Here is a 60,000-nt window from a genome sequence, read left to right as displayed (position 1 = left end):
ATCCCTCCTACCCTCCTACCCTGTCTCTCTCTCTCATCCCTCCTACCCTCCTACCCTGTCTCTCGCTCTCATCTCTCCCCACCTTCTACCCTGTCTCTCTCTCTCTCTCATCTCTCCCCACCCTCCTACCCTGTCTCTCTCTCTCTCCCCACCCTCCTACCCTGTCTCTCTCATCCCTCCACCGTCCTACCCTGTTTCTCTCTCATCCCTCCTACCCTGTCTCTCTCTCATCCCTCCACCCTCCTACCCTGTCTCTCTCTCTCATCTCTCCCCACCCTCCTACCCTGTCTCTCTCTCTCTCTCATCTCTCCCCACCCTCCTACCCTGTCTCTCTCATCCCTCCACCCTCCTACCCTGTCTCTCTCTCATCCCTCCTACCCTGTCTCTCTCTCATCCCTCCACCCTCCTACCCTGTCTCTCTCTCATCCCTCCTACCCTGTCTCTCTCATCCCTCCACCCTCCCACCCTGTCTCCCTCTCATCCCTCCCTCTCTCTCTCTTCCTCTCTCTCTCTCGTCCTTCCGTTCCCTCCAGATTCCAAGGCAGAGGTGATGGAGGTGGACCATGACAGACAGCTGGTGTTCAGTGAGACCCTCTGCCTCTCCTCCCTGGCCGCGCCCGCCCCGGTCCCTGCCCCTGGCACCGGAAACGCAAACATCGGCGTGGGCGCCAACGGCTCCAGGGGGACAGGCTGCAGTACCACCAGCGGCCTGGGGCTGCTGGGGGCGCTGCAGCCCAGCGAGGAGCAGGTAGCAGCCAGGCTGTCCGCTCCCGTGGTCACCACCCAGCTGGACACGCGCAACATCGCCTTCGAGAGGTCAGAGCCACACCGATGTACCGGGCGCTTCTTAAAGGCCAGCGTTGAATGGACTTTGTGTGGAGGGAGCCCGGCGGCTCATACGAATGCAGTGGCAAACTCAATGCTGTGTGAAAGTTCGGGCAAGGCTGGTTTTGTGTCCAACACCCACCCGTATACTCTCACTGCTTTAGGCTGAGAGGTTGAGACTGCATAAAAGTAAAGAAAATAAAATTTCCCAAAAAGAAAGAATGGTCTATGGATCAAGATGGTGGAGATTGTTATAGATTGTGAGAGCAAACCATTCATTATCTCGACACCGTAATCCATCGAGTGGATAAACAACACTGTCTTTTGAGAAGGAGAAAGAGGAAGAAGCCAAGAAGACAGCAACCGAAAATAAAACTGGTCGTGGGCGTTGGGTGAAAGAGAGTGAGAGCAAGAGAAAGAGAGAGTGAGGGAACACTGCTTACAGTGGCGTCAAGCGATACCAACAGAGAGAGAGATAGGTGTGCACAGACAAATGGCTTTTAGCCGTTGAGAGATTGATAACATGTAGAGCAATGGGCTGTGGCGTAAGAGATAGAGAGAGAGAGAGAGAGAGAGAGAGGGAGAGAGAGAGAGAGAGAGAGAGGGAGGGTGAGCGAGAGAGAGAAAGAGAGAGAGAGAAGGAGGGTGAGAGGGAGAGAGAGAGAGAGAGAGAGATGGAGGGTGAGAGAGAGAAAGAGAGAGAGAGAGAGAGAGGGAGGATGAGAGGGAGAGTGAAAAGAAAAGTATTTGATTAAAGGACTCTATCTGGAGAGAGAGCAAGGCACACAAAAGACCAAGATGAGGTGAATCCCCAATAGAATGGGGTGTGAGCGTGTACGTGTTTGCGTGTATATGTGTGTGTGTTTGTGTGTGTGCATGCGGAGCAAGAGAGGGTGAAAGCTAACGTCATACAGAGGAACATGATGGATCGATGAAAGAGGAAAAAAGACAGGACGGGGATGGTAAAACATAAAATAGAGAGAGAGCAAGAGAGAGGGAGGGAGAGAGGTTGGGAGTGGTTCAGATTATTGTTCTTAGGTCGTAGAGGGAGCCCTTCTTTGGGACCCTGAGTAATCATCTTTCAGTCACATCTTACCCTCTCTTGCTCTCCCATCTATCCATCTCTCTCTCCATCTCTCTGTCTCCAGCTCACCTGGGCCACCTTTTCATTTAGCTATCTCTATTTCTCTCTCTCACCCTCTCTCTCTCATACGACACCTCCCAGGTGTCACCTCTGCTCATTGCCCGTTGCTCAGCACTTCTGCAGACACGTCGCAAAAAAAAAAGAAGTAATACCTTTACGATGTAGTGGAGCAAAGGAGGCCCCCTGTCTGGTCGGAGCAGCGGTGAGCGATCTGTGAAACTTGTGTTTTCAGATCAATGTCGACCGCCGCTGCTGTTGCTAAAAAAGAAAGATTGATGTTCAACGTCAAGAGCAAAAGGAAAGGAATGAGAAGGAAAAGCGTTTACCTGTGGACACAGACTAGAGAGAGGTGAAGACGTGTGTGTTGGAAGTGACAGCAGTGGACGGGAGTCCGTGCTGTAGCCCCAGCCGTAGCCTAGCCTAGCGTGGCGCCTTCTCCACCGTAGATTGAACTGTTTATCCTCACTGAACAGCAGGGGGGCGGACTCAGGGAGGCATCAGCCGGGCATATCGCGAAGTAATCGCTGTCCGATGAGAAAGTGCACTCTATGATGAATGAGGAGGGGAAGGGAAAAGGGGGAGGCGCCGTCAGAGAATCTATTGACGTGTGTTTAATAACGACGCGTCGCTGCAGCTCTCTGTTTCACTGGTGTGACGCGAGGCCTTGCACGTTGTCATCCAGGTCTATGGCCCAGTGTGGTGGTTGGAAGGACAGATATTAAGTTCAAGTTTGCTTTGTTTTTTTCATGGTAGGAACAAGACGGGCATCCTGGGCTGGAGGAGTGAGAAGACAGAGCTGGTGAACGGATACGAAACCAAGGTAACGCCATGATGAATCACAGTGCGCAGGTTATCCCTACTGATGTCATCACTGGCCCTAGCTAGGTCATGTGACACAGTGTCGCTTTGACAGCTAACCACAACACTATCAACCTCAAGTCCAGTTAAAGCTGTAGTGTTCTTTTGTTTTGTTAGACACTATCTTTAACCTAATGTCCAGTTAAAGCTGTAGTGTTAATTTGTTTTGTTAGACACTCTCTTTAACCTAATGTCCAGTTAAAGCTGTAGTGCTCTTTTGTTTGGTTAGACCCTCTCACATTTCCATTTAAAACTGTTCTCTTAATCAAAATGACCCTCTGGTTCGTCATTATTCGCAATCCTGAGGAAGGGGGACAGTAAAAGCACTATGGTTAATCTCAATGAGTAAAAGCGTACTTTGCCATGTCTGTGCACTGCGGTGCTTCCTAGCACAACTCCAGAGCGGGTGTGATTGGGTTTTTCAACAATCCGAGTGTTGGAAAGTCTCCAAACCCCAATCGAAATGTATGAACACTTTCTATTTCAAAGGTGTCAAAGTTGGCGAGCATCTAGCCGCTATCTCTCAGCAGACACACTTTTTTTTTTAATAGCGCTCGGGCTGCTCCTGCTTCTCTTCCTAAAAGATGAGGCTCTTTCCGGGAGTGGGTGGGGGAGCCGGGCGTTGGTGGCCCTGGATAATGTGTCACAGGAGATTTTAAGAGCACTGGCGACAGGCACTCCGGTCCAACAGACAGAGTCATGGGAGATGCATCCATTTCCCGCATCATTGATTTACAGTTACACATATAAACAGACAGCTCCCCAGAGGACATAGCTAGGAGGGAGCTTTCGCAATTCAAAAAGTTGAATGTGTTTATTGTTGTATATTTCCTTAACATAATCCAAACCCATTTCACTGCTACTTTCAGCTCTCTTTGATGGTCCACCCGTAATTCTGAGTGATACTTTCGGTACTACTCGACTCAGTCTACTGAATAATCCATCACGGATTTATGCTAATGAAATCTCGTCCCGTGGTGACATACATTGAGTTCAGTATTAGATCCTTCACCTTTTGCTTCACAGTTCAAATTGATTCCCATTTAGAATCGCCGGGTTGATTAAGTTGTGTCCAGGCGAATGGGAACCAAAGTGAAGGATGCAATGAAGAAGTATCGAATAGAATTGGGTTTAAGCCAATAAACCCAATTGACTTGACTGGAAATCTAATTTTTTGAAAATGATAAAGTGTGGTTTTGGTCTAGGCATCAAACTAGAGTTGGAGGTTCCTTTGATGTAAGAAATAAACGCCCACGACGTCCCGTTATTGGAAGCTAATGTGCAAGCCTGGTGGTGATTCTTACCTCTACCCAAGTACATTATTTCCAATAATGGCACACGGCAAACACGGTTTAATTGGGCTTAGTATATAGTATGTTTATCTTTATTCTAATAGTTTTTTATAATATTTTATTTTCAAATTGGTAAATTTTATTTGTATATATACTCGTTTTCGCACTCTATTTTCCCACTGTACTGCTGGTCACTTGTGAATTTCTCTTATCTTAGCTTATCTTATTCTACTGTCACCAACAGTGATAAGATTAAGGTTCCTTTTATCTATATTATTCCACTGCTTTGATCATACGGCTTTCGTGTCAAGCGATCATCTGGTCGAGTTGTAGTTGACCACTGTTGTCAATGTTAGGTGTGTTGCATTGATGTGAAACGTTTAAAAGACAAGGTGTGAGCCATTATTGAAAAGTAAAGTGAGCCATTATTGCCTTTTTAATTCTCTCTTTTTTTTGCCCCTCCCTCCCTCCCCCCCCCTCTCCAAGGTGTACGGAGCGTCCAACGTGGAGCTAATAACCAGGACCAGAACCGATCACCTGTCGGACCAGAATAAGACCAAGACCAAAGGTTGGCCGGACACGTTCTTAACACTAGTCTGCACTTGACGGTGGTTGACATCATTACGTCAAGTCACTTCCCCGTTGACCAACCATTTCCCTCCACTATCCACACTTCCACTTCATGCTAGCAATAAATCTAACTCCCAAATACAAAACTTTGTAATTCCACCGTCATCACTAAATGAGGCCAACAAACTGTAATACATTTGGAGACCTTCCTCTATAATGACCTGATAAATATAAATGTGGCACCCCACTCACACTTATCCAGTAGCGGTGGAGGAGGTGGCTCATTCTGTGCTTCAGATCAATCAGAACCGATTAGCAGGGCTCCTGCCTCTCCCCCTCCCTGGGCTGCTGCTGTCAGCCAGGATCAGGCCTCACAGGGCCCTCTGGGGGGGGGGGGGGGGGTGAGAGGGTCAGGGTGATCTGGGATCCAGCAGTCCTACTGTGTTATGGAAGGACTTCTAGTGGGATACGGCACAGGGCCTGGGCCAGAAACAAAAAACAAAAGGGAGCCGGGTTCCTCCTTGTTTCCTGTTTCGTTACAGAGGTATTTTACTGATGAAAACCAATTTGCGTGAGGGAGGGGGGAGTGAACCTCTCAGAAGGGGATGTGATGAGTGTATTTCGGCAGACAGATTGATTTGAAATCTTGACAGACACTTTGCAGTTTATTACTGCTGGTTGTGTTTGTGTCCACCGTATACACGGTTACAGATCCCAGACTCCAGCAACATGATAGGTTGAAACAAATATGAAGGGAAAGAAACGCCCCCTTCACCCAAATAAGAGCTGTGATAAATGCCATTAGCTTCAATTGAACAGTGAACAGCGAGATCCCTATGAAGCATGCATATATGAATGGATAATTTATAAAATGTAAAAAAAATAAGTTCTGTCTAAACATCTGTGTGTGTATGTGTGTGTGTTTCTTTTAATCAGGGAAGACACCCCTGCAGAACTTCTTAGGTATTGCTGAGCAACACGTTGGACCAAACAATGGGGTTAGTACACCATGCACGTTTTCAATACAAGCAAGCAACCTATTGTTATGGCTGATTTTTTTATTATTATGCTGCCAAATTTGCTTGGCTCACTTTTTACCAAATTGTCCACATTTGCCCACAGCAGTCCCAAACAGCCAAATCTAAAAAGAGGACCAATCTGCCTAATGGCGCATTTCCAGCACGCCTCACCCCCCTATAGCCCAGCTCAGTTACGGCGCACATTTCCACCGCCGCCAGTACCCTTATCGTAGGGCGGGGTTTAAGCCGGACGGCGTTAGCCGCGGCAGCTACGTAAGCATCGTGATCTCATAGCAGCCCGACACAGTGTAGCCTGCTAATAAATCCAAGGAAAAAGAAGAACACGCACAATGAACAAAGAGCAAGCAACTATGTAGGACGTCCAAGAAGGACGCCAAACTTTTGCGGGTAATTTTCTTCAATAAACGAAGCTTTCGCCGTTGTCCAGAAATACCTTGCGGGTACTGTGTTTTTAGGGACCGAGCCAAACATGGCAAGGTCCCTATTGTTATTTGTTATTATCCCCCTGTCGCACGGAAGTGATTCTGTCGACCAATCAACCGACGGTGTGTGTAGCTCAAACTTGCCGGGACCCTTTCAGGCATCTCAGTAGCTCAACGGAGTAGTACTGTGAGACGAGTACGGCTCAATATGGCTCAGTCCGGGTCACGCCCACTTTTGGTGGTGGAAACACGACCCGTGCCACACCTTTTCAGACTGAACCGACCCGCACCCTGCAGTGGAAATGCACCATAAGTCTCTAGCATCACCAATGCGTCAAAGTTGCAACATTTTAAAGGGCCATATCAATTATCTAAATTATCACACAATTATCTTATTTGGGCCTGAGATATGCCAGGCTTTGGCGAAGGTGCCTTTCCCATCTCCTCCCAAGCCAATTGCCCAATTCGCACCAATCCAACTCTAATACATTCCCAATCTCCCTCAAAATGAACAAGATAAAAACAGTGCTGAAACCCCAAACCGTATGGCCTCCAGGGATTTAAATGTAATGTTCGCGAACGCCACTTTGACAGGAAGTAGGCGTATCTCCTGAACATCCTATTCCTATTCTAACCACATTCAGGTACCACGTCTAAGCCCTCCCCAGAGGGGACAGGAGACGGGCCACATCGTCCTCCTGGGGCCGCTATCATACTCCTACTCGCTAAAATTCCCACAGTTGCTAGCCCGAACGTCCAATTTGAGCAGAACCAATTTTGGGATGGTTGAGGGTCAAAGGCTCTAATTGGTCACATGAGAAGATGGCGCTTGTCCTAAAAATACAGCCGCAAAATATGTCCAATGAGCTTCAAGGAGCCAAAGGAGGTGTTCACTTTAGGCATCACCAAACTTAAAGATTAATCAGTCGGGCCATAGGGGGCGCTTCAATCATCAGATGAATAGTGCACCTTTAATGCAGCCATACCTTACAGACAGTCATCTGAATGCATGCATTTTATATCATACAGTATATAGCGTCTCCTCATAGCCCAATATCCCAGAGGCCAATTGTTTTTATGCATTACAATTACCACAGCCTATTTTTGAACCCTTGACTATTTCATATCAATTTAGCTTTTTTAGATTATCTGGAGCCTAATAAGTAAAAGTTATCAAACAATTTCTGAAATCTGCTGCTACAGCCAAAAATACTTTTCAGCATACGACTACATTAAATGGAAATAGCCATAGCTCCCAAACACCAATATGATTGGATTCTGCTATGTTGGACTCGGCATCACATTTTATGTATCAAAAATACATTTTATCCTACATGGATCCTATTTAATCCATTCAAACCAGACAGTGTGAGTGCCAGAGAAAATGAAAAGAAACGACTTAGTGTGGAGAAAAACACCAACTTCTCAAACATGGACTGATTTCCCCTGTTCTTTCTAACCGCTCAACGGCTCATTAGTTCGAGCAGATGGTGTCTATTCCAGAGGTTTGTGGTTCAATTCTGCTCAGTACCTCGCCATACACCTATTAATAATATCTCCATGTTCCAAAAAAGGCTTTGTCTGAAAAACAAGCTTTCTTTAAAGTAAACAACAAAACAACTAAAACATGCAACAATGTCCATCAACAGCTCTGCGAGTAGAGAGCAGGCCTGCCTGGCCAATGGGTTCAAATCCCACCCAGTACCCAATATGGTCTGAGGAAACAGCTTGTCAAAGGTCCACTACAAAGCACCGGTCTTCTAACTCTAGCAGTGGTGGCCCTGTCCTCGACCACACGTGATGCGTTGGAACTGAGCTCCCTTTGGGGAAGTTAGCGATAATGCGCTACATTGAAGCTACTACCAGCAGTCTGGTCTGAGAAATTGGATGAAACCTAATCCCTTTCAAAACTTTACTACCTCCAGCAGTGCAGGGTCACTTTGGCTTAATAGGGGGAACTGTATCTGACACTGTGAGGAAGTTGCATAGGTTTGACTTAGGCTGTATATATCTTTAAGCAAGTTCAACACTGAATTCACGTTACCTTTATTTTCTTAGGCCAGATCGTTTCCAACTTCACTTGCAGCTGCGTGCTTACCCCCGGTTATTGCTGCTTGCTGCTTTATTATTAGTATTATTATGATATATTATATATTATTAATCACTGTGTGGGGTTTCCGATTGTGTTTGATGTAAAAGGCAAGACATTATAATCCTATGTGTGTGTGTGTGTATAAATGCACACATTGTGTAAGTCTAAAGATCAACCAGCGCTTACCGATGAGTCGGCACACACTCTCCGAAGGCAGCATAGGTTACAGCAGCAGCCTGCCTGGGAGGTGACCTTTACATTCAATCACTCCCCGCAGTTTGATGTCCATGGCTTGATGTTCACAGTTTGATACTCACGCTTACGCTTCATGCGCACTCTCTGGCTTTTCTCCACCACCAAACCTCCACCCCGATTCACCCTTCCATCTACCCTTCGCTATCCCCTCCTCCCTTGGGTATTCCAGGCCCTGGTGACCCACATGTCGTGTCCGGCCGTCACCAACCCCGCGGCCCTGACGGCAGAGGAGTACTTTAACCCCGGCCTGTCACTGGAGCCCAGGGACATCGGCCACCCCTGCCAGCTCACCACCAAGACACAGAGGTGACCCTGTGTGAACAGCACGCACGTTATATTATACACACACACACACACACACACACACACACACACTGAAACAGACACTGACACTCAAGTACACATGCACACTCACACTCACACACTCACAGAGGCCGACACACACACACACACACACACACACACACACACACACACACACACACACACACACACACTGTCACACACACACACACACACACACACACACACACACACACACACACACACACAAACACACAGACTCACTGAAACAGACAGACACACACACACACACACACGGAAACAGACACACACACACTGACCAACATCGACACACACACACACACACACACACACACACACACACACACACACACACACATACACACACTGTCACAGACACACACACACACACACACACAAACAGACACACACACTGACCAACATCGACACACACACACACACACACACACACACACACACACACACACATACACATACACACACACAAGGGCACGACAATGCATAGTGGAAAAGAGAACGGTTCAGCATGAAGAGAAGGGCGGCAGAAAGGTTGATGCAGAGATGCTACGAAAACACAAACAAACAGAGAGGCATGAATGCAAGCACGCACCCACACACGCACTGAGAGCAGCTGCAGTGGAATCTGAAAGAGAAATCTCCAAATGAGATATCGCTCGATGACTCATACTTCTTGATGGCTCGATTCATGAATAAAAGGACACTAAGGAACCATGCGGAGGTGGTGATAAGAGAAAATGAGTCAGATTGAAGAGAAAACCCAGGAGTAATAATAATAATATCGGGCTTATTGGTTTCTTAAAATAGCAAATTGAATATGTTCCCCTCTACGGGTCTGAGTATGGACTCTCATTCATGACAAGGACCGAGGGATCAATCCACAAAGGGTAAACAACACCGGCTACGTCTGCACATAGAAGAGTATTTGTTCTTGGCACCAGCCAGGTTTAGACTTGGCACTGTTCATAACCAGTGTGTTCTGTGCTTTTATAAAGGCTCCATAGACAACAGACTCCTGCGGTGCATGGTGGCAGGGCATCCTGGAGACAAAGTCTGCCATGAGGGGGTTTTACTACACCCAATCAAACGGCAGCACACTGGCATGGCTTAAACTAGACTCAGCAGCAGCTTGTGAACCTATTGTTAGCAGATGGACCCATCAGTCTTGAACCAATTCATTGTCTTTCGGCTGAAGAACAAATCACATTAAAGAGATGACGACATCAACTACGAGAAACTATATGTTTAAACTATACGTTTTCCTATCTCATTCATGCGTTTACGTTGTGCAGTTGTACTTTATGTACGTCAAATGCTTTATTATGTGTGTGTGTATGTGTGTGTGTGTGTGTGTGTGTGTTACGGTGTCTCTGCAGGTTCAAAGCTAAGCTGTGGCTGTGCGAGTCCCATCCTCTGTCTCTGGCGGACCAGGTGGCGCCCATCATCGACCTCATGGCCATCTCCAACGCTCTGTTTGCTAAGCTGCGTGACTTCATCACCCTGCGCCTGCCCCCGGGCTTCCCCGTCAAGATAGGTGAGAGGTGGAGACCTGCGACAAATGTGTGACACACCGTCTTCTCAAGGACGGATGAACAGAGTATAGAGCAGAGCAGACTCGGTGGGAAACTGGGTCAAAATGGGAAGAAGACCGAATGACTGAACCTTGGGGTCACGGGAACCTAAAATATGTATGACATGCATTATTTGAATCTCATGTCGTTCTGCACACAAGCCTCACAAACCTTGCACCCACTGGAATGAATTATATAATTTATGTGTCATACCAGGCTCATAGTTTGCAGGCTTCAACATTTGTGTGCTTACAGTGCCGTGCATGAGAAAACAAGGAGAGTTGCGTCTGTGTTGTGTGTGTGTGTGTGTGTGTGTGTGTGTGTGTGTGTGTGTGTGTGTGTGTGTGTGTGTGTGCGTGTGCGTGTGTGGTGCATGGTCACGCCACTGTGGTTTGAACAGTGCGTTGCATTCTCTGATCTCACTACAGAGATCCCCATCTACCACATCCTGAACGCCAGGATCACCTTCAGCAACCTCAACGGCTGTGAGGAGGGGGGGCCGGGGGTCCGCGGGGAACCCGGGGGAGAGGCGGTGGAGGGGGACGGTCAGAGGGACACCCCCAGCATAGACACACCGTCACCGGGCAGCGACTCCTCCAGCGTCTCTAGCTCCAGCTCCACCAGTGAGACTCACACACACACACACATACTACACTATAGTGCAAACTCACACAGTATTATATATCGTAAGATATTGTTACTCAAGTGAAAATAGTGTTACTTACTGGGACAACGCAAATCAAACTTAATGGAGCATATGGGTTCTAAAAACCTGGTCCACTGATCCTTCTGTGAGTCTCTCAAGAAGATAGAAAGACTTAAATAGGAAAATAACTCAAGAAATAAAAACAACAACAAAGAATATCAGAACCCTGGGCCACACCCCGGTCTCCTAGCGAGATGGCCAGCCAAACAATAATTAAGGTTACTTTCCAGTTTTGAACAAGGATATCCAATTTAAACTGAATCAAATGTATAGTGCCTATTTGCAGAGGAAACCTTTCTGGAAGTCCTGAATGGAATTTGTCTATTCGTCTATTCGTCTATTCGTCATCTACATCATCATCTACAGTAATACTCACTCAGTAATAGTCATGTGAATAAAAATGTTAAGGTATCATCTGCAGGAAAACATGTGTCATTTGAATCACACTTTGAAGATTTGATGATGAAGTATTTTATTAGTATAATTTATATATATATATTTTTTTTTTAAATCAACACTAACAATATCTGGATCATCCCCATTCGCCCCCATTGTATAACTCTTCCACAGCAGTGCTGACACACTTTCCCACAAAACAGAAACATCCTCCGCACCCTGAGACGTCCATAACAACACTCCACACCCAATCACAGCTCCCTGCCTCTCTCTCTCTCTCTCTCTCTCTCTCTCTCTCTCTCTCTCTCTCTCTCTCTCTCTCTCTCTCTCTCTCTCTCTCTCTCTCTCTCTCTCTCTCTCTCTCTCTCTCTCTGCATATCTCCTGACGCCTGTGCGCGTTCTTTCCCGCCGCAGTGTCGTGCCGCACTGGGGAGATCCCCCCGTGTGTGTTTGACCCCCCGGCCGGCTACAGCATGCTGGGGGGGAAGCAGAGAGACAGCATGCGGGAGGAGGAGGACGAGGACCTGCTGCAGTTCGCCATCCAGCAGAGCCTGCTGGAGGTGGGCACCGAGTACGACCAGGTACACGCCCCACACACGTGCACGCATACACGCGCACACACACACACACACACACACACACACACACACACGATGAGAATAGACTATACATTATTGGTAATAGTGTACAATAAGGGGACTAACGTTAAACATGAATTAATGCAGTGATCAGTATTAACTAAAAGTTGATTACCTTTACTAATGATCAAGTAATCTCTGACTTAAGGGCTCTTTATGGTCCCACGTTCACACAACCACACAGATGCTTCCACGTAGTCGTGAACGTTTATGGTCCTGCGTCGGGTTTTAGTGAGTGGACCAATCGCAGCCCTTGCGGCTACGTCGCCTTGACAGAAGGTTCCAATTTTTGGGAGGCGCAGGTCAGGCCCTTGCGGTGGACGCAAGGAGGGTCCGCAAGGATGTAAGGGGTCCGTAACCCCCTTGCGTTGCTTGAACGTGGGACCATAAAGAGCCCTTTATGGTTTTTATGTTTACTAAGGTATTCATTTACACATTGTTTAATAGGGTTTTGGTTAGGGTTAACCCTACCCCACTAGCCCCAACACCTATGCTAATGCTATATAATAATGTTTATCACCTAATTAACTCATGTTAATTCATGGTTTATTATTATACCACTATTGTGAAGGGTTACCACATTACCCGTTTATTGGCTTTTAGAATTATGCCCATAATTATATGTATTGCTGAGGGCGACACACTACACACAGGATTCTCTGCAGTTTTACAGAATACATAATCTGTAACGCTGGGTTCCAATGATATTCTGCTTTCCACCAGTAAGACTCAAAAAAGCACAAAAGAGTAAAAAGTGGTTTCTTTGCTGGCAGCTTTGAGAAAACTGCTTACTGTTCTGCATGTTATTGCAGTTGTAAAACTGCAACAGTTGTAAAAAAGAGAGAGTATTTATGTTGTTTTTTATGTGTTTTGTGCAGTAAGAGGATGTTGACCGCATAGAGCAGATACAGAGTGCACTTTGTTTCAGAATGCCTGAACTCCCATTTTAATTGTGTCTCTGTGAATAATAAGAAAGGGGTACTTTCTCGTCATACATAATTCATGACAGAATCACTTAGCCTACTCAGAACTCACAGTGTAAATTAAGACTGCGCTCTATCCAAAGGACTGCACACACAGGATGTTCTTGTTTGAACAGCGCTCTATTTTTCTTTCTGCTTCCTCTTCCTGTGTAGGTGACCATCTGGGAAGCTCTGACCAATAGCAAGCCGGGAGCCCACCCCCTCTCCTGTGATCCTAGCCGTCTGGAGAGGTCAGCCGTTGAAGTTGTATATACACTTCTACTTTAATATTGATGACGATGTCCACGAAATCCATTTCCTCAGGAAATCAATGGCATGGTCTTCTTGCAAGATCAACCTAACGACCAAACATCAACCTCAGATTGTTTTTAGACTGCCTCAGATGATATTCATTGTTTTTAATGTATACCTTTCCGATATTCATACATTTTGTTTTGGCATCCTGTCCTCCCGGTTCGACTTTCTGCCATTTGAATTATACAGACATACATGTCATTCCTGACAAGCATTCAGCACTTTTATTTTATTTTGACCACAAAACTAAAATTGTTTCTATAAAAGCAGCGGAATTATACCAACCCAACCACTTGCAATGAACGATTGTGCTTCAAGAGCGCTATGCACAACGATAAAGCGTTCAAAAGAAGATAAAGGCCATCCCTGACTTTTGTGCACGCACACACACACACACACACACACACACACACAGACTAGTAATTATGACTTTGCTGCTGGTCATTTGGTCCTGCTCTCCGTCATTGTTTTGGTTCCATCCTGTGCTTCTTTTGTTCCATCGGTGACTCATATCCTCCTCTCCTCTCTGCCCTCTTCTACCCATCCTGCCATTCTTTTGTTGTTCATGTGTGTGTGTGTGTGTGTTTGTGTGTGTCGGCTGGAGGACATGAGTGTCCTGCTTCTGTCTGATTTCCCCCCCTCCTACCTCTCTCCCCCTCTGCTCATCTACTACGTCTTCTTCCGTTTAATCTAATTGATTACTCAGTTGTGTTCTCTGTCACAGTGTAAAATATTGCACTTGTTGCCCACGCAATGGCATTTTTTTAATGCATATATCTGTTTCTCAGCAGTATAGAGACTCAAATGGCCTGCAGTACGTTATATTTGTCAAATTTAACTACTGCACCTTGTGCTTGGGCTTGTGCATCAGAATGCATTCTGGGATTTTTTGTTGACCATACAAATAAACATAATATACCATAACCTAGGCTATGACTTTCATGACAAACACGGTGGCAGTTCAATCACAACGTCCTCCCATAATGACGATTAAAAACAATAAACAATGACCAAAAACACCATTACTACCAATAACATTCCTATGCTCGCATACTTCCGAAATGGAGGCAGTCATTGCGATGTGACATCACGATTTACAAGCCAGTATTGTAAATACCAGTATTCACACACACCAGTCCTTGCAACCTGCTTCTCCTCTCCCTCTAATAGGACCCCCCAGCACAAGCCCCGCCCACCAACCAGCCTTTGCTCCACCCCCACAAAGAAGCAGCCGAACACCTGCAGCTACAACGAGCAGCTGCGCATCGCCATGGAGATCTCGGCGAGGGAGCAGGACGCGGCGGAGATCCGTAGGCGGCAAGAAGAGGAGGAGCTTCAGAGGATAATTCAGCTGTCGCTCATGGAGAAATGAGAGCTGATTGGCTGGCAGGTGCCTGAGTGGGAGGGGTATGGAGACAGGTTCTATGGACACAGCAGGCGATGGAAGGCAAGGTTTGGGAGCAGCGGCTTGAATGACGATGATGAGGAGCCAGGTTTTAGTTAGGAGGCTTAATTGTGTTCTTAATTCTGTTCTTTTGGGTGTTTGGTTATTATAAATCAGGTCAGGCAGGGTGATGCATGCTGCAGAACCAGACAGTAAAAGTGTTGGCGTTGGAAGGAAACACAAAGTGTTGACCAGTTGTTCCTTTAAGGAAAGCACAATTCAACCAGTCTCGCTCGATTTTATTCCGTTGGCCTGCATCGCTTTCAGCTCTTGAGTCTCAGAATGACTTATGGCCTCCAGGCTGGCCTTTATGATTAAAGGCCTGCAGCAGCACATGACTATGGTAATGTTTATCTTTGACTGGAGCACTGCTGCGACTAAGGGAAATAATATAATATTGATTAGCCTCCAAACTATGATTTATGACAGAGACGTCGGCTTTAGTCACTGAGGTAATGAAAACCATGATGAATACATTCAAAAGTTACTTCTGCTGTCATGGTGGAAGAATATTGTCTTTGAAGGTACGGATGAAACAACAGGAATTTATATCAATAAGCCATCAAATTTTCGTTAATGTAAGCCCACAGCCTGAGGACATTTTAATTTAATGCTCCCATAGTTCATCATCAAAATAAGAATCATGGTCTAAAAAGCGATTGTCCTCGGTCCTGATTACAGCAACACATACAGTCCATTTTTTATATTTATAAGACTTTCTCTTAAAATGAGGAAAGCTTCAACTTCTGCCATTCCAGAACTATTGCGATGCAGACGAGTAATGCCTGATGCAGGTTTCTGCAGTGCACTGAATACGTTAGGACCACTGAGGACCCCGGAGCCCGTGGAACGGTTCAGTTATTTAGCAAACACACAAGAGAACCAATGGCTTTACATGTATAGTAGTAAAAACAACAAGATGATTGATGGTCTTGTGTATTGCACTTTTCAATACAAATATGGTGCTTTACGAAAGAAAAACTAAACGGTGCACAAACAAAGAATAAACGCACACAAGAGGCATATAAAAAGGATTTAAAAAAAGCCAATGTAGAATTAAATCAAGATAGAACGAAGTGACAGATACGTGAATGAATACCAATGCTCCTGTTTGCAGCAATGCCATCGCTGTCCTTAACAGTCCCAAGCCTGCTTCTCCATCCCTCTCCTGCAGATCCAGACCCTTCCCATGAAGCCACAGGTTGGACGTGGGCTTACATGGCCTGCTCCGTCTATACACACACAGTATCAGTTTACAACCACACCCTGCGATCCGGTACAGCAAAATCTCAATGGATACCCACCGTCAATAGGTGTATCCTGTGTGTGTGTGTGTGTGTGTGTGTGTGTGTGTCCGTCCGTCCAATCAAGAACCAGCTGTACTTACACACTTACAGGGGTCCACAGAGCCCTATCGAGTTTGGAAGCTTTCATGACGGCGCGTGTGTGTGTAACTCCTGTTAACAGGTTGAATTGACTGTCGCATTGACCTCTGTCACCCAGTGATGGCCCCTCATGTCCTCGCAACAGACCCCGACGGCTTGTTTGCCGAGCGGCCGGGACGGAGCTTCCGGACTCTGGAGGTTGAATGTCAACATTTGTTTCAGAAGAAAAAAAAAAAGAAAAAGAAAAAACGGAGAGAGAATAAGGAGAAAAAAAATAAGATGTTGCCGTGTTTTTCTTCTTTTTGATTTGCACAAATAGAACACTTGTACTGTATTTAGACTGTAGGTTGGATCATATAAAGTTACCGTTATTAAAATATGGACAATGTAATAAATGGCTGGAGCACAATATATATTTAGGCTTTCTTCTGAAGAGCAGTTTTACATGTGGAGCTTAGACATGGTGAGAATATTATTTTGGTGAAAAAGCAGTAGTACAACGCTTTGGATGAGCACTTAATAAAATATTGCACTATATGATTGTGAATGAGTTTGCCACTGGTCTGTGTGTAATGTGACCTAGGGATGTGTATAAAAGTATATAAGTACATGGTATAGAAACGTCAGCCAAAGACACAGATGTGCGTTTGTTTTCGTCCGCACTCCTCACGCTCCACCATTGGGGGGCGCAGTCTTTGTATTTCTGTGTAGTCAAGCTGTGTGTGTGTTCTGTTATTTAGGCATGACCTGCACCTGTGTACACTTTTGTTTTGTTCAACCTCGATTTAGTCCGGAGGCCAGCAGTGTAGAGCCACTCTGACGATTTCAATCATCATTTGAAGAATCATTTAAAATACCCCAAATCAGAAATGGTCGCAACGTGTGAAGTGATCATACAATTGGCTCTGCATTGTAGCCTATACCTCCTAGAATCCAGCCACAAGGTCTTTATAGGCACCTTGCTAAAGTTGTCATATTTATGCACCAGGGACTGTTTATCACAGATTGCTTTTGTGTGTGCATATGTTTCTTTAATGTATCTTGAAGGAAAATGTCAAACAGTGAATCAGACCTTTACAATCCAGTGAAAATCAGCACAAAACCGGGGTAGCATTGCCATACTGTCCTCATTGTCAAGCTTGCCTGGTTAATATTAACAAATGCTTTTTTCTTACGTAAAAAAAAAAAAAATTGCTCCGATTTTGTGCAGAGGAGGTGAGCCATTTTTGTGGTGTATGTTGGAAGGTGAATTCATATAATAAAATAACGCTTTTTAAACAACAAACACGTCTGTCTTTGGTGTTAACGTGTCACTCTTGCCACCTCAAGAGCCTCGACCAGCTCAGTCATACTCCATCTTCTCTGCCTGTCATTCTGGACCATCTGACACCTATTCCCAGTGTTGCTGCAGCTGCCAACTACTCTCTGCTTCCAAGTGGGCGTGGTTTTGCTAGTTATTATAGGGCTCGAATGTGGAGGGTGCATTGCCATTGGTTACCAAAACAAAAGTTGCAAACAATTTAACTGCAAAGTGTCTCCAAAGGCATAGACAGCGAGCAAGAAAGCACAATTTAATCAGTCACTCACTGGCCTGAGTCAGACCAACACAATGAATAACATCAGGTCTGTGGACACAGCGGCTCCAGCCCAGGAGTATGTGGAGTGAATGTATAAGGAGATGGAGAAGTTAAACAAGGCGTGCTACAAGCAGCAGGCATCAGTATGCAGAGGGTAGGATGCTAATCTAGGATCTGACATCAGCCCTCCATCACCATCACCGCTTCCATTCACCCATCTGTTGGTTATTACCTGTTTGGCTTTCCACTCGAAGAACGCGTTTAGCAAAGAGAAACCCAAAGCATGTCATGCAACAAGCTATGGTCATACACAGTACCCCTCAGTTTAATTATATTGTAATTAATATTTTTTATTTTAAATTAATATTCCTCAGTGCCACATGTCACTTTGTTTGGTATGTAGTTTGAAGAGAATATACCCCAATATAGGGAAGAACCTGAAACACTTCATACATGTCCTGTGGGTCAGATTAAATACTTGAACCTATTTGGTAGAATCACATCCAATTACTGACACCACAGGAAAGACAATTACCTGGCCGTTTGTAATCATGTCTATTTATAGTCATATTCTGTGACTATATATCCTGTGCAATAGCTATTGATTTTCTTTAGACAAACCAATAGCTAAGGAGGTTGAGGGATTGAGCACAGCATCATTTGTAAATTTGCATTCATCTGCATAGCATCCCTTTATCTTGCATGTGTATGAACACACATTATGGAAAGCATTGCTTTTAAATTTAAAGGTGAACTTAAAAGGACAGGACACTTTGGACTTTATGTCACCACTTTTTTATTTGGACAAATCACATTATGAATAAATGACAAATAATTTGTCGTTCAGAGAAACAGCCGGAGTTATCCTTGGAAAGTACACAGACTTTACTTTCAGACATAAATGGATCTGCACAGCCAGGGTACCCTTCTTTAAAGGGTGCATCACGCATACTGGCTTTAAGAGATGCAAGCATGAGTTTTATTATAGTTCCCTTTCAAAAAACCAAACATAAAAACACCCATATCAAAAGCTTATAAGAGGGTCCCATCCCAGCTTAGGGATGTTGTCATAATAGCTGGGCTCACAGATATGGTAGACTGAAATTAAATATTGGCCAAAATAAATATTAGTCCCAAAATTAATCCCTCCAGCCCAAGAGACGCCTCAGCATTGAACCACACCACCTGGAAGGAGAGGATTTCATTATTAGTATGAGTGACCACATTTGATGGTATATACTAATACCCAGAATCTCAGTGACAGAACAGAACTATATGGGTCATTACATTTAGAAGATAGTAGTTTTAGATGAGGCACTAGTGTCAAAGTCTGCTTTGACTGTGTTACTGTGTTTACTGGTTAAGCGCCCTCCCATTCATTTGCAATCTGATTTGTAGTTGCAGCCAGCCATTGGTCCATGGCTCTGCCCGTCAAGACCAATATGCCCAATCACAGGTCAAGCACCACCCCAAGTGCGATTGGCCTGCCTAAATGGTTAGGTTCTTCTTCCAGGCTCTTGTACAAAGAAAGTATCACCAGCGAGAATGAAAATCTAGGGTAGTGTCAAAGTGACAGACTTTGACACCAAAACTATCCAGGTTGAATAAATGCAAATCAAGACCAATAGATTCAAGTAGCTTACCAGGATCTACATCACGGCCGTATAGCTGTTGCATTACTCCGGGCCTTTGGTTACTCCAAAGCTCTGATGCTGGGATTTAAAAGGACTGGGTGCTGGGATCAAAACCAGTACCTTTTGGTTAGGTTGACCACCCCAGTTAACACTATCCTTTTGCATCACATACAGTTATAACTTGGACAATCCAAGTTTATGCACAAGGTTGGATTTCTTGACCTTTCCAGGATAGATGAGGGAGGGGGGGTTACTGAACCATTAATCGATCTGCTTCACCTTTCCAAGTTGAGGCAATGGTCTGTTTTCACACAATCCGCCACTACAAGGAAGACCCACCACCTGTGGGTTTCCTAAAATAATCAGTTTAAAGGTGATGCTTTAAGTAAAGCATCACCTTTATGAAGGCCAGAAGGTGCCACGCCTCTCTGACGCGGGTCGGATATATCTAACTTGACAAAAATGAATAAATGGTGAATACATTTGCAAATTCATCTAGTGCTCAAGTTAATCCGTTTAGAAAGAACAAAAAAAGACTTGCCCAATGTTCGGGCAAATCGTCCAATTCGCAAATCATGAGTATCAAAATTCTTAAATTTCTAATTAGTCACTAAAGTAGCTGAATTTGCCAGTGAAGACATTTAGTGGTGTCAGAACAAAATATAAAAACGAAAAATACTCAGCATCTCTATCTAACAAGGAATCTAATGCTCCTGACACATTTGCATTGGAGCAAACCCTCAACCAAATCTTGAGTGCAAAGCTCACAACCAACGGGTTCACATTTAAAAAAATCCCCTAAACCAGTCAACACTGTAAACCTTCAGTGGCCTGTACAAAGGACCTTTCCAGATGCCAATCAAACACATCATCGCACAGAACGAATCATGCCGCAGTAAACAGCAGCTTCAAATGTATTCAAAATTGAAGAAGGGCTAAAATGGTTCTGTTACGAGTAGTGTGTGCAATTGTATCAAAGCATCGAATTCATGGCTTAAACCTGCCAATTCTGGCATGCCCACATTCTACCAAGTATAAACCAAAAAGCGAAACCTTACACCCCTAGTCATTCATCTACTTTGCCTTGAGTCTCTGAAAGACTTCCAAAGGTTAAGTGGGCTAAACAATGGATGGACCAAGAACAGAAAACACATTTTATATCCCGTTTCAGTCTGCCAGGCTTCAACCCTAGAGATATCGGCTCTTTATGTTGTACAAATCCTTGCCGAGGGCGCTTTCCTCAACATTCGATTTCTGGAGACGTGTGGTACTACAAATGTTATTTTGGGAGTGCAGTTTGGCCCGCATCTGCAGAAGGTGGCACTGATTCTCCAGTGCCAGTGCCATCGGTTCAACATTAACAGACCAACATGCCAGAACAGCGAATTGGCAAGACAGTACATCAAAGTGTGGCTGGAAGAGAAGAGCATAATGACATGGACATGTGCTGGTGTATATCAAAGTGGGGGGATTTTTGACTTGGGTCTTGTGGAAGTGGACATCAAGATTCTGGTGTTTAAGCAGGTGTGCTGTTTTGGTCCTGAATGTCTAGACATCAAAGCAGTGTTGGTACAAGCAGAGCACTGGTACTGCCATTAAAGTAAGATTTGACGAATGGCAGGCATTGTCTTTTTGGAAAAAAATTCTGGAACCAAAGAGTTGTACTTGGAAGTTGCAGCACTCTGCATCAAAGACTACGTTGCATCAACACATATATGCTCCACAGATTTTAAATTTGATCGCTACTTTTACCAGAGCCCACATTTCAGTGTGAACAATGAAGTGTACCCAGGCAAGTCAGTCACTCACTTGTTTATACAAAACGATGCAACGCTACCCTCCAAACAATACAGTCAGCGAGCCACGTTTACTATAACAGCCGACAAAGGCCTGCAATGCAAGAACAGGGATAGCTTTAGCAGTCATATCCTGCTCCCACACAGACACGTGCCATCATGGCAACCTGTCTGTGTGCGAGAAGGAGAGTTTTTCCGGATTGTTCAGTAAAAAGCAGCAAAACACACAAACTGGTCAGTTTTAGAGTCAAGTTGGGTCAACGGTTTAAAAAAAACAAAAAAAGACGAGACGAGAACAAGGTTGAAGCACCTGAAGAAAATTAAACCACTCAAAACATCTCTTAGGACTATATTGCGCAAATTAAACATTAGGTAATTCATAATGCACTCCGTCTACATCTTCCAACAGGGATTTTCACAAGCATATCATTATTCACCTTGTAGTAGAAAGAATAAAAGTGGGCTTAAGGTTTCAGCATATACATGATCATATAAAGATTTATTTCATATCCATTTTCCAATGAATATTTTTCCACAGTATCAAAACCAAATACACTCTAATGACCTTCACCACAGGAATTATCTTCAGGTCAACTAAAATCAATACAGGCATACCTGGTGTGTGTGTGTGTGTGTGTGTGTGTGTGTGTGTGTGTGTGTGTGTGTGTGTGTGTGTGTGTGTGTGTGTGTGTGTGTGTGTGTGTGTGTGTGTGTGTCTCTAACACACCAGGGGCCCCGGTGGCCTACATCCAGTAAGTTAATTACCCCGATCAAACGTTAGGTAAAATGTCAGCCTGAAATAAATCAACCCACTCTGGGCTGTTCCTCCCAGCCCTTATGACAAACCGTCTGTCCTCAATCAAACCGGATTGTGTCCCTGTGGTAACCTTGCAATATATTCTAAACAGACAGCATATGGAGCCCAGCCATGGCTTGAGGTTTAAAGTGTAAGATAGTTTGGGCCACATACCTGGGTCGTTTGTGAGCCCGCACATGATACCAGCTGCTTCAGCTGATCAACAGAATGGCGGGTAGCCGCTGAACGGTAACCTCTCCACGTATGGACGTAAACGCGGATGTTGTGCAGTTCATAATTTGACCAGCAGGTGGCTCTCAAGATACGTAACTGCTCGAAGTGAGGTCAATAGTACTAATACTACTTACTTTTAACGCAGACATATAGGCTACGTAAAAGATGAAATCACACGGATGTATATTAGATTGGATAAACACATTTTATTTATGGATAAAACACAGGTAAAAAAAATCTATCAATTGATATCAAGACAGGCAAATGAAAAGACAGAAAATCCCCACTGTAATAAATCAGTGCAAAAATACTCCTCTGGGGTATTAACATTAGCTATTTAAAATAAAAAAGTGTTTAAACAAAAAACAGGCTGGGGGAGAACAAGAAAAACAAGTCAAAACAAGATTAAAGTGCATGTTTTGAACCCTTCCTTGTGATTTAAGAAAATTGGGTCTGTTTCAGAAACCCCAAACAAGCAGAGGCCACGTAAATAAAAAAATACGCACCTGAAAGGGGATGTAAAAAATAATAATAATAAAAACTCACAGGGTCAGCATTAGTTTTGAACATTCACAATTCATTATTGGACGTACATATCCACACTAGCGTGCGCACACACCCACGCTCACACACAATACCAGCACACATCCAGTGGCATACATGCAGACAAGTCCCATCCTTTACTTTGTTCAAACATCACGGTGGAGGCGGACCTTCGCGCCCCGTGCTACTCAACGTGAGGTAGGCCAACACAGTCTGGGTGGAGGGATGGAGCTCACAGTGGCGCACACACACACACACACACACACACACACACACACACACACACACACACACACACACACACACACACACACACACACACACACACACACACACACACACACACACACACACACACACACACACACACACTTCCAGTAGTGGTCTGTCCCCTGCAGTGAGGTCACATGGTGTTATAGAGCACAGTGGCGGTCTGCTGATGCTGCTTCCTCTCCGCGGAACTCCGGCGCCGGTGCCGTGGCGACCGGCCCCGGCCCTCCCCCTCCTCCTCCCCCTCCTTCTCGCCCGTCTCCTCCTCTCTCCTCGGGGCGGGGGCCGCGGCGGCGCTGTCGCAGCCGTCCCCCTGGAAGGCGCGGTGCGGGGGGCTCTGCGGGGCCGGGGGGAGTGGAACCAGCACCCGCTGCTTCTTCCACGAGTCGTCGGGGCCCGGGTGGAGCTGGGACGCGGCGGCACTGCCGCCGCCGCAGCACCGGGTTTGGTGCGAGTAGGGGGCCTGGTGGGGCGGCCTCAGGTCCCAGTCGCTCAGGTCATTGGCCGACAGCTCCAGGCAGTCCAGCTTGGCCAGGGACGCCGAGCGCTTCATCTGGGACGGGGGCGTCAGGCCCGCCTGCCGGATCCGGGCCTCCAGCGCAACGGCCCGCCGCCACGCCGCCGGCTCCCGGTAGCTCTTCCCCTGCCGGTCCCGGAGCCCCCGCCGCTCTTTGACCCCCGAGCCCTGACCGTTCAACGCCAGCGTCGTCGGCTCCCCCTCGCCCGGCCCCGCGTCGGGCTCCGTGTCCATGTCCTCCCTGGAGCCCCGGAGGTCTCCGGCCCCGACCCGCCCCTCCGGCGGCGCCCCCTCGTGGAGGAAGGCCTGCAGCTCCCTCAGCGTCTGCTGGATCCTCTCCAGCTCCTGGCTGCTGTGAGCCAGCTTCTTGCGGGCATCGCAGGAGGGGCCGCAGCCCGGGCTCCGGCACGCGGGGGGCAGGGCGGCGTCCGTGTCCGACGCCTGGACCGTCACCCCCGCCATGCTCAGTGTAGCGCCAAGCTGGCGCTGTGGCCTCGAGGCCCGCAGCGAGTGGGAAGACTGGAGCGAGGTTTCTGAATTCATGATGGCGGCCGCCCCGTGGCGGTCGGTGTGATCAGAGTCCGGCAAGGCGCCGGGACCTGGGCTGAAGCTAGCGCTGCGTGGGAGGGGACCTGAGTCTGGGGAGTCCAGTCTTTGGTGGTCTCGTCGGGACGCCATGGGAGTGTCTCTGTCTTTGGACGCGGCGTCTGCGTGCGTGACCGCAGGCTGTACCTGAACATCTTCCCGCCCCTTGGGGATGGGGGGCTCTGCTGAATCGGCGCGCGGCGAGGGTGGGAGTTCAGCGGCGGGGGAGTGGAGCGGGGAGCGGGGGAGGGGCTGAGGAGGAGGGGGATGATGGGTGGCCGGGGACAGCTCCAGCCCCAGCTTCAGCCGCTGCTCCAGCTGCTTGGTGGCCCGCCGCACCGAGCCCGCCGGCCAATCGGGTGGCTCCTGCGGCGGCGCGGAGGGGGACTGGGGCTGGGGAGGAGTCGGGGACCAGTTGCTGCTGCCAACACCGGTGACCTCGCCCGTCTCCTGGTCCTCCAGCAGCTGGTCGGGTCGACCCGGCTGGGTGGGGCCTGGCTGGGTGGGGCCTGGCAGGGTGGGGCCTGGCAGGGTGGGGCCCGGCAGGGTGGGGCTCGGCTGGGTGGGGCTGCGGCAGGGCGGGAGGGGCAGAGCGGTGGGGGCCGCGGGGAGCAGCGATATGGACTCGATCTCCGTGACGATGTGGCGCACCGACACCCCGTTGTCTTGGTGAGGAGCCGCGTCGGGGCTGGCCTTGTCGTGGGGCTCGTCAGAGCACGGAGGGATCTGTGAAGAGACACGCAGCATCTCTTTAGTATGTCTGGGTGACCTTGTAAAGGGTGCAGATGGTTTTCTGTGAGTCATATTTGAGGTCATATTTACTTAAAATACAACTTATTATTTTATATCATTACGATATGCTACCATATTAACAATCAAAACAACTGAAATTGGCTTATTTTTTGTCTCAAATGGAGAGTATTCTGGGCCTCCAGCAGGGGTCAGTATAGAACACATGTAAGCAGAGTCAGAGAACAAAGGTGCAGCAGTCCATCTTAATTGGCTCAGCCCATTAGTTCCTGCGTAGTCATTTATTAGACTCTGGACCAAGGGGACAATCCCATTAATCAATGATGCGGTGATGTCACTATATGGTTCAGAACGACACAAACACACCCTACTGATAAGCATTACGGGTGACCTGCTTCAGGATTAAAGTACAGGTAAACCCCCATGGACTTGATTACAGTGTCACTACTGCGGCCGTACTGACATTGTAAAGAATAAGGTTGCTCATATTAAGATATGGTTTTAGCACTGTATACCGGGAGACCGGGTTTCCTGGCCTGTTCTATTCCCTTTAATAAAGCTTGTCGTTATCAGACTTTGTACACACATGCTGTGTGATGGCTATAGAACTGTAGTTTTCCACCAAAATGTGTGTGTATATGAAGGTTTTTTTAAATGCGGAAAACCTGCTTACATGTGCAATTGACTCCTTTCCCATTACCAGTAGGCAAGTACGTCTACGTCTAGGTCCTGTTGTTATGCTGGTGAGTCACTGTCATAAATGTGCCAGACAACAGGGCTAGCAGCGTGGAGGCCAGTGACAATGTACAGTGGTTACTTCTACTTTAGCTCTGTAACATTGTCAACTCATGTCATGTTCCCAACACCACAATCGCAGCAGGAGCCGATGAACACCCGTGATTACTCCGTCATTTGTCTCGGAATGAACGAATCCCGATTGTTACCTTTCCCACTCAAACAATAGACCTGTTCTACTGGGTGTCGTGGGTTTCTTATCCAGTGGGAAAGGGGCTAAAATGGAGAACACCGTGTGGGGGTGGGGATGTACCTGACTCATCTCCTTCCTCTGCTGCTCCTCCTCCTCCTCCTCCTCCTCCTCCCTGCGTTCGCCGGGCTCCTCCAGGGAGGGCTGCGACAGCGACAACGGCGTGCGCGGCTGCTGGGCGCGGTCCGGGGTTGGCGGTGCCCGGGCCCCACGCCCGTCCAGCGCCAGGCCCAGGAACTTCTCCCTGGCACTGAAGAAGTCAATGCTGTCGCCGCTGTAGCTGGACGAGGCGTCGCTGCGGCCTTCGGAGCTGCCGCTGCCGCCGCCGTCCTGCAGCTCCTCGCTGGGGTTGTTGTTGTCGTCATTGGTGGGGGTGGAGTCATTGTTGTCGTCACGGCTGGGGTTGGCGATATTGTTGTCGCTGGTGGTGATGGCGGTACTGTTGCCTTCATCGGTGTGGATGGGGGTCACGGTATTGTTGTTGTTGATGGTGGTGGTGGTGATGGCGGTGGGGCCCGGGGAGGGAGCGGAGAGGAGGGGTGCGGCCGCGAGGGGGCTGAGGGGGCTGATGGCGCCACTGGCCAGACCCTCAGACAGGGAGCCCTCCAGGGTGTCGCTGGAGCCGGCGGTCAGCGGGGAGGCGTCCTGCTCAGAGTCGCTGCCGTCGGGGGAAGGCGCGGCCAGGAGGTGGAGCGAGGGTGGCGGGTGGGGCGCGGCGGCGGCGGGCAGGCTGCTGGGGGCCAGGGTGGCCGCGCGGGGCCTGGGGGCCGGCAGGGGGGAGCTGTCCGAGGGTTTGGCCTGCACGTCCAGGGGATCCGCACTCAGCGTCTGCAGCACGGCCACACCCAGGAAGTGATGCAGCGAGGGCGAGGAGACGTTGTTGTTGTTGTGCGGGTCCGAGCGGCCCAGCGAGTGGGAGGTGGGCTTGCACAGGGACTCGGGGCGTTCCGATAGGTCGCCGTCCGAGTGGGAGCGCCACAGCTTGTTGTGTCTCTGTTTACTGGGGGAGGGAGAGGACATAAACAGACCATTAGTGGGGTGTAGGGACACAAACAGGACCGTAGTTGTGTGGCATGTTTATCTCTGTTCTCCGCCCGAGAGCTCTGTCATGCATATTCCCCACGTGTATTGCGAATAATAAACCAAACATAGAAAAACGATAAAATTAAAAAGATTAAAAGGAAAGACGTCAAGGTCTTCAATTAGAGAAGCGAAGACTGGAAGCATCCTCTTGCTTTTAGGCTAGCCCCACAATGGAGTCTTCAGATTCATATCTCAGGTCTGATGGCAGACTAGCTAGAATTTGGGTGAACGGGTCGTTTCATCTTCTTTCGCTTCATATTTGTTTCGACCAAACATGTTGCCGGAGGCGGGGATCCGGAAGCGCGTGATTGGCTTTTAACAGCAAAATTGGCCAGCAGTAGCAAACTGTAAAACGATGTTCTGTAAAGGTTTCAAATCAACAACATGTAATTGGCCAGTGTCCAAATGAGTTTGTGAGATAGAATATCTCTCCAATGGCACACAGACCCGGCCCGGTCTGTGTGCCGTCTCCCCCCTCAGATGTTCTACCATCACATAGCATTTCAGGGTTCTGAGATGAGCTTTGGCCCCACCTACACACAGCACACTGTTAGGTTCCTCCCCTATAGGAGGCGCGTACCTGGCCAGCAGGATGCCCTGGTACTCCTCCAGCTGCTTCATGAAGGAGGGGTTGGGCTTGGTGACGGCACGGCACTGCTTGACGTGGTCGAAGGCCTGCTCTAGGTCCCAGCCGTACTCCTTCATGGCGTAGGCGATCACCGTGGACGCCGAGCGGCTCACGCCCATCTTGCAGTGCACCAGACACTTGGCGCCGGCCTTCCTGTAAAAGGGGAGGGGCGACGGGGACCACAACCGCTTAATAACATTCTCCACAAAGAGTTAGCTATTAACTATTGCAAATAGCGTACCATGTTTGATTCAAGACATTTTCCCCAACAAGAGATGATGCAACATCTGAAGTGAATGGGCAGGATCTAGAAGTCCGAGCCAAATTGCCATGCGTCTCAGGGCTTTCTACAAGAACGCTGATGCATGCCACATTAAAGCTAGGGGAGGGCAACCTCGACAGCAATTGATAAATCAAATGCTCTGACAAAAGAAATGCGTGTCTGCGGCTGTAGCACGTCTGCAATAAGCCCATCAAATCATACCATCTGGCACGAATTAAATGATTGGATTGTCTACCTACCTACCCGGCTTTCTGCACACACTCTACCCCTGGCCTCATTAAGCATGACCGAACAAGGCTAGGCAGACTAGGCACAAGGCTAGGCAGACATATGGCTAAAGCGAGCAAGCTGGTCATGCGTTTACGGGGAGTGGCTTAGGAAGGAGGCCTGAAGGGTAGAGTGTATACTTTGGAAAACTGGGCTTTCCAAAATTCCTCCCCTAGCTTTAACCATAACATGGATGCACACTTGACGTAGGGATAACCGTTTCATTGCGCTACGGCGCCCGTTGTTGCGTGTGGGCATGTTCATACTTGGCTTTGGAGATGAACTTGTAGGTCTCGTTCCAGTACTCCAGCAGGTTGGTGGCCTCCTCGTCGAACACCCTGATGTTGTGGTACTCAAACACCGCCGGGAAGAAGTTGTCGATCTCCCGGGTCACGTTCAGGATGTAGCGCACCCTGGGAATTCCAAAATGATCACCTGCTTGCCTGACGGCTAATAAAACCGTCACGATGAATATGCAATCAAGTTTCAGAACTCTTTTGAGGTGCACATGAAAAAAACATTAACAGCCTTTTTCGATGTGACGCAAATAAACAGTGAATGGGGTTTTATTTCTGCCGTTGGCTGTGAGGGAGAACATCTGTCCGGGGGGGAACAGCGCGTTCGGTCGTTCCAAGCGCGAGCACTGGTGTGAAAGATAAGTCAAGGGGAGGACATGTGAGTCAGTGTTGTGTGTTGTGGTCCTCAGAGAATGTCTGGGCCTGCTCACCCGCTGTTCTGCAGCTCCTCCAGATTGGACGCATTCCACTCAGACCCCTGGAGAGACACACAGGAACACGCAACGGTCAAGACTTAATGAAACCAGCCACAGAGGGGTTTCTAGGCCACGCTGAAACAACAAGGCCGCGTCGCCTATGGTCCGATACATATTAAAAGCACACACGCTATATGGAAAACTGACTGCGTTCACATAGTGCTTTTCTAACCAGTGGCTTTACAATGACTGCCTGACATTCACCCGTTCACCCATCAACGGCTGTGTCAACCGTGCAAGGCAACGGCAGGCTCGTCGGGAGCAGTTAGGGTTAGGAGTCTTAACGGGACTGCATGGGCCACATGAAAAGCCATCATCGTCGAACACCTGCAGCCAGCGGGTCGGGACGGGTGGTGGGCTCTTACCAGGTAGACGTGGTCGAAGATCTTGGTGGGACTGTCCATCTGGCCCAGGATGACGATCATCTCGTTGTCAATGAACTCTTTGAACTCCCTCAGGTTGCACACCATCTGCATCTCCAGCTCCGTGCGGATCTGCCCGGGGGTGGGGGGACACATGTTGTGTTTAACGCCCGTCACATGAGGCTTTTTACTACCATCCCCGGTGGCACGGGCAAAATGAAATGGATTCTGGAGGTCAACTCAATAGACTTAATAACTTAATAACTTTTCCTGGTTTCTACTGCGTCACGGTCAGATGTGGCGCCATCACCAGGTAAAAGCATTTTATATATGGACGGAATCCAAAATCCTTTCAGTAACTCACAAAAACACTGAGGTTTTTAAATTATTCAGTGACCGAAATGGGGTTGTTTTTAGATTGTAGGAACACTAAAGCAAAAACAGAAAAAACCCAAGACAAAACAAAGTTGTTGCTCCATTATTATTGTCCACAACAAAGAGGCGTTGTTACTTTCCCTCAGATGTTCTGTCCAAGAAACAAGAAACCACTTTTACAGTCTGAGATGAGATTACATTACTTGGTTCAACTCACAGTCCAGTGTGAACAAAAACCAACCAAATAAAAATTTAACAAAGTCTCCACTTCACCCTTCACCCACTTGAATCGGATTGAATCTACCAAACTATAGGTTTGAAGGTGCCCTTATAAGACGGTTAAAATAATAATACTAAGCCTGGTTTCTTTCAGGCCTGTTATATGTACAGTTCTGGTTAGGGCGACCCTTTGGTTGAACAACAATCTTATGAATCCCAAACCTTCATCTCATGTGCCTGTTTCGTGTGCCTGTGACACTACAATGTATACAGTGTATATATGCTCTGTCCTACCTCCTTGGAGGTGACGTTCTCCAGGTCTTTCTGCATCATGATCTCTCGAAGACGTGTCTTGATCAGCCTCTCTGTGCGCTCCCTCTCTGTGGGTCTGTGGGCACAAGAGACCCCTGAATAAACACCTTCAATGTACTGTACTCTGTGGCCCCCACACACACACAATTTTTTACTGTCCCCTGGCGTGTTTTTCTGTTTTTCTTCCTTTAGATCTCAATGGAGAGACTTGTTCGGAGAAAAGAATTGCCGTTTTTGTCAGGCGCGGCCAGAGGTTGGAGTGGGAAGAGCGGAGAATGCGGAGAGCGGTGACCGTTGGTGTTCCACAACAGAGTGGCCTTGTGGAGCACGGCTCCCGTGCCTTCCCGGTATCCACGCCCGCCACTCTGAGGCCCGGGGTATTTTGGTTACGACCGCAATGTGGATGATAACAAGCGGCCTAATTAAGTCTCCGGAGAGACACACACTGCCTCTCTCTCCCTCTCCTTATCTCTCTCTCCCCTGAATGCCTCCTATGGTGTGCGTTTCTGTACGCATGGAGATGGTGGAAGGAGGCCCCTTGTTTACCTCCAAACACACAGCTTTGTTAACCCTCATTTGAGGAAAATGCCGGAGGTTGCATGTGCGTGCGTGCGTGTGAATTAGACAGTATAGACCGTCCCTCCCAAGTTACGAAGAAAGAACAGTGACCTTGACCTCACAACGCTCCACAACACGTCCTCCTCAACACACAGATGATTGACAGGATGAGAAAATACATAAACATGGAGAACACATCAGTCCCGTGTGATACTGATACGTAAAATAGACTTGATGATGGAGAAGGAGGAAGATTGTTACAGGAATATAACCCGCCAAGCAGCTTCTAGATCGTCCCGTATGAACCTTACCCCGACCAGGAGGATCAACACAGCCTTTGTTATGGAAAATGTGTTTGCATGGAGGCAGAATGAGCCTGTCTGCCAGTAACATGGATCATAAATAAATGACTGAATGATGAGTCACTGTGTAGTGTACACATTAAACAAACGGGCAGATAGAAACAGATGAGGGCACACACACACACACACACACACACACACACACACACACACACACACACACACACACACACACACACTCCATCCTCTTCCTGTTTGTTTATGACAAACAATACACTACAGCGTCACTAGATGTCACAATGAATGTCAACGGGATGGTAAACTGGACGCAGTGCTGTGCCCCTCACACACACACACCCCATCTCTCCCACTAATGTTCTGCTGCGGGCCAGCAGGGCCTTCTCTTCTGTCTCTCTTCCTGCCTTCACCTCCCTAACCAACCACCTGCCTCTGTCCATCCTTAAGTTTCTCTACATTTTCCTCTTAAGCAGACCCCCCCCGCGCTCCCTCCCTGCCTTTTTTCCCCCACCGGAGGGTAAAGTCTGGGCTATTTTGGATGCTCCATGCTCTGACAGGACTGTGATATAGAATGCACACACAGTGATATACTATGCCCATGCACACAAACCACAAACACACTATATCACAGGACTGTGCTATACTATTCATAACACACACACACAGGTAGCTGGAGGTCATGGCGATACTTTAAACCGACGTTGAGACACGTGACTAGGAGGTACGATAGGGAATTTCTCTGTTGAAAGCTAAGACGTAAATCTGCCAAATATTATTACCCCAGCCCCTTTCATACAGGTTGGCACGATGGGGTGTGAGCGCACTTGGCTGTGTTTCACTGGGAGGGGAAGCAACAGGACAGGGGAAGCGTTGAAGGGCTGTGACTGCGGTCAGGATGGTTGTGGTTTGCGCTGGTGGCACAGAAAAGCCACAGAGCGCTTCTGGAAACTGAGTGCAGCAGCCGCTGCTTCGTGAGAAAGACGTTGAGCAACGCCGGGCGGGCTTCCGCGTCTGCTTGATGCAAGGGTGCTCTTTTGTAAGCGCTGGTGTGGTGCAAAACCTTTGCCAGACTCAGCGTCAGGAGATGTGCACATATCTTAATGTAATGCAATCTTCCAGGCACACACACAGACAGACAGACAGACAGACAGACACACAGACACAGATGTGCTCTTACACGTCGGTGTAGAGGACGGGGGAGTCGGGGCGGTGGGACAGGACGTCCTGCATGGCGTTCCACTCGTTGATGCAGAACTGGTCGGAGGAGAGGCGACTCTGGTAGTAGCTGACCCACGTCAGGAACAGGCTGCCCGGGTAGTAGTTGTGGCAGCGGGCCACGTCGCAGGCCTTGTGGAGCGACTGCAGCGCAGACCTGACACCCAGAGAGACAAACGGACAGGAAAAGAGAGAGGGATGGAGAAGAGACGTCAGGACAGAGAGAGAGAGAGGGAGAGAGATGGAGGAGAGACACAGGGAGGGAGAGAAGTCACACCATGGGTTAAATCTCTTTTGCTCTTTTGCTAGCACCGCTATACTTTGCGCCTTCACACATTTCTCACTGACTGGACAAATAAGAGACTGCTGCAATTATGTGCGGAGTGTGTGTCTCGTCATAACTCAGCCACTCAAATAGGGTAGCTAACAGTGTCAAGAAACCCAGGCAGGGAAAAAGACAGAGCGTGTCGGGATAAAAACCAGAGGGAACGGGGGAGAAATGCACTTGAAGTTCAAATGAGAAGCGAGGGGGGGATGGAGGGGTCGATACAAGAGAGGCCGATGGCGGTCTCCCCGAAAGAAAAGATAGCGGGAAGGGTTCAGAGGTCATCCGCAGGAAGAGTGAGGTGAGGGGTCAGGTCACCAGGAGGACAGGGAAAACGTGATCAAAGGGACATGAGAGAGAGCCAAAGCAGAGGACTAAGTGGAGCAGGAGAGGAGGAGGCAGGATTGTGGAAGGGACACAATGTTCACATCACGGCAGACCAGATCAACAGGAAGCGACACATACCGAATTCTCTATTTAAGTTTTGGTTTTGCATGACAGATAGTTTGCTGCCTGCAAGATGTGCATGAGAGGGCTGCTCACCACATGGCCTGGACGGAGACCGGCTTGAAGACGTGAATCCTGTTGACTGTCGACACACTGAAGCCACTGCAGAGCGGGAGTGGGTGGGTGGGGGGAGAGAGAGAGGGAGAAATCAATCTCAACAAACAAATCAATGACATTGTAGAACGTTATTCTTTGCAGGGTCAACATGAGGGAACAGATATCATAGCGTGCTTGGGACGGTGGAACGTTATGTTGGTCTTACCCGTCTCCATCCAGGTGGATCAGGGTGTCGCTCCACAGGGGCAGGACCAGGCCTAGTGTGCAGCAACTGGAGGGGGCAAAGTCAACAGACGGTATAGTATTAGACTCACTAGCAAAAGGGCTCACATTCAAATCCCATGGGTGTGCGACCAAGAACAAAAACGGGTCAAGTATTGTTTTGCCTAAATCTTCCAGGTAACTTCCAGTAAACGCCGACTTGCAGTTATTGTTTAGCGTTGCCATGGCACTGACCTATCGGAGGAGGTGAAGTCCATGCCCAGCACGATGCTCTCCTCCGTGTCCTGCCGTCCGTTGGTGGAGACCACCACCATGTAGCGGGTAAACTGGGCATAGGCACTCTCCAGACGCACCGCCTGGAAAGAGGGGGGGTGGGGGGGGGGGAGCAGGGTGGCAGACAAAGACACATACGAATTAGCAATGGCTCTTGTTTCTGTTTTTGTAAAAACAGCCCTCATTGTGTGAGCAGTGCACTGACCAGGCGGATGGTGTCCTCGGGACGGAGCAGGGTGAACATGGTCTGGAGGTGCTGGCGAAGGTCACCTGGAACACAAAACAACCAGTGACTCCCGGCGTTGTGACTTCACACCACACACAGCACCCTGTGGCACTCCTGGCCCCTGTGCCACCCGGTTCTAGGCTTTGCTATTCTTCCATTGGTGTGCGACCTCGTTGTCCGCTCTTTTTATTGATTTAGGCAGTTCCAGGATTGCGATGGTTGAAATGACAAAGTAGTCATTTCAACCATTCTTAGGAATATTGGGAAGAGTGGTTAAGCAACAGGGATCTATCTGTGACCCGTCATGCGATCTCCCAGGCACCTGCGTCATTGTGCAGGCCTTATTTATTGTATGTTAACTACAGGCAATAAGGCAACAATGGCGCAGTGTGAAAGTTGTTTACACGTTGAGCCAAAACCCTTTACAAAATAGTCACTGAAGACACTTGTTTCATGCCAGGTGAAACCAGCCCCATAAATGTGGACACACGACACCGGGTCAGCCCAGCAGAGCGCCCCACCTCTGCCCGGTGGCACAGTTTCACAGAGAGGCTGCGAGTGGGAATGTCTCAGAAGAATTCAAGTCATTGGGTAAAGTTGCCTCTGTGTGTGTGTGTGTGTGTGTGTGTGTGTGTGTGTGTGTGTGTGTGTGTGTGTGTGTGTGTGTGTGTGTGTGTGTGTGTGTGTGTGTGTGTCTGATTTGTGTGTGTGTGCCTGTGAGTGTTCCTGCGTCCCTTTACCTGCGTGTTTGTTTCGCCGCTGGCTGCCATGGGACGAGGAGCTCTGGGTGGGGCTGCTGCCCCTGGGGAGGAAGAGCGCGGCTCCCTTCACCGTCAGGAAGCTCTCGCTGATACTAGGGACGAGACAGGGAGAGGAGAGAAGTCAATTAGAATCGAAAAAAACCTCAAGACACTTTTTTTTAAGCAAACTCAAACCTCGACCCCCTCCCTGCCAAGTGACATAATCAAATTAAATCAAAATACTTTTATATGTCGTTATATAATTCATGTCGTCCCTCGCACGCACTGCTGGACCACGGGGTCTCAAGACGGGCGGATGACGGGGACAGCGAGCAGGAGGCTCACAATGCTCCATTCAGCTCCCAGGGCGGCCCAGATCGCAGGGCAAAAACAGGCTGAGAGCCCCAACGTGAACTCTGCAGAACACGGGACACTATGTTCCCTTCCTGATTCTGCGCACAGCTGCATCACCATCTGCCAACAGGGATGGATGAGCGAAGTGGCGCTGGAGTGGAGCTCTGGGGGTTTATGGGACTATAAAAGAAGAAGGGACTTTCTTTTAGATAAACTAGTAGAGAGAGAAACTTTGTAGGAAATGGTGTAAAACATAATACACGTTATGGTGTGCGTGTCCACTGGTCTCCCCCTGAAACACAAAGGGCTAATTACGCCAACTATGTTAACTGTGACAGAGGTCAGCACATTGAGTTAGAGAACACCACATAAAAATATCTTGGATTTCCATGAACAAACAATGGATTTGTTCAGGTGCCTCTGAAGTCCTGTACTGCTGCCATAAAATGAAACATAAAACAAGGTGTGCCTTACTTCTGAGTCAAATGACAACCATGGGTTGTTCACTAAACCCTTATGGTGCAACTCCTCTTTCAAACTTTGACCTTGGCATTGGTTCACAAATGTCTTTGCGCAGCGAGTGCAATGCACAAAACCCAGACCAATGACAGAGAGAGTAGAGATTTGTTAGCCGTATAACATAACTAGTAGTACAAGTTCTGTTTGGCAAGTGAAGGTTTTATAATTGCCAAGAAAGAATACATCAACCTTCCCACACACTTTTATATATAAATATACCCATTGCGCAGTACAACTTAAAATTACAACCTGCAGGCTTCTGCATCCAAAGCAACAAGCAATGGGAAACTAAATGATGTTTCCTTCAATGGTTCTGCACTTTATTTTATTTTTTTAATGAACCCACTTTTTTTTTTTTTTTTTTTTTTTACAATACGACTTAGTAGTTGCTTCCACACATTTGTTTATGCAGTGCCTTTATTTCCTGCCAGTAAAAGCAGATCTCGAGTGCAGCAATATGATAAGCTGAACTGAGAAGAATCCTCATACAATAGCTGTTGGTTTCGTAGCCTCCAGGTCCAAAGTAGACGGCGAGAGAAGAGAAACACAGAGCCAGCCTTGCCTAGCCAACACCACCTGCTGCAACCAAAGAGAGACACTTCGCACCAGAACTAGCTGGGAGTTTCCATCCTCCTAATGGATGAACTGAAATGAGCGCAAAACTTCCATAGCTTAACATTGGTGATACTAGCCAATCAAAGACACAGATACTACCATAAAATGGTGTGAAACCTGACTGTGAAGTTTAACATTGACATAATGTTTAGACAGAAAATAATCCCTTGGAGGATTTTGAATGATACCGGACTATCCTGTAAGACATCTGCCTACTAGTGCAATTAAAGCTGACTTCCTTTTTAGGCCTATACTCATGTTGAAACAAAGAACACATTGATTCAATGAGTCATTCTTTCAGTTCAACCAAACATATACCACTCACACTTGCGTAACGAAAAGATAAGAAAGAACAGTATGAAGTCATTGAGTTTTGAGAGTGACGAAGAAACAGCTTGTTCCCACCCGTCCATGTTCCCTCTGACCTCAGTTTCCCGTCCCCCCCACAACCTCTTCCTCTAGCTCATATTTGTCATCAATCACTTCCACATTTTTGATTAAATCACAGCAACATGGCACCCCTGGAGTTGCCAAGTTGAGTTTATATTGAGTAAATAATAGAGCACGTATCAAGTGTATAATGGAATAAATAAATATTGAGTATATAAAGAGTATATATTGAGTAGATATTAGTGATGTTTGATTCAAGAACGAATAGTTAAAAAATAACAAATATTTTGTGCGATCCGTACGTATAAAAGACAGATCGGTATGTATGAACGCTACCTGCGAGTGGATTGTTAATTTCGTTCACTTGTTCTTGGATTTGCACGTGTGTTATCTCTATGATCCGGTACCTACAATCCGTATCTGCAAGCTGATCGTACATTATGTTTTGTGCATATTCATCACTTTATGAGGACCCTTTTTCTATGTGGTGTTTAAATGTGTGTACTTAAGTAGATCATCAGACACATTGTTTCTTCATGGGCCAAAATAAACCAAATTATGTTGATTGATTATGAAACTGAGAATGTTGGCTATATTGTGTACCATTTGTCTACTTGTCTGTCTGTTACCGTATCACCCAGTAAATGCGAAAGCACATTAGACTACCGTTAGGGGTATAACGATACTCATTCGTACCGAAATTTTTCGGTACGGGTCTAACGGTTCGATGCACGTTTCATTTTATTAAAAAAAAAAAAAAAAAAGTTTTTATTGATTATCACACAGTCTGTGAGTGTCTTGTCTTGATGTTTTGTGTTGAGGACCACAATGGAAATAAGTCCTGGACTTTATTGTGTTTTTATCCTCAATTGTATTTGATGTCTTTTCATTTGTGTAAGGCATTTGTTTGATACAATTTAATAAATCAAATCTAAATCAAATCTAAAAAAATTGTTTAATAAAAACAAAAAACTGCTGTACCGAAAAACATACCGAACCGTGACTGAAAAACCGAGGTACGTACCGAATCGTGGCTTCAGTGTATCGTTACACCCCTAACTACCGTATATTACATGATTCTAGGCTCAAATGAGAGATCCGACTCGAAATGATTCGTTAACAATAACGAGATCTGAAGATCAGAATCCAAAGAAAGATCCGAACTTCACATGACTAGTAGATATTGAGTTCATATTGAGTATACATTAAAGATTGAGTAAATATTGAGGTCATGGTATCCACCAGCCACCTTTTTGGCCGGCCAATGTGGTCGATAAGATTCTAATTTAAAGGCCAATTGTTAAATTGAATGGCCATATGTAATACACGTATAGTGTGTTTAATGCTATACTTTGGTGCGAAAATACATGTTTGAAAACAAAGCCACACGCATTGAGTGTGGATATCTTCAACATGTTTTCCACATGTTCCCTTCACAGGACTCCTACTCATCATCGTTTACATTAGCATTGGGGTTTTAAAGAGGGTTTCAAAGGGTCTGTTTCGCCATTAAGGCGCTTTTACACCTATAGTTCGGTAGACTGGGTCTGATTCAATAGTGAGGGCTAACGGACCCTAATTGAGGTGTGTCTCTGAAAAAAACTAAAATGTTTCTCAAAGCCTATTTCAGGCATTTCTCACTTTCACTCTTTACAATCAAACAGTGACGTTCAAATGTAAATGACGAAAAAAAAAGATATAGAAAAAATTAAAAAGGGATACAATTATTATTGACTACACAACCCAAACTACAGAAAAATAAATGTTGCTGTGATTATTTACTTATTGACAAGGATAGCGTCCAATACCTATCTTCTTAAAATCTGTGACCAGTATTCTAATTATTTTATTATACCAGAAATGATTGATTTACTTGGTTATACCACAGATGGTTATACCATCCCATTGATCAACAATGAATAGCTTGCTGTTGTCAGTTGAACACAGCTATCACGACCATGAACACGGCCAAAGACACCTCTGTACATATTTATATTGCCTTTAAAGAGTACCATATCAGCTCACAGCATGTGATCCAACATGCAGGTCCATTTTAAAAAGGACCTGACCTGAAAACCTTTGAGCTTTGCCAGTCTACTGCATGGAGTTAGCCACTGTAACTAAATATAACAAGTACAGTCGCTGACTCTGGATCCCTCACACACCAACAGCTCATGAGCTTGGCAATCACCAGATCTAGGTTAGTGTTGTTACAATGTTGTTGTAAAATGTCATAGGGTAATGCTACAACTCTCACTGCAAAGTGCACACACACACACACACACACACACACACACACACACACACACACACACACACACACACACACACACACACACACACACACACACACACACACACACACACACACACACACACACGTTGGATGTAAAGTTCTGTGTGCTGTGGCTTGAATTATCTTTAAAATGTTATTTGTAGTTAGTTGGCTATTGACAGGGTACACAGAAAAGCTAGGCCTTCTTGCTTTACATGTTTTATAATTTACAAAATAGGCGTCTTATTTTAGTAATTTCACTAGTCACTTAAGCCACCATTAACGCAATCCCCTTCTGACCCAACCTGGACCCAAAGGTAGCTAGACGACCAAACGCCATGCCTCCCCGTGTAGGCTATGTCAATGCATTACCCTACCTGTTAAGTAAATAGAAGAACAACATGACACAGGACTGCTGCAACTAGGTCAAATACACAGTGGAGAATCAAAGAGGACGAACAGATTGCTAGGGACAACCAACAGGTGCAGCTGGTGAGTGAGTGGATCAGGGCTGGATGAAGACTAGGACCAGAGAACACAGCCAGGGGCGGGTCATCTTTTGGCAGGGGCCCCCTCTCAGGCCCTGGGCACAAGCACTAGGTACAAGTTAGGGCAACGGTTATCCACGCAACACAATCATCGCTATGTTGGGACTGCTCTAAAGCAGCAGGCGGATAAACTGGGTGAACCCCCCCTCCCTCCACATACCCCCCTAACTCGACCTCTTTCTCTTCTTGCCCATATTAGTCACTCTGAGAACGGGGCTGGGATAAATATAGGGCCAGGCTGCATGCAGGCCAGGCCGTGCTAGGGCCTAATGAGTTCACACCATGCACACTCATACAACCTTTGAGGGCCTGAGAGAGTGACCTGCAGTGTGTGTGTGGAACCAAGAGAAACTAACAAATATAGGGAGAGAGAGAGTAGACCCCATACCAGCAAATGCAGAGCAAGCAACATAAAACAGCATGTTGTCCACATATTAGGCTTTGCTTGTGTAATACATGAGTTGTGTGGTGTGCATATGTAATTTCCCACAATTTTGGGAAACCTTATGTTCCAATTTTAAGAAGTATGTTTTTTAATGTTTTATATGCCTTTGAAGATCTTGCAAGGCACTTTGCAAATACAACATATCATCATTATTAGGTGGTAAATTGGCAAAAATACTAGTCAAAGCATAAATGAAGGGGTGGATTCAAGTGAAGAATCAATATTCACGATTCAATACAAGGGACATGATTCATTTAGTGTGGTAGAGAGCAAACTGATCAAGTGTGACAGATTCCAATGTCAAACTCAACGATAAGTAAATTCTTCACTAACTGCCAGCTGGTTGGAGAATCCCTGCAGGTCCAGACCCAACACCTTGTGTAGACAACGTGTGAGAAACTATACCGATTCAGTTTCCAGTCTCCAGACTGGTCCAGAATACATGTCTGGGGGGCCACACACACACACACACACACACACACACACTGGAGATAGGCAGCCAGCATGGCGAGCTGCAGCCGGAAGCTGGCCCAGAGTCACGGTGCTGGGCTATTCTGAGAAGGACGGGTCGGAAAGCCCCTTCAAGGAATCTTCCGGTAGAACCACATCATGAATGGAAAATGCTTGGGGAGGCAACTGGTTGTTAGTCCAACTATGGTGTAAAAAGTTGTAGCCTATAGTACTTACTGCGCGAAAATGTGTTTGAACGTGTGATTGTACAATCGTCAACATAGAATATCCCAATTATATTTGCGGGCACTTTATCTAGTGCTACATGACGTTGACTGTGTGCCAAGGACAATTTCAAAGGATTCTTGAAGGAATCATTAAACAACATTGGAGCCAATGACATTCACACTACTTGGCCTTTACTGGACACCATTAATGTGCCATAAGGAAAAGCAGACCGTGATTAATCCAGTCAATTGAACCACTGGAATATGGCTGTACCCTTCTCCCCCCTGAGGGCCTATTTGCATGCACAAGACACACACTTTGATGGGTATACAGTCAAAGGGACTTTTACTGTAAATAGCTTACTTGTACAACTGTCGCAACAAGGAATCAGCCACAATATATTGCTTGTGTGCAAACACTTAGTTTGGTCGGTCAGCAGTCCATTATGAATGTCATTCTTATCTTTCTTTCCCTGACTAGGAAAACACACACACACACACACACACACACACACACACACACACACACACACACACACACACACACACACACACACACACACACACACACACACACACAGCGGAAGGAGCATGAGTGTATAATAAGCAAAATAACAATGCACCAGGTAGCGCTTATCTCCACTGAAAGACTCAGCGCCCCTGTAATTTACCCAAGGCCCCAAACAATGGTTACGCGTTACAATTCCCACTGGTATTCTGGCCCATACATGCCTTTAAAACACATAGGCAAGCACACAAAAAAGACCAGTAGAGGGTAAGGAAAACAACGTCCTGCATCAAGTGTCTACAACCGGGGCTCTCACTGTGTTGATCAGGACTCGCGTGTCAGGCCAGACGGCAGAGCCCTGCTGACTGGTACTACGTAGGATAAACAAAAACACCCAAGTTCCAACTAAACAGCATGAGCTGTTCAAAACAAGGAAGTTCAAGCCTTCTCACATTTGATGGCAAAGCACCAGCAACACGTGCCTTTAATTACATTGTGCGCTATTAAAGCTTCCCCTCAACCTGTATTGAGCAACTTTATTAAAAGTTTACGCAATAACTAACTTGGCTAGGGTTACCTTGGCTAGGGTAAAAAGACCAGAGTAACAAGAACAACAATAACCTTCTCCAACATGTACATGTCAATTGCCCTATCGTCCCTATGCAACCTAAAACGGTTAAATAGGGACAAATGCAGAACATTTCTTACAATATACTATTAGGCAATCATCTAATGAACTGCAAACTATATATTTGGCTCCAACAATAGTTAACATGGATATGTGACGAGATGACTCTTTCAACTACTAGATCCAGACTGGATAAGTTTCCCACGGCCAGCCTTCAATGAGATGGACAAAGTCTTGGCATCTAGAGGGGACTTAACAAAATCCATAAGTTTTATCACATCAAACTGCCCACTTTAACAGGTAGAGCTTTTTGAGGGGAAACATTTGGTTAAACAAAACAAGAAACTAAATCGAAACTAAAAGGGCAGGCATATGGGAAGCTCCGTGCATGGTGAAGCGGAGGGAACTATGCTCACTTGTATGGATAACTGAGTAGCCTGTAAACGTGTGAGGATCTATCGAGACAGTAATGGGTCACACCCCTATTACCCAGCAGCGGCACTGTCTTCAAGGGCATGTAGACTCATTAAAGTCCGCTCAGTAAACGCCGGAGAACCTCACTTTTAAAATAATATAATAATTCCACAACATGTCGAGTACAGTGAAGTCGTAACATTGAAACTTGCGTCAACCCCAACGTGTAACTTTATACAATGTTCAGCCTAATTGGACTTACAGTTGGTTGATTTGGTTTTGGGACCCCACTGCGTCATGGTTAAAATATGGCACAATCTTGGCCCCGCAGCACGAGCAGAAGCCCCCCAAGGAGCCGTCGGAGCCGGTGCGGGACGTCGTGCCGAGGGTCATGGCGTCTTTAGAAGAGGCGTCACGGAGGACGGCAGAATTGGACAAATGCTAGTCCACAAGTCGACTATCACTTCACTCCGGCGCTCGCGTTAAACCTCATTGTAGGAGCCGGACAGTTGAAAGTGTTCGGTGTTTTAATGAAACGCGCAGAGACCCGTGGACAGAAAGTAAACGTGTTGAGCCGGCAGGTGTAACGTTATGTTGTCTGACCACATGTCCCAGTTGACGCACTGAACACGACAGCTGTTCAACGTTTACGTTAAAAAAAACGCCATCTAAAATCTAAAATTGCGTTTAACGCCAAAAAGCATTCGTTAATAAAATATAATGAAGTGTGCTATATCCAGTGTAACGGATGACTGTCTGTAGAGTGAGATTTGGCTGAAAGTCTTTCACGAGGGAGGAGCTGCAGACATGTGCTCCGCGAATGGGGGAGCGAGAGGGAGGGAGGAGAGGGAGGGGCGACGAGCGTCACCGTCCTGCTTTACCATCGACCCCATCACCACCCCATCACCGGAGAGCAAAACAAAAACAAAGCCTCTTGACGTCCTTAAAAAGTAATTGGCTACAATCTTGAAAGTTGAGAATCACTTTATAAGGCAGAGATAAAGATAACGTCATCATGTCTATTGACAGAGGATATATTTCATTATATTGATAACTAGCAGGGTCCATGCGATGATAACAGTGGAAAAGCTGAATCCATTCTGTTAGAGAAATTAGCCTCTTTTTAGATGAATAGTCTATAAATGTGTTTGCTTTTGACTGATGAGACTGAATTAGACCCAGATGGTCCACAGGTTTAATTCAAATTTTCAAAAAATAACACTGTGGTCTCCCCTCCCCTTGTCCTCCCCACTCGCTCACTCTCTCCCCGGGAACACTGTGGTGTTGTTACATAAAGGGACAGGACAAAAGGAGACTTGGCCTTTACTATTGGGGCTTTTCAGATTAGGCTGGCATCCAGACAGTACTGCAGCCTCGATGGGTTTGACTCCTGGTCTATCGCACACAAGAACCAACCTGCAGCCTTCACCTGTTGGCAGGCTATCACCTGCTTGGAAAACAACAATTCTAGACAACAACCACTAGCCCCACCTGCCACCACTCTATGTTGTGGTCAACAGCTGGCAGCCCCCCCCCCCCCCCCAAACACACCTGTAAGGCCCCCTTGTTAGGCTGATTAGCATGTGGCTCTAATGTGTGTGGGAGGTGAAGGTATGTGTTTGTGTCTACATACAGTCTGGCAGGGCTATAGTGAGTCTCTAATAAATCTCTGGTCAGACAACTCGGCAGTGTTGACCAAACTCTGCCTACCTTTGTTCTGAAAGGGTGCTGTGTCATTGTGTGTTTGTGTGTGTGCTGTTGGGGTGTGTTTCTAATCGCTAGGGCCGGCGGTCAGCTAGCCTCCGTGCAAGGATTACAACTATTTGGATACTGACGCATTTATTTGGTTTCGATCGGTTGTCGTTGTCTGATTTATGGACGATACACACACTGCATCAGTTAAAGCCAAAGAGCAATGAAGTACAGGGAAGGAACATGAAAGCTTACGCTTTGGGAGCGTTTTGAATGCTGGGCCCATGTTGAACATTTTGTTTGCAGTAATGAAGGAGCAAGGTTTTTTTTAACTTATAAACTGAACACATTCCTGCTATGAGATACTCAGTGGGGCTGTTGGAGCTGTGTGTTCTGGGATGGGGATCTTGAAGAATAAACTAAATAAAACATCAACAAGTAGAGTCATATTTAAGATACCCATTTCTAAATGTTACCTTTTTATATTTGTATGGGTATCAGCTTATTTCTAGCCAGGAAACAGTAAACAAGCACACACAACAGCATGGCTTCCTTCACACCCCGGGGTGAACTTGTCCTCACCCCAAGTGCAGAGTGACACCCCGACCCAAACCCAGTTTTCCCTTCTCTTCCGACCACTCTCTTTCCCCGTGGCTATAATAACAAGCACCAGTCCAGGTCCTGGTGAGCCTGGGAAATCATTCAGCTGAAGTGGGAGTATGAGACCTCCAACAGCGGACAGACCTAAACTCCAAATATGTACACTTAGCGTGTGTGTGTGTGTGTGTGTGTGTGTGTGTGTGTGTGTGTGTGTGTGTGTGTGTGTGTGTGTGTGTGTGTGTGTGTGTGTGTGTGTGTGTGTGTGTGTGTGTGTGTGTGTGTGTGTGTGTGTGTGTAGGGGGGTTATCTGAAAGAACACAGCACTTCCTCTTCTACACTTTCAAAAGTCTTTCTAGACATGGATTAGCAGCATAACAACTAGTCCCCACAGTACATCAAAGCAATGGAAATGTTATGAAATACAGTACCCAGCCACATCACATCATCTTGTCCTATAGCTAGGATGTGTTTTTGACATTAGCTGTGTGTGTGTGGTGCAGTCTAGTCTGGTCTGGTGTGGTGTGTGATATACTTAAGATAGAGATAGATAGATCAGCCAAAAGTTGAGTGGATTACATCACAAGAGAAACATTAAGAAATACACACACAAACACACACTTTTCTCAGGTTACACTGGACCTATTTGAGTATCTCACCTTCCAAATTTTCCACTCCAACTCACAATTCTCAAATCACATTAGCCACAGTAAGCAGGGCGCGCACGCACACACACACACACACACACACACACACACACACACACACACACACACACACACACACACACACACACACACACACACACACACACACACACACACACACACACACACACACACACACACACACACACCTGCTACAGTCATGTGGTTCTGTTGTGGTGGTCAGTTTGGTCACCAGTGCTGGGTCACAGTAGAGAGCTGCTGTTTGTTTGTGTGCTTCCTCAGAGGGGTTGCATAAGTCTACCCTTTCCTCCCCTCACCCCTCATGCTGACTGCAGTGATGAATATGAGTTACAAGGAGCAGACATGTCCATCCAGGATGTCATGTGTGTGTGTGTTGGAACCCCCTGAGTGCGCCCCATCAGCAGACTGTTTCCAAGACCGGGGCAGGGGGCCAGGTGTTTACCATACAGTGCTCTGCTATAGTCAGGAACGAAAATGTATAGGATTGTCCTGATACTGCAGTATTAAGTGAATACAATGTTGTGGTTTGTGATAATAATGAAGATTGAATGTGTAGGGGTCACCGACTCAAAAATATGAGGAAAAACTGTCTGAACTCATGTGATGGAAAGACTTTTTTCTAGTTACCCAATCAGACCATTAATACATCCATTAGACACTTGTCATTAGGCTACAGGCCTAATTTGACTCATAGGGCCGATCACACACAGCAATGCCCCACAGATTCAGTCAAAACATTAGATAACACTGTAAAACTAATGGCCTTGGAATAGGGTTCAATGGATCCTGTTTCTGCCTCAACATACGTGAATGTAAGGCTGAACAAACATCAGGTGCATACATTAAAAGACTACACAGATTAGTTCATTAACTCCACAAATAATGTGCTTTGATGACAAGGAAATCAAGCAGGATCGGTGTAACCTGTTGGCATTACCAAATTTGCACATTCACAGACGTTATAAAAACAAATGTTTTATCAAATAGTTGGGTCTGAAATGTTCTCTCACACACACACACACGACTGATGTAACACACACACACACACACACACACACACACACACACACACACACACACACACACACACACACACACACACACACACACACACACACACACACACACACAGATGTTTGCTCATCACTCTTCATGGATGTGATATGGACACTTGGGAGCCTTGGGAGAACAAGGAGGCCTTTATTCCCAGAGATAAGACAGGCCTGTTGCCCAACGTATGGAGAAATGTACAGAATATGTTCCCCAAAAAAACAAAATATGTTTGGCCAAAACTAAAACCCTTTTTTTCTGTCAATTTATATTTGCTACAATACATTTTTGAAAGGTTAATTTAGTTCTGAGACATCAACATGTGATGTGATTTTAATTAAATAAGCTTAACGCGGCAGGTGGAGGAAGAGAGGAAGCAGGTGTCTCAAGTCTCAATGAAAGGAAAGCAGCCCTGTGAAGCATGTCCCGACAGGTTTGGTTTCGGTAATAGTCTGCTCTTAACTTTACCTACACCTTTAACTCAAAGCTAGGGTAGGCAATGTATTTTACATCCAGAGAGCAAACAAATAATCTAATCCTCCAACCCCCAAAAATATTAATCTGGTGTCTGAGGCTTTTGCAGGCCTGGGATAAGCTTGTCCAATCATTTTATTCGGCCTGAATGAAATGATGGAATGGCCTATCTGTCTACCTACAAACCCACCTACCTGCACAATCTGCCCATGCTCTCATTGCGCATGAATGAAGTCTTCCACAAGGCTAGGCAGACCTTTAGCTAAAGCTAGCGAGCTAGTCATGCGTTTAGGGGGAAAGGCTTTGGAGGGAGCTTGAAGGTATGTGTGGGATTTTTATTGGTTTGATGCTTTCAAACTCAAAACTCTTACTCTGGCTGGTTTCTCCAAGTTGCCTCTAGTAGCTTTAACTACGATATCCTTAAACCTGTCGTGGATCAATAGACTTGCTCTATCAGTGAACACGCTGGTGATAGAAAGGATTTGGTTTAGACCAAAAGTCATGTATACTATATAATTGTGTACCAACTACATAGTGAATTGACTGCTTGAAATCATTCAGGATTAGGTTAGCCATTGTTTCAAATGACAAGGTTTATATATATATGGATCACCATGTGGACATTTTAAAATGTCATACTGATTTGAGTTGTCAGTTATTGAGAAATAAAACTTCACACAAACGTCTACCAATGTATTCTTCCAATTAAAAATTAAAAAAAGAGGTCAGGGGCTCAACTTACAGTTGCGGTTTGGACAGTAACCTTCAGTAATCCTTAAGCAAACACAAGAGCCGCAGCATCCTGGGCTTTGGTATGAAAGGAAATGATGTGCGACAGAAAGACAATGGGACAGACAAGGTCAGAGAGGGAGGGAAGCTCCACATTTCCCCTACCTCCCTTCCTGCTCTTCAGCTGCAGCTCATCCGCGCTCCCTTAGAAGTTTCACCCGTACAGCTCCTTCATAGACCTGAGTTTCACCCGTACAGCTCCTTCATAGACCTGAGTTACCTGCCCACCCACACACAAACCCAGTCCAATGGAAGCTAAACTATATCAATGGAGGGAATCTATACAAGGGAGAGGCAGTGAGGCCTTTTCAAAATAGTGTCTGAGCCACCTCAGTGCTTTGACAACTTTAGAGGTCTGCCCTATTTATACAGCCAGAATCACCTCCCACGCCTTACCTTTACACAACTTTTGGAGAGCTAGAAGGGGAAGGGTAAAAGTTAGCATTGGAAAAGTAAAGCATGTCTTACTTAGACCCTTCTAACCATACGCCTTAATAAGGAAGATCCGAGTATCAAACCATTATTTACAATTCCAGTGCCGTGAACAGCCTATCATTTTAGCACTTTAAAGAATGTGTGTGTGCGTTACTGTCTTCAATTAAATGCTTTCTAAGATGCAAGTATTCAGATGTTTGCTTGATGTCCGGCCCCACAACGGCTGAACAGTAGACATGGATGGAGGGACTCGTCTGTTATTAAATTCGGTGCAATGGTGTGTTGCAGGGATTCCTTTACCGCACTGCAGTAGCGTTACACTTGACTGATGGGTCAACTGGCCCGTAGTCACCCAAACAACACTGCTTGTGCCAGCCTGCGTGTGCATGTGCATATGTGTGTGTGTTTGTGTGCGCATGTGGCGGAAAAAAAGAGTTGGAGCAAGGTTGGGTGTGACTGAAAGAAAAGGAATAACAAAACAATGGGCAGTCCCCTTCCCCTAAACAAACAAACAAACTAAGAGAATAAACACATGTGCAAACGCATTGTGTTTGTATGGCGGCCCTTGAACAGCGTTTCCCCTCCTCACACAAGCGGCCCCTTTAACGCGCCTGGCAGCTGGACCATGGACTAGTGGGCTGAGAAGCTATACCTCCATATTCCATATGTGGGGCGTGGTACACACTGTTAAAAAAGATCTCAACTGTTATGTAATATGCTCTGGGGGTCAGGCTGTGTGGCCTTTGGATGCCCCCCCCCAACCGATTGACTGTGTGTGTGTGTGTGTGTGTGTGTGTGTGTGTGTGTGTGTGTGTGTGTGTGTGTGTGTGTGTGTGTGTGTGTGTGTGTGTGTGTGTGTGTGTGGCTACGTGGGTATGACTTCACCAGCTGTAGTTTCATAGAATTACCTAACAGATAATGGGGTCCACATGTCTTGTGCGATTCGGGGTGTGTAAAAGGCTTGGTGGTGGTGGTGAAGTCACTGCGTTTCAATTCAGGGACATCTGATGGGGGCCAGGAAGCTTCATTCCTGATGCTCTATGGCTGGCTGCTATTCTTCCCACACACTTTATATTATGAGGCTGGCTGGTTTCTCCTAAAACGAGGTCTCTTGGTTTCATCGCTTTACTGTGCCAACTGCTCTAACGGGATAGGATGTTTAAAATAAGCATTCACAAAATAACAGTACAATGTGGGATGTCTCGGCACAGCAATAATATGCTTCAATCATCGTTTATCAGTTACGAGTATGCTTAGGACTGGGGGGTTCCACACCCAGATTAACAACCCACCTGCAATGTTAGAAGCCAAACAAATCAAATGTTCTTTTTTCTTCTTTCTAAAACATCTGTGTTCAATGAGAGCCGAGGCGAAGGAAGTAAACAAGCCCTTGACAACGTGCTGTACCACTTGACATGATTTCACCGTTGCTAACCGCTGATGTTTGAGGAAATGTATCAGTTGTAATGAGTATCTGGACAACGTGTCGATGTAGGGTGCTCAGATAGCCAGGCTCAACACCCGGATGCTGCTTCTAGGCATTGAAATGGATGGCAGAAATAAGACTAACATTGACTTTTCCCGGCCTTGTCCTTTGAATGAACCCATAATAATTTACAAACCATGCCATACAATTGCTTAGGTCATGACGATGACGTCAAATGCAAAAAAAAAAAAAACCTGACAAAGCCTGACCATTGAGATTTCACTTCAAAAGATTTACATTAGTCAAACAAATCCGTTTTCAAAGTGCGGTAAGATGAAAAAGTGATGTTAGCCTTTGATATCCTACTCTCGATTGATTCCCATGCCTGGTTCTCCAGAGCCACATTCTGACTGAACTAACATTGGAGTCAGAAGACCAAAACAACTCAATAACCACAAATGCACAATCAAGCATTTCATGATTCACATACCCAAAAACATGTGAACAACTGTACATCTACTTGTCAATTGTTTAGCATGTTCTGTTGTGTCAGCCTGTGCTTTGCTCAGCAAATGTAGACCCAATCTCTTTGGCAGGTATGATACATTGTCTCTGAGCTTCATCAGTGTCTTCAACCACGTTCATCTTGTTCAACAACTTTTGAATGTTTTAATAACATACGTTTCTTCGTCACCTGCCTGAAGCGCTTTATAGCTTTGTTGCCGATACTGTAGCTACACTCCATACAAAATAACAAACATACTGTTCTCCAAATCATTAAATGTACATTTATAAATTGTTTTGAGCATTTGTGATTATTAAACAAAGCAAACTAGATAACCGTCTATGACTTTGACTTCGGGGAAGAAGTTTTGGTGTGTGCGTGTGTGTACAAACACAGGCTGTATTTAATACCTGGTAAGAAGCCAAGAGGAAGTGAAACTATAACATAACACACACACCCCATGTGTAGTTCATTTTACAATGTAAATAAAAACAGAACCACTTAATAGGTCGCTACACAAGGAAACAAAAGGACAGTATCTGCAGTGATATCCACACAAAGACCCACGTCACCCAATGGCTCAGAACGCTGTTGTTGCCATCAGTTGACACATATAATGCAAAGTATAACCAGAACGCATAGACGAGAAGAGATGGCAACACAAATAGGATAACCACAAGCTGAGAAATGTAAATTCCACTTAAAAAAAAATCATAACCCAAAGTCTGTAGAGCGTTCCTACTGTGAACAGTGATGTCACACTCCCCCTGGTGGCCATTGTACCGTTTTACAACAAGTGGATCATAACAGAGAATCAAATGCCTGTGCTGAATGAGTAAAGAGACAGGAGATCCAGAGACACATGTTTTAAATAAACAGGCCTCACCTCCGAGGCTGGGAGCGACGGTCATCTTCTCCACTCCCCGATTCCTGTGGGGGGAAAGACACAGAAGAACCACTCTGTTAGGGTCAAGAGTGAAGCCACAGCAACATCGGCAGGTACTGGAAGTAAAATATAAATGACAACAAAGAAAAAGACTTAAGATTGATTTGTATTTACTCTAACTGCTGTAGTTTAATGTTTTTGTAACATCCTGTTTTCTACAGGGAAGTTTACTCCTTTACCATCAAACCCAGAGTCAGAGACTCAATTAACTTTCTGTTCAGATCATTTCCTGATCTGTTGGCACTCTGTAGTGGTTACGTGGCAGCATGTCATCCAGAGTCAAAGACCTGCATGAGAGAAGCCCAGAGGAGCAGAGATAAAGCTGCAATGGACTGAAAGTCTGTCTGTGTTGGTTTCCTTCCCCAAAATGCAATCATCCCCTACAACACACACACACACACACACACACGTAATCCCAGCCTGATTCACTAATCCCTCCCCTTAACACTCAAGAGAACTTTCTCTCAGTTCCCAAGCCCATGGCATGTACATAAGCACAACAGAACCCTTTAACACACATACAGAAGGGAACTGTAAGCCAGTCCTATGAGTGTAGCGTTAAGTGTCCCATGGTGAGGCTGCAGGGGCTGGTACTGATCGAGGAGATGATGAGGAGCAGTAGGTCAGAGGGGACAGTAGGCTGGGGAAGAGGGGAAGAGCAGGAGCTGTTTTCAAGCATCCTGTGCTTACACTGCTGCCACAAATGTGATGAGACCCAGGTGGAATGCAGGCAGGCAAGCAGACAAGCAGGCCAGCATACTGGATGGCTGGCTTGTCACTGGGTGGGTGGGTGGGCGGATGGATGGGTGGGTGATGACGTGCATTGGAATTCCAAGGAATTATGGTGTTGCAGCCTACTGACGTTGGGGGAGATACAAGTGTGTAAGTGATGAGAAGAAGACGGTGATGCAAGGCAAATAGAAAGCCTGTCTCTCAAAGACGCGCAAACACACAGGCCCAGAAATGCTTATACTGCAAATTTCAGATTGTCTCTGACACGATTGATCAAGCAAATAGTTAACTGGACATTTGAACACCATCATTTTCTTATTTAACCGACATAAAGAATGGCGGTAGAGGTTGGTGTCCATGGTAACGACACCACATGGATCTGTAGGGAGTGGCCTCAGAGCCAATGGGAACAGGGCATTTGTTGTACTGCTAGGCAGATTACATTACACAGGTGTAGGGGCAGCTCTCCCCCACTTAGCAAGAAACAAGCAAACGTAGTCCATAATTAATCAAAGGGTTGGATAAGCTTATGCTTGCATATTTAAATGGCCAAGGGGCTCAAAAAGGAGCTCCACACTTGACCTAAAGCTCCAGCCAACCTAATCCTATGGGGAAATCCCCCTAGCATGCAGCTCTATGTTATAGGGGTGGTGTTGTCAACGTCATGGCTGCTGCTGCCTGTGCCTCCTCCTGCTGCTGATGCTGCCTACGGTTCTCTCCAGGCTTGGTTCTCAGAGCCCCTCCCTCCAGACACATCTTCACTAAGATCCACCCGCACCTCCAGGCTCCTCACGTGCGTACTACTCACATGGCCCGGTTCACATCGCACAGCGAGGGCCGGACGGGTCTCATGACAAGCAGCTGCTGGGCTCGGGTGATGCTTGATATGGACACTAAGATCTCCTTTCAGACAGAGAAGCCCAACGTCTTTCTACAATGTTTCTGCTGGGGCTATCCAAACAAAGTGCTAATGATGGTGGTTGTGGGCTTGTGAACACTTCTCTACTCATGTCAGAAACCGGAGAGTTGTTGTTGAACACAAACAGGTTTAGTGATTGAGTGTGCGTCAATGGCAACTGATAAGAGCAATAGCATCTACAATAGTAGATGCACATCAAACCCATGATTGATCATTTTAAATATGTAGCTAACCTCTGGCTGACCATTGTCCAGAGATGAACAGGTGTGGTAATATTTACTATATATATATATATATATATACTATAAATACGATATAATACAACTGAATTTGACTTATTTACTTTATACAGTTGTTGCTTAATAGTCTGTGAGTAATAGATGCTATGTTTCAGACCCTCACTATTGTAGTGTTTTTGAATACTTTGAATAAGTATACAACCAGTGTTGTATACAAATTGAGTTCAACATGGATCATTTCACTCTGCATAGCTGTCCCATGTAACACAAGTGTGTGTAGAAAGTGTGTGTGTTGCTTTAAGATCTTTGAAATGTTTATACAAAGGAGACCACTGATAAGGAAACTAAACTATGCATTTATTCTACAGTTGAGTGGAGCGGTAGACAGGCACCGGCCTCTACTGCATGGGCTATCTGTGCTGGAACTATCTGCAATCTACGCCAATGCTTCGTATTTATCTCTATTCCTATTCAGGGTGTGGTATTTCCCTCTTCCTACATGCTAGCCTAGCCCCTGGGACTCTGGAAACACACACAACTCATTGGACAGAGGGATGAGGGGATTCTCTTTTTCCATCCAACATAGCCAAGCTTATATAGCACACATTATATCCATGTAACCCGCTAATTACTCCATTGTGTAGCAGCAGAAGTAGCATCCAGGAAATAGTTACAGTCATGAGGGGAGTGTTTACTGGCTAAAACACACAACCGTGTTTAACAGAAGTGAAGCGGTGACCCTAAGGAACATCAACTCTATCTGAGTGAAATGATAAGGAGGACCACGCTTGCAGTGACTGGACCTTGAGACGGACCAGGAAGCTAGCTGACACCGTTCACTCACCCAATACACAGACCCACGATCACTTAGTCAATCCTAATCTATACCCTTCTATTTACATTCAAACGGATAGCCGCACACACACACACATGCACGCACACACACACACCCATAGGTCCCGCTGAAATGTTTTCAATGGACTTTGAGGACACTTTAGCGGACAAGGGGTTAGCCCTGTGACCAGCTAGCCGCCCCGGACGGTGATACTACTCACCGAGACGCAGGGGCTGGAGGTGGTACTCGGTGTTGGAGAGCGCTGAACAGTGACCAGCGCCATCCCAGCTGTGGTAGTGGGTGTGACGGTCACCTCGGCGAGACAAGCTCGGACAAAATCAACATATTGGACACACAATGTGCAAATATCCCGGGGTTGTCGAGAGACGCTGCTGGGTTGCTTACCCGGGCGTCTGACGCATGCGCGTGGGGTACCAGCTGTCAGATCAGATGCATGGGGGTCGACTGGCTGCTTGACCACTCAGAAAGAGCGCAAACGAGTAATGCCGTCTTTTAGTTTTAGAAGATGATAATCATGGCTTGAAAAGGATATGGAAAATATTATGATTTTAAAAAGGAGCTATGACGTGGCATTGCAGTAGGTTATTCATCTTGAGCAGTTGTTTGTTGCTTCTCTCCCTTTAGCATGATACCCCTGGCCTCAAAACCCTTGAAGATCATGCGGTTAACCTTCACCAACAGGGTTAATTGATCCGACCTTCTCCTTCGCCTGGAACCTACTATACATTCTCTGCAAGCAGTAGCTGGTCTGTTATATACGTCATTTATCAACGTATGGATGAGGAGGGAGACAGAAACAATTGTGGGATGGGGTGTGGATTTGTGTGGTTGGGTTTGGTTGCAGGGGGAGAGAACGCACAGAGACTGTTCATTCTTCATTTTCTGGGTCATTGGCTTCTCCCTTGCCCCAACATCACCCCCCTTTCACAAACACACACACACACACACACACACACACACACACACACACACACACACACACACACACACATGCTCTCACATGCATGCACACACATGCACGAGCACGCACACGCATACACACGCACACACACGCGCACACACACACACACACACACACACATACAAATTTATCCCATGACGTAGCAATGTGTCAGGGAGAATTGGAGAGGAGCCAAGAGAAAGACATTTGAAAGAAAGGCATTAGGGAGAGAATGTAAAGAAAAATATAAATAGAGATTGAGAGAAAGACAGACAGAGAGAAGAAGGCAACCTATAATTCTTCTAGAGTAGAGGAGTGACATAATGATGGATTACTCATCCTGCCTACCTTCTCTCATCCCCTGTCCTACCCCATCCCCCAAGTCATGACGTGTGCAGCCTACTAAACCATATACTGTGTGTGTGTGTGTGTGTGTGTGTGTGTGTGTGTGTGTGTGTGTGTGTGTGTGTTGATTAGGTCTGTCAGAGTGTGTTTGTGGATGTGATTAGGTGTGTGTGTGTGTGTGTGTGTGTGTGTGTGTGTGTGTGTGTGTGTGTGCCTGCCTGTCTACCCTGTATGAATTCACCATAACCAACTGGCATTAATATTAATCTCATCACTCAAAATTGTGTGGGGTTAAATTGGGTTTTGCTGCTGCTGTCTAGTTCAAGTGCTGCCGGACCTATAAGCAGGCTCCTGCAAACCTCTCATTTCCATGGTGTGACAAAGCTAATGAAGCAGATCGGATTTATCTCAAGGAACAGCCTATCTGCCTCCTCGGCTGATCCTACTCACTTCTATCAGTCCCCAATGCCCCAATGCATATACCATATAACACCCAGGATAACAGGAGATGGGCCGGAGGGGGGGGGGGGGAGAGAGAGAGAGAGAGAGAGAGAGAGAGAGAGAGAGAGAGAGAGAGAGAGATGGGGGGCTGGGTCAGAGAAAGCAGGAGGAAACAGGAGTAGGATTAGTAGAGGATGAATTTGGATTGGGGACCGCAGAGTGAAAAACAGAGACAATAGGCCTAGAGAAAATCCTGCTTGTAAATAAACCTCTGCTAGCACACAGGGGATTGCATCTCCTACGGATGCTGATGACGCACAAGGGCTGTGTGTGTGTGTGTGTGTGTGTGTGTGTGTGTGTGTGTGTGTGTGTGCGTGTATATAGACATTGACTCATTCATCCAGCAGTTCTCTCTCTTGGGGATACTGGACCTTTCTAACGATGATATACTCACCCAATCATTTCCTTAAAAGCCCCCTGAGTAAACCATCGCTCCATTCCTTCTAGCCACATAAAGTCCACCACACCCCGCTGGCCTTCTGATCTCTCCGCGGCGCTCTACTCTCCCTAGTGGCCAGATCTAGTCAACACACCTACCGACTGAAAATGTGTGGTATCAAATAAAAACCAAAAGGTGGAGACATGACTCCAGAACACATCCTGGCGGACTTGTACACCGAAGGAAGATCATATATATGTCTTCATTTTCAGTAGGCCTACAATGTGTAGGCCTACACATTGTAGACCTACAGTAAATACACCTATTTGAAAATTATTTGCAATGGATACATATTAAATATTACATTTATTTACATTATTTATTATATATATATAATATATAAAATCATGCTATAATATATGTATTGTATTATATTTTCCACCCATGGATAGTAGACTACGTCAATAAGCACTCAGATATAGGTACTGAACTCTACTGAAATCTAGCTGTTTTAATGTATACATTGAAAGAAAGAAGAAATAAAGCAGGAAAGTAAAAAAAAAAGCTTTAGTGACGTTTTAATTCATCTAACATTGTTATTGTCTGCATAAAATGAATACAGGGGAAAAAAGCATTAATCTATTAATCTAGCCTTTAAAATGTATAAATAGAAACAAAACAAGAAACAAAACAAGGAAGAAAGAAATAATGACAGAAGGAAAGAAAGAATGACAGAAAGAAAGAAAGAAAGACAGAAGAAATGGGTGGTTGTGGTGAGGGAGGAAATAAGATGGTTGTAGCCCTGCTTGCAAATATGAGTTCATTAGTGAAGCCACCAGGGCGCTCGATGAAAATCAAGGCCTAGGTCTGATAAAGGCGCGGAGCGATGGGAGTAGAGGTGAAAGAAATTATTCATTTCCTGTTCCTCAGAGGCCGAGACTCAGTATCAGTGGATCAGCTGAGTAGAGAGGACAGACGGATAGAGGGAGAGGAGAGAGAGATAGATAATGAGAGAGAGAGAGAGAGAGAGAGCGAGAGCAAGAGAATGAGAGAGAGAGATTGTGTGAAAGAGAGAGAGAGAGAGTGTGTGAGAGAGAGAGTGTGAGAAAGAGAGGGAGACGATGGGAAAGAGAGGTAAATGCCAGTCTATCAGTTGAGTGAGTTGAGGAGACAAACCGGCTGTTATACTGAGGGAAAAGGATGAAAGAGAAGGTTTGTCTGATGATATGCAGGGAAGAGAGACATATTTGGAAGAAATGTCAAACTTGCAGTTTCTCTAAAAGAGGGGAGATAAAAGTGTTGGGTAACTATGGACCATTTACAAAAAAACACATGAAAGGGTTGGCATAGTCAAACTGAAAGCTCACAGTCCAGAATGCTGTACAAACAACACACACACACACACACACACACACACACACACACACACACACACACACACACACACACACACACACAGACTCCCCTTGGTGAATCTAAATGAATAAATGGAGAAAAAAACCTGACCATATAGGCAAAGCGAGAGAAAGAGAGTAAATGAGGTGGAGGAGCTGATAGGAAGCCTGATAGTCAGGTGTGAGCCGGCCAGGCGGGCTGGCAAGGAGAGCAGAGCCTGAGATGACAGAGGTAAGGCGTAGGGATACGCATGGCGCCACTGTTTTAATATAGATCCTCAGCGATAGGGCTGCCAGAAGAACACAGGATGTGTCCATCAGTCAGGAGTCAGCCGCTAGGAGGAAATTGCCACAATAAAACACACACACACACACACACACACACACACACACACACACGCATACATACATACATACATAGTTACTATCACATGTGTGTACGCACACACACACACACACACACGCACGCACGCACACGCACGCGCACACACACACACACACACACACACACACACACACACACACACACACACACACACACACACACACACACACACACACACACACACAGATCTGCCTGACAGGGAATAAAGCAGATGCGCTCAACCATGTGAACACACATTCCTCAGAATGGCTGACTGTCTGAAATAGTACTTTAGAAAAAGATTTGTATATTTTACAACTATTCCATTTTACATAATGGTCTGTGTATCAACATAGGTCAAATAACTAGATAACAGTTAATCCTTTTTTTGATATACTGTCATTTTGGGGATTCAATATGCACTTAGTACGTGCACTGGTTTAGGTTTGGATTAACTAATGGGTTAGACTATATCAGAGATGGAGTTGGGAGACACTGGGAATATTCGCTATTCAACTGAAAGACATTGTACATCTTTGTCTTTCTTTATCCCTCTCTCTTAAGTCTTTATGTGTGTGTTTGTGTGTGTCCCTCATCAACGATTAATCCTCTGGCTGAAATTGTAGTCAGACTGTAACTACAAACACACACACACACACACACACACATACACAATGAAGTGTGCTAATGTTTTGTATGCTTTGGATCAGAAGACATCTATTCAAAAGCCTGTGACCTCAAGTGAGTTAATTAAGCGTCTTACTTTTCTCTTTTTAAATGTAATCTGCCTGAGCACATTCTCGGTTTAACCTCTGCGTAATACATAATCCGAGCTACCCAGCTCTTTTTGTAAAGATGAAATTGCATATCAGAAAGCTGTATTGAATTGACATGAACACCAAGCAGGTGTGAAAATGAAAGGAAAGGAACAGAAAGTGACCTTTCTAAGGCCACAAGCATCACTTTCCTCCAATGACCATTGCCTGATGTACCTAGAACGTTTTCAATAATTCAAATACATGGGTTAGGTAGGGAGGTAGGTACAATTAAAGTGTTTTTATGGTGGTTTGTGCACTGTACAATTTTGTAATGCAAATGAATGTTTGCCAACATGAACCATTGATCCAGGTTGTTGGACAGGCACCAATAAGGTGTGATTATGTCAAGCACATGAGCAGCAATGACAGGTTTCCAAAAATGTGTTTGTTATGGAGAAGACATGACTAGCTACCACGGTAGAACAATAAAAAATGCACCTATTGGGTTCAGATCAGAGATGCCATTCCACCCATCACACAACAGTTTCCCTGGCTCCCAGGAGGACGATGGAGTCAGCAGAGGGACTCCAGTACAAAACACCCCTTCTCACAGAACAGACTCTGAACTGTTGTTGGGTGGATATGTGCATACAACAGCATTTCCCAATGAGGTTTCCATCATACATGTACATAAAATACAGTTTGAGCTGCCACGGTCCAGAGCACCAAAAACCTTTAGCCGTGGCCTGATGGACATCCCACCAACCCCATGTTGCTGTTCCAGGTGACTTGAGGCTCGACCCAGCAGCAGTATTTTGCTTGTAGAATTGAATTTATAATAGGTTGTTTGGGTTTGGATTGGTAACACCAGGAGGGTTTGCATAATGGGTACGCAAGTATTCAAAGGTATGTGTTGATTATTGTTAAATTATTATTTCCATTCCTTACCAATGATGTACATTGATGTACGTTGCCCCAGATGGCGAGTATGTCAATGTCAAATGAATACACAACAATGAATAAGTTAGATATTTCATACACTTTTATTATCTGATATTTCATATATTTATCATTTGATATTTCATATATCGTTTTTCTATACAGGCTTTACGGTCATTACAATCTGTCACCAACATACATAGATTTTATATAAGGTTAAGTGAGGGAGACAGAGAGAGAGAGAGAGAGAGAGAGACAAACAGACAGACAGAAGAGAGGCAGAGAGAGAGAGAGAAAGAGAGAGAGAGAGAGAGAGAGAGAGAAAGAGAGAGAGGCAGAGGGAATCATTTCCATCATTAGCTATTTTGGCAGTTGACAAGACAAGAGTACACAATGCACACACACACACACACACACACACACACACACACACACACACACACACACACACACACACAAGCACACACACATGTACGCCCGCACACATACACACTCATATCTTTGAACTGCATTCATTCCCTCACACGTCACCCTGTAACGTAACTGAACAGCTGGACAGTTTTAGTTTTTTCTTTATATCTCGCACCCTTTGCCCAATTACAACTGTGCACACATGGACGGAAGCGTGCGTACAAACACACAAACACACATACACACACACACACACACACACACACACACATACTGATACTCAGGCATTGAGTGAGGAAGGACACAAGGTAGATCAACGACACTGATACCAGACTGACTAGATATGAACATGTACATGTACAGTACAGCCATCTTTTTTTATCCTTCTGTTCCTACACACAGACATGCACACACACAAGGGTGCGATGATTCCAATTCTAAATTAAAAAAGAGAGTTGATTTGATACAATGCATTTATCTTCAAAACGGTTTTATAGAACACTTATAAAATACACACAGCTCCTTCCAAGTGTTGCGTATTGGACAAGCAAAGGAACGC

At 46.0% G+C, this 60,000-nt stretch overlaps 3 protein-coding genes across 5 annotated transcripts in view; 1 reads left to right on the top strand and 2 right to left on the bottom strand.

Annotated features, from left to right (window-relative positions):
* ankrd13b (ankyrin repeat domain 13B) overlaps positions 1 to 14,800 on the top strand; it is a gene marked incomplete at both ends in the record, with an annotated part of 33,657 nt that extends 18,857 nt beyond the window's left edge. For both annotated transcript variants that reach the window (XM_084466720.1, XM_084466719.1), the window contains 10 exons: positions 534 to 816; positions 2,723 to 2,789; positions 4,606 to 4,687; positions 5,626 to 5,687; positions 8,668 to 8,804; positions 10,217 to 10,374; positions 10,840 to 11,034; positions 11,928 to 12,094; positions 13,288 to 13,364; positions 14,599 to 14,800. In XM_084466720.1, the coding sequence (XP_084322846.1) occupies positions 534 to 816; positions 2,723 to 2,789; positions 4,606 to 4,687; positions 5,626 to 5,687; positions 8,668 to 8,804; positions 10,217 to 10,374; positions 10,840 to 11,034; positions 11,928 to 12,094; positions 13,288 to 13,364; positions 14,599 to 14,800 (1,430 nt within the window). The remainder of the gene's footprint in view (positions 1 to 533; positions 817 to 2,722; positions 2,790 to 4,605; positions 4,688 to 5,625; positions 5,688 to 8,667; positions 8,805 to 10,216; positions 10,375 to 10,839; positions 11,035 to 11,927; positions 12,095 to 13,287; positions 13,365 to 14,598) is intronic.
* Positions 14,801 to 22,486: 7,686 nt separating this feature from the next.
* On the bottom strand, positions 22,487 to 53,783 carry ssh2a (slingshot protein phosphatase 2a). Of its 2 annotated transcripts, XM_084467168.1 has the most exons (15): positions 53,610 to 53,783; positions 50,605 to 50,648; positions 34,689 to 34,801; positions 33,928 to 33,992; positions 33,684 to 33,805; positions 33,433 to 33,498; positions 33,207 to 33,272; positions 32,301 to 32,495; positions 30,228 to 30,321; positions 29,343 to 29,471; positions 28,933 to 28,979; positions 28,472 to 28,618; positions 27,608 to 27,808; positions 26,008 to 26,944; positions 22,487 to 24,935 (listed from the first exon to the last, which is right to left on the bottom strand). In XM_084467168.1, the coding sequence occupies exons 1-15, from the start codon at positions 53,670 to 53,672 to the stop codon at positions 23,241 to 23,243; spliced, it is 3,984 nt and encodes a 1,327-aa protein (XP_084323294.1). In that variant the 5' UTR covers positions 53,673 to 53,783; the 3' UTR covers positions 22,487 to 23,240. The 2 variants fall into 2 exon arrangements, with proteins under 2 accessions (XP_084323294.1, XP_084323293.1); XM_084467167.1 differs by lacking the exons at positions 50,605 to 50,648; positions 53,610 to 53,783 and adding an exon at positions 42,324 to 42,794.
* A 5,328-nt stretch (positions 53,784 to 59,111) lies between these two features.
* The window catches only part of slc6a4a (solute carrier family 6 member 4a), a 16,230-nt gene continuing 15,341 nt past the window's right edge, over positions 59,112 to 60,000 (bottom strand). Inside the window, exon 14 of the mRNA XM_084466804.1 lies at positions 59,112 to 60,000. This exon is cut by the window's right edge and continues 1,586 nt beyond it. The gene's annotated coding sequence lies outside the window, so the exon portion shown is untranslated.

Source organism: Micromesistius poutassou, assembly GCF_964030765.1.
Source record: "Micromesistius poutassou genome assembly, chromosome: 4".
In the NCBI taxonomy this organism is placed as follows: Eukaryota; Metazoa; Chordata; class Actinopteri; order Gadiformes; family Gadidae; genus Micromesistius; species Micromesistius poutassou.
The sequence above is the reverse complement of the archived record's forward strand: the minus strand, read 5'-3'. Positions and strand labels throughout refer to the sequence as shown.

What these genes read in the sequence shown, in the direction of transcription:
- ssh2a (XM_084467167.1), bottom strand. Translation starts at nt 42,454, where the DNA reads ATGACCCTCGGCACGACGTCCCGCACCGGCTCCGACGGCTCCTTGGGG. An exon ending in GACTTCACCTCCTCCGATAG is followed by an intron (nt 33,499 to 33,683) that starts GTCAGTGCCATG and finishes TGCCCCCTCCAG; the next exon opens with TTGCTGCACACTAGGCCTGG. An exon ending in AGAACGTCACCTCCAAGGAG is followed by an intron (nt 29,472 to 30,227) that starts GTAGGACAGAGC and finishes ACCCCCGGGCAG; the next exon opens with ATCCGCACGGAGCTGGAGAT.